General features: G+C 41.7%; 1 protein-coding gene across 1 annotated transcript; it reads right to left on the bottom strand.

The window, feature by feature from the left end:
* Window positions 1-39,395: 39,395 nt before the first annotated feature.
* Window positions 39,396-69,773, bottom strand: LOC311238210 (uncharacterized protein). The gene is made up of 8 exons (XM_084326235.1): window positions 67,439-69,773; window positions 62,774-62,849; window positions 62,556-62,675; window positions 47,606-47,695; window positions 46,331-46,420; window positions 45,941-46,081; window positions 45,311-45,361; window positions 39,396-41,260 (listed from the first exon to the last, which is right to left on the bottom strand). The coding sequence occupies exons 1-8, from the start codon at window positions 69,671-69,673 to the stop codon at window positions 41,208-41,210; spliced, it is 2,856 nt and encodes a 951-aa protein (XP_084182361.1). The 5' UTR covers window positions 69,674-69,773; the 3' UTR covers window positions 39,396-41,207.
* Between the last annotated feature and the right edge of the window lie 2,316 nt (window positions 69,774-72,089).

Below are 72,089 nucleotides of genomic sequence, written 5' to 3'. Positions count from 1 at the left end.
GCTGTCGGTTCTTGATATAGCGCCTTGATCATCTTCATCGCCCTCCCGTTCAGTCAGAACCTCATCAATGTTTTATATAAAAATGTCCAGCTCACACTGTCGAATGCTTTTTCTGCATCTAGACTAATCAGTACCGCGCTACCACCTTGTTTTTGTATCTCCTCTACTATGTGTAATGTCTTTCTCACGTTGTCCTGTGTCTGTCTCCCTTTAATAAATCCAGTTTGATCTTCATCTATAATGTCTGGCATAAACGTCTCAAATCTCTTTGATATTATCGATGTATACATCTTGTAATCCACGTCGAGTATGGACACAGGTCTGAAACTACTACATAATTCTCTATCCTTCCCTTCCTTCGGTATCGTGGTGATTATGGCTTCCTTCCACGAGGGGGGGCATTTTTCCCTCTTCCATCGTGTGTCTGAACGCCGCCCCTAACATGGGTGCTAATTCAGTTCTAAATGTCTTGTAGAATTCCGATGGGAATCAGTCGCTCCCCGGAGACTTGTTGTTTTTAGCTCTAATAATTGCCTCTTCCAGTTCTCGTTCCGTAATTATTTTATTTAATTCTTCATTCTGTTCTTTCCCTATCGATGGTAACTCTAGCTTCTCCAGATATGCTTCTATTTCCTCTTCTCCCGCTGCTTTTGGCTGTGTGTATAGTATTCTCTAAATGTCCTCTCTATTTCAGCTGGGTCTCTCAATATTTCATTAGTCTTTGTATCCCTTATTGTGTGTATCGTGTTCAACTTCTGTTGCATCCTAATTCTCCTAGCCAACAGTCTGGTCGCTTTTGGTCCCCCTTCATAGTACGTTTGTTTCATGAACCTCGCTTTCTTTTCTATTTCCGTCAATAATTCCCTATTTATCCTGGCCTTTACTTCTTTGATTTCTCAGAGCGTTCCCTGTTCTTTTTATATCTGGTGTCTCCCCTCTAGATCCTTCAGCTTCCCTATCAGATTGTGATATGTCTCCGTTCTGGCTTTCTTCAGCATTGCTGTCTTCTCCATCAATTTCCCCCTTATCACCACCTTCAGTGTGTCCCATAGAATGTTCGGGTCTACCGTCCCGTTGTCATTTTCCTCCTTATACCTGGCTATCTCCTCCTTGATCGGACTCACCACCCCCTTGTTATTTAGTATTCCTACATTTAGTCTCCAGATCGTGTTCCTCCGTCTCCCTTCTAGATCTACTGTCAGATATATGGCACTGTGATCCGATATGTCCGCTACTCCTATTCTGCTCTCCCGTACCCTGTAACTGTCCCCCGTCGTCATCAAAAAATAGTCTATTCTCGCATATGTCACATGTGGGTGTGAGTAATGTGTGTATTCCCTGTCCATGGCGTGCATCCCCCTCCAAACATCTGTAATTCCCATTTCCATCATCTGAATATTCATACATCTACTGATTGGTGCTCGTCCTTTTCTAGTACTCGTGGTGTCTAGGTCGTGATTCAGTACTACATTAAAATCTCCCGCGCATATCAATATCCCTTCTAGTTCCATCACTATCATATCAAAAATAGTCTCATATAAATCCCTCTCTCTCTGGGGGTGCATAAACATTCACTAACGTAACCATTTGGCCCTCCATTTTCCCCTTCACCAGAACAAACCTTCCCTCCTTGTCTCTTACTTCCTTGATCAATTCAAATTTGACTGTTTTTGATTAACGTGATTACTCCTCTCCTCGGGTTCCGTTTAAAGGAACTATAGTATGCATTTTCATATCCAAATCTCTTCAGTTTCTCATGATCTTGTGCTACCAAATGTGTCTCCTGCAGAAAAATCACTTCCATCTCACTTTTTTTACATTTCAACATCACTTTGCCCCTCTTTATCGCATTATTCATTCCATTAACGTTTAACGACATCATTTTTATACCTTTAACCATCGTCATCTTTCTTCTTCTTTCGTCTGTCCCCCCCATGTCACATTCATTCCCCCCTCCGGTTGTAGCCTCCGCTCTCTTCACCGAATACATATAATGATTAACATAAATAAAAAACAAACTTTACATAAAGTGCTCCCAAGGCGTTCGGGGGGGTCCCTGTGTCCCCCCCTGTCCCCTGCTGGTGGGTGAGGAGTAATTGCTCTCCTAGTGAGAGGCCTCCTCCTGACGGCTTGGGGGTTTGAAACCTTTGCCCCCAACCGCTCGTCATATTTGTCCAGCATTCTTACTGTTTTTACTGCTGTCGTGCTCCTGGTCAAACGCGCTCTCCTTCATTCTGAAAGACCCCCCATTTCCTAGGTCCCCCTCAATGCGGCTCGCATGTTCCAATGTCCTTCTTTCCTCCCAAACCCGTGTGTGGTGTCTTCTGTGTACCCCTTTTTCTTTTCTTTTCCTCCTCTCTATTTTCTATGTGATGTCCATTTATCCCCTTAATCCCTTCCAACTGTGTTACTCTCAGCGTGTGTCTATGTACTTGTTTCCATATGTTCTGTGTTCCGTCTATCTTACCTAATTATATTTCCATTTATTTCCTCCATCGGCCTGTGTATTATGTGTCCATGTATATGTTATGTTCGTTCCTATATCCTGCCTCTACCTGGGAATATGTGTTTATGTATATGTTATTTCAGTTTCTATATTTTGTCTCTATTTGGATAGTTTTTCAATCTCTTGTGTGTGTACTCATCCGTTCGTCTCCTCCCGCCTCCTCTCCTTCTCTGGCCTCCTCGTCCGTCTCCACCTTCGGTCTGTCACGTCTCACCTCGGCCTTCTCCTCTCTCCTCTCTCCTCCCTCCTCTCCCGGGTTTCGATCTCCCACTCTGGTCCATCTGCGTGCCCCCTCCAATCTCTGCTGCAGGCTCCGCGTCTGGCCCTCCTGTCTCCTTCCCTCTCCGTCCTCAGTCACCTGCATCCCCCGTCGTCTCATCTCCTCCGCCGCCTCCCGCGCCGTCGCGTACGTCACCGTCCCTTCCTTCCAGTGAATCCTTAGCGAGGTCATGGGTGACTGGAATTTCATTCCGTTTTCTTTCAGAATTCTCTTCAGTCCCGCGTAGGACCTGCGTGTTATTGCCACCGCTGTCGAGTAATCGTGGTCAAACGACAGCCTTTTCCCCTCGATTTCTATCTTCTTGGTCCACGCGGTTCTAAGTATCAATTCTTTCACCTCGAACCTCAGAAAGTTGATTATCACCGCCCTCGGGGGTCTGTCCGGTTTCGGTCTCGGAGCCAACGCCCTGTGGGCCCTCTGTATCTCCATCTTTTCCAGTCCCGTCTCCTTCAGTTGTTCCTTGATAAGCTCTTCCACATATTGGATCACCGATTCCCCTTCGACTCCTTCTTTCAATCCCCATATTCTGATGTTATTTCTCCGTGACCTCCCCTCCATGTCTGATATCTTTGTCTCCATCTGTTCTTGCTTTTGAATCGCACACGTTAACACCTCGTGTATCTCTGTGCTCCATTCCTCCATCTGCGCCGTTCTAGTCTGTACCCCTTTTACGTTACCGTCCTGTTCCGCCATCTTCTCATCCACCCTTTTGAGTTCTGTATTCATTTCACCTCTGAAGTCCTCCTGTTCCTTCCTCAATTCCTCCCGTAACTTCCCAATATCGTTCCTTATCGTGTCTGTGTTCAGTTTTATCGTTGCTGTTATGGTCTGCAATATCCCGGCCTGCATGACCACGGCCCATCCTGGCATTCCCGTGTCTGCCTCAGCGGGACCTCCCCCTTCTTCCGCCTTTCCCTTCTCGGCTTCGCTTCGGGGACTCTGTTTCTTCAAATTCTCCTCTTCTCGTGTGTTCTCCATTTCTCTTTCCTTCACAATCGTTGTCTCTTCCTTACTTCTCGTGTGCATTTTCATTTTTAATCACTTTTCGGGTCCTTTATCAGTTTTTTCACTCTTTTGACTAGGAGCTCCACCGCATGCGTGTTACCCTTCCGCTCTCATACCGGAAGCCCCCCTTGTAGCCTTTTTTACTTTACATGCCTATATTAAACATTTAATGTTTTCAGAACTGTGCAAAAAAAAGAAAAAAAATATCAAGTGTCCCATTTCACTTGTTATATTTCCACATTTTAGTGTTCTTCCGTTTTTTTTTTTTTTTTTTTTTTCATTCGGTGTGAGAAATCCAGCTTTAACAAGTCCATCAAAGTCAGGTTGCATGTCTGAGGTGGAGATGCGAAGCACAGCTGCCAGATGTTCATCAGTGAGAGAGGATCTGTACCTGGACTTGGTAAACGTCATGGATCCAAAGAGAACCAACATCTTCTGAGCATGTCTCCTAAGCGTATATTGTGCGTGTGAACGTTGACATGAAAAGAAAAAAGTAAAAAAAAATATATATAAATTTTTTTTTAAATTTTTTTTTTAAATGATCATGTAATCTTTCGCGGGCCGGTCAGAATCATGGGCCGTACAATGCCCAGGTCTGCACTATAACCTCCGTCACAGTCCTATACCCCCCGTTTGTGTTTGTTATTTTAACTTCAGTTTTTTAATACTTCCTGTTCTATTTTTTTTAACCTCGACTTTTAACTGCCTTGCTGTTTTTTTTCCTACGATCTTGGGTGTCGTGAAAGGCGCCACCAAATAAAATGTATTATTATTTGTTACCCAGAGATCCTAACAAAATATATACATATTATGGTGAGGAGACCGTACATTAGGAGGGGGTGGGTGGGTTGGAGAAAATATGTCCATTAGGAGGGGGGTTTGGACATTTACGGTCATGAATGATTATGTCAAGAGAGAGTAATACTAGTCGGCATGAATGACTAGAGGAATACTAGTCGGCATGATGTACTCAGATCTACACACGTTAGGCCTGGAAAGGTTATGGAAAACCATCGACTGAAGGTAGAATCTGTAATACAGTCAACAGTACTGTAACTGTGGCCATTATATGGTTTCATCATTTATTTTTATGTTATTTCAGTTTGTAAGTGTAATATTTGAGAATGTATTTATGTTTCATTTCTTATTTTCTTTATTATTTAATTTGCTACAATTTATAATATATTCATTTTGACGTCTGGTCAGATATGGTGTCCCGTTAGGCTGCTGTCGCGTTTTTTACCTTTGGGGCTGATTAAAGACACCTGCGAGCAAGCGACAGGAATGTTGGAGACGAGTTGTACAGACACCTGCGAGCAAGCGGCAGGGTTGGTTAGACGAGTTGTACAGGCTCTCTAACTTCTAAAGAGTGTACCACTATGTGTAGCGTACCACTAAGACTGTTACCAAGAACAGAAGAACAAGACCCCTTTTTTATGTAGCATGCAGCCAACGAGTTTTCACGGTGGATTGGAGGACCAAGCCTTTAATAAACCCGTCGAAAGGAAACCACTTGTGTCTGCAGTGCTTGAAGGAGTTACAGTGAAAACTCGACTGTTCATCGATGCAAGTGGGCGATGAAGCAAGTCCAAGTTTAAGGCCGGCGTCCAGCGGACCTTCCCCGACAATTGTTTGCTGCGCTGCCTGCGCGCCGACATCAAAGGACAGATGAGTCACAAACAATACGCACTACACGCATAAAGCAAAGAAGTAAGAAGATGCACACAGTATAATGAGCAGCGTTTCAAGATAAAGCCATAAAGGACTTGGACATTATAAGTTAAGAGTGGTCAGGTCAAGAAGAGTGCTTTGTAAACGTTTCTATAATATATTTGACTGTGAATTCTAATTACTGTGGTGTGCGTGCTAAAAACGTTTTGACTTATTTGCCTATATAATTTAACTGAAGCTAACCATTTGTACACATTAAGGTGTCAACGTTAAAGTATAAATATTTTCTGATTGAATTAATTTCTAATTTAAAGTGTGTTTTGGAAATTATAACTTATAAAAGGCACGTATAATTTATAGGTGAAGGCTATTATTGGCATCTAATATTTATGTTCCTAAGCGTTCTGAAGCGCTTAATATATATGTGGAGGTTATTGTGAAAGCCAATTGAATTAAGCAATTTGATTTGCTCGGAGAGTACTGCATTTAATTCAAATTTGAGTACAAAACAGGCTAAAGGTTTAAAGGTGTATTTACTATTTTTTCTTTACAAATTTGTCAATTTAAAGTAGTGATTTACAATGACAGAGCCAATTAGGCCTGCAATTGAAGTAGGGGACAGTGTTAGGGATAGTGCAAATTCCCAAGACCGACCTGAAGAAGGTCAGGAAGAAGGTGCTGAAGCCCAGCAAGAGGTACCAAAACGATCTCAAAGAACCAAAACTCTAACAGAGAAGGGTAAAGCAATGCAGGAGGATAAGATCAAAGCGCTACAACAAAGATTTAATTACATTTACAATAAATGGAGGACACAAGTTAAATCTTCTAAAGGTCCGTTATCACAATCAACAGAACATTTGTCTAATGAGCTGCTTACTGATATCATTACAGATGTCACAGGTCTTTCTAATGATGTGCAGCATATTTATGATCAACTACGTGACATCTCAACTCCAGACCAGGACACGCGTCTAAGAGTGGATCTGTGTGCAGGGATTTCTGAGATAATTGTGTCCAGAGCCACATTTAGACTGGGGGGAAGTGTGTTAGAAGAAGGAGAGAGAGTGGCCAGAAGCAGGCTCTCTCTTTGACTCAAGCACCTATAAATCTGGTTCTGCCACTCCTTCCAGGAAAAGTGCTTATAAATCTGGTTCTGCCACTTCTTCCAGAAAAGGCACCTCAGTGCATTCAAGCAGTTCTTCTGTAAAGCGACGAGATGCTGTCGCTGATGCTGCTGCAAGCCAAGCTGTTCTGGAAGTGTTAAAAGAACAAGAAAAAGAACAATTGGAAATGCAGTGCCTAGAAGCAGAAGCTAAAAAGAAGATAGCTGAGCAAGAGGCAGCAGGCATAAAGCGTCGTTTAGAACGAGAAGCAGAACGTTTAGAAAGAGATACAGAAGAGGTTGAACGAAGAATAAAGAGAGAGGAAGAGGAAGCTAAAATTAAAGCTCAACTGGAAGAAGAACATGGAGCTATACAAAGGACTCTGGAGGAAAAGCGGAGAAAGATACAGCATTTGGAGGCAGTGAAAGGTCTTAAGGCAGCACGAGCAAGAATTCTTGTGTACGATCAAGTGGAGGCCACAGAAGAGCGGAAAGACGTACTAGAACATGAGAGGGTAGCAGACAACAAAGTGCCTGCTCCCACAAGTCCTCTGTCCCTGTATACGTCTCCCGTACCACAAGTTGTGACCACCTCCTCAAATGACAGTACAGCAGAGCTTGTTAAGATGCTGGCAGGTGCTTTGAGTGTCAACAGAATTCCAATTCCTGAACCTTCATCATTCAGTGGGGACCCATTGAAATACAATGACTGGAAACTTTCCTTTGAAATACTGATTGATCAGAAGAGCATTGAAGACAAGGAGAAGATATACTACCTCCGTAGGTATGTAAGTGGACAAGCTAAGAAAGCACTTGATGGCTATTTCTTACTCGGAACCAAATCTGCCTATGTTGCAGCATGGAAGACTTTGGAGGAGAGATATGGTAATCCATTTACAATAGCAAAAGCATACAGAGACAAGCTCCAAGCATGGCCCAAGATGGGATCTAAGGACAGCTTTGAGCTCAGAGAGTTTGCAGACTTTCTCAGGAGTTGCGAGGCTGCCATGGTCAACATCAAGGCATTGGACATTTTAAATGACTGTAATGAAAACAGGAAAATTCTTTTAAAGTTGCCTGATTGGCTAACAGCGAGATGGAACAGGATGGTTATCCAAGAAGAAGAAGAGCGTAACCAATTCCCCTCCTTCAGCCAATTTGTAAAGTTTCTGACAAGAGAAGCGAAAATTGCCTGCAACCCTGTTACATCACTACAGTCACTAAAACAAGGTGAGACTGAAAAACCAAAAAGCCCAAGATATCAAAGCTTTGAAGCAAAGGCACTGACCACATGTTCCAATGAAAAGACTGTCATCATAACATGCATTTTCTGTGAGAAGTACGGGCATACTTTGCATAAATGCAGGAAGTTCATGGAGATACCTGTTACAGACAGAATCAAATTTGTTCAAGCTGAAAAACTATGCTTTGGTTGTCTCAAGTCTGGTCACTACTCAAAGAGCTGCAACAGTAGGAATGTGTGTGACGTGTGCCACAAGCAACATCCTACATGTCTGCATGAGGAGCGAGCCAAAGAAGGACAAAGACCACCACAAGCTAAGCTAAATGAAGACAAGCCAAGTACAAGTCAACAATGGTACAAAGAAAGACCTCAATCAACACAATGCAAAGAAACAACCACAAACTCTACTTCACATAGAGTAATACTTCAGGAAGCCAACACACAGACAACTGCAATAATTCCTGTGTGGCTTTCATCCACGACTCAACCAACACAAGAAGTCCTCGTTTACGCTCTGTTGGATTCTCAAAGCGACACAACCTTTGTTATAAGGGAAGTAGCAGAAGCGTTGGAAGCAACCAAAGTCAAGGTCAAAGTCAAGCTCTCTACTATGACCTCAAGAACCACAGTAGTAAGCTCTGAAAGAATAGACAACTTACAAATCCGTGGCTTTTACTCTGGTAAGAAGATATTGTTACCACCAGTCTATACTCGGGATTTCATTCCAGCCAACAGAACACACATACCAACAGATGGAACTGCAAAAGCGTGGTCCCATCTAGAGCACCTCCAAGGAAAGATTGCACCTATGCAGGACTGTAAAGTAGGTCTGCTCATTGGGTACGACTGCTCACAAGCCCTGCTTCCAAGGGAAGTTGTGTCTGGCGAAGAAAGTCAGCCTTATGCACAGCGTACAGACCTTGGATGGAGTATTGTTGGCCATGGGAATCCCTGCGTAGACTACGGCGACGACATCGGAATCAGCCATCGCATAGTATTGAGACGAGTAACAGCAGGTGTGAAACGTTCTGTTAATCTCAAAACTGAAGTACACTATGTGAGCCGAACCCAAGTAAAAGAAATGACTCCCTCAGACATAAAAGTTCTTGAATCAGACTTCTCAGAAAGAACTGGAGAACATGACCCTGTGTCTCAAGAACATATCAAGTGCCTGTCGAAGGTGAGAGAGACCATCACGCAAAAGAACAATGGTCACTACGACATACCGTTACCATTCAAAGGAAAGGAAAGGAAAAGAAAAGGGAAAAGAAAAAAGAAGAAAAAACGACCTGTCGGAGAACTCAAGGTGGGAGAAATTAAGGAAGATGATCCTGAACTCCACAAGGCTTTTGTGTGCAACACTAAAGCAAAGGAAAACAGATCATCATTGGATCGCCTACAGAGATTCTCGGAATGTGTCAAGTGTAGAAAGTACAGAAGATGTACTGAAGGACAAAGAGGGGGTGACTTACCACAAGATCGGAAGCAACTCCACCCTTCACTTACGCTGGCATAGACCGCTTGGCATAGACTGCTTTGGTCCGATCCATGTTAGAGAAGGAAGGAAGGATATCAAAGGATATGGTCTCTTACTTACATGTCTATGTTAAGGGCCATACACGGGGTCAGATGGTAGGGTGAGAGAATTTAAATTGCTGGTGAGTGACACCACCTTAAAAGGTAAGCCTATAACTAAAAGTGTTCCTTGATACCTGTACAGAAGGTTATAACGCTACTCGAAGCAGACTAATTTAATGTTTTGCCTAAAACTTATGTTAATAATAATATTTACATTTAGTCATTTAGCTGACGCTTTTATACAGGGCGACTTACAAGTTCTGTACAAGTTCCCAGGAGGGGCACAACTAGCGGCTGAATGACCACAAGAAATATTTAATTTAGAAGATAACCAAATTATGTTCAGAGAAATCCCACGTGTGTGCGATTTGGTGGGAGTGTAACTGTGGCCATTATATGGTTTCATCATTTATGTTATTTCAGTTTGTAAGTGTAATATTTGAGAATGTATTTATGTTTCATTTCTTATTTTCTTTATTATTTAATTTGCTACAATTTATAATATATTCATTTTGACGTCTGGTCAGATATGGTGTCCCGTTAGGCTGCTGTCGCGTTTTTTACCTTTGGGGCTGATTAAAGACACCTGCGAGCAAGCGACAGGAATGTTGGAGACGAGTTGTACAGACACCTGCGAGCAAGCGGCAGGGTTGGTTAGACGAGTTGTACAGGCTCTCTAACTTCTAAAGAGTGTACCACTATGTGTAGCGTACCACTAAGACTGTTACCAAGAACAGAAGAACAAGACCCCTTTTTTATGTAGCATGCAGCCAACGAGTTTTCACGGTGGATTGGAGGACCAAGCCTTTAATAAACCCGTCGAAAGGAAACCACTTGTGTCTGCAGTGCTTGAAGGAGTTACAAGTACTGCACTTTATTTACATATTTTGTTTTGGTCTGATGTGGGTTGGAGTCTAGTAACGGAATTACACCGATTTTCTCCAGACCTCTTGGCAGAGGCTGAGGTTTAGCCAGCAATAGCAACCCCTCAACTCCAACCCACACAGACTAAACATTTAAACAGTGCGGTATGAAGCGGGTCTCTTTTGCCTAGAGGTCACCGTTTGATGCATTACAGTAAATATGATGCTTAAATATATTTTAAAGCAGAACAAGGAAAACGCATTATATTAAAATCGGGTGCTGAATGAGTGAGTACAGACTGAGCTCCTGATGCAATCAATTTATTATCACAATCAATTAACAACAAAACAAGCTAAATACTTTGTTAAAGCTACATAATATATACATATCTATACACCATGAGGAAAAATAAAAACCACCATACGGTCACACTAGGATCAAGCGAAAGAGAGGGGGGCTTGATATATACACCTTAGTAAATGGACTGCATATACTGTATACACACAAATTTGTTTATAGCAGTGTTGTAAAAAAAGAAGTAAGCTGAATAAGGTACTGATTAGCCCCTTTTGTGACTGATGCAAGCCCTGCTTGAATACGCAGTCACTGGTTCCCACGTTACTAGCCATGTTAATGTGCACCTGCTTAAAAGCGAGCGGTGGGTCCAAAATATATCAGACATTTCAAAGGTACTCAGTTGCATAGGGTTTGAAAGCTCGGCGTTGCTAATAAACATTTTAAATCATTTTAAACACTGCATTATTTCCGACGTTGGGTGCATGATGCGCATGCGCGCAACAGGCAGACAAATACGGAAATACAGCCGTTTTGAGCAGTGTTGACCAGTTTATAAAAATTATTTAAAATGTTTATTAGCAACACCGAGCTTTCAAACCCTGCCGCATGTGTGTGTGAAACCCTAATGCAACAGAGTACCTTTGAAATGTCTGATATATTTATATATATAACGTGGGAACCAGTGACTGCGTATTCAAGCAGGGCTTGCATCACAGTCACGAAAGGGGCTAGGTACCGATAAGATAGATATGGTGGCAAGACGATGAGAAAGACAACCTCCGACATAAACAGACAATTATAAATTATAAAAAGGGATAAAAATAAGTCTTGTAACTATTGTTTAAAATACAAAATTGTATACAAAGAGATAGTAGCAAGGTACTGTAAGGCAAATCACAACAAAGACATGCAACAATGGGCCCCGACATACAGTGGGTCACTAATGATAATGACTGACTGAATGACTGACTGCATCAGCGGGAACAAGAGCCCTTGTGAGGAAGTTGTGTCTGCACTAATCATATCACTGGTTTGGTGATGAAAGCAGATTGTAGGGCACAGATGGAGGGGGGGGGGTCACAGACCAACTGTAGGGCCCTATGGCCCTGACTAGAGCTGAGTTTATACCCAACTAACTGAGAAGTGAAGTCAACAGGGGCTGACAGGTTGTTATCGATAATACGGTTTTAACAACCATCTCACTTGCCCTGTAGGGAGTCTACAGTAAAACCTGCTAAGTGGGGAGGCTTCATTTTAACAGGACTTGTGCAAGATTCACCTATTGTCTTGTAGTACAGCAAGCTATAAAGGCACTGAGCAGGGTTGCTAGTAAAAGCCGAATTAGGAATGCTATATCATACAAGTGAAATGTAGCTGTGTGAAAACCCAAAGATTACAGAATATTTTCAATAAATTACAATTAAATTGTAGAAAATTCAAAGTGACATTTTCACAGCCAGTATGAAAGCATCCATAGAAAAAACATCAAGTCGATTTCTATGTATAGCATAGGACTTTCACAAATCCCCACAAAGCCAACTTGAAAAAAGAACAGTAAAACGCTGCATTCAAACTATTAATAATACACATAACCTGATGTTATTAAGCTGTTCCATTAGCCTTATAATGTTGCATGTTTGATAAGCTCAACTATTAACCAAAGCCCAACTCCTTTCTGTCACCACTACCCACTATTCTACTGCATGTGGTGTTCATGATATTCAGTCCCAAATAATATTATTATTAATTATGGCTGCCCCCATGACTGAAGCCATTCAAAATGTTAAGTGTCTAAAAGCCATGGTGCAGAAGGCCACATTGATCAGAATCCTCACTTTTTGACCTAGCTACAAAGTCACTTGTTTCACCCTTTCCCTGCACCTACAGTCTTTCAGTTAGTTCATATCGGAATGAGAACAATATAGCTTTGTTGTTCTGTCCTCACCATATTTTGTGCTGCCTGCTCAATATTGTATAAACAGGTAAAAGTATAAACAGTTTCCCTTTTGTAAATGCAGCCTGGAATATAATGGATATTTTAATAAGCCTCTGTTGATCTTTTTATTCTTTAAATTCATAAGTAGGCCTACGGTTTTAATAAGTTACAGCTCCAAACTACTTTTTATTCATTTTTTTGTTTGTTTTATTTGTTTAATCTGGAAAAATATGATTGCTACTGTTAAAAAGGTTGCCAATCCCCGATTTAGGTGGATGCAGAAATTCTGCCAATAAAGCACCTGTGAATCATTTCACCATCAGAAACAAAGCCATTAAATACATGCATTATCCATTAAGTAATCTGTGCATCTGTGAAGCACCAGTTTCCTTGTCCAATTGACAAGCAACCAGATTCACTATGATCCAGATCCATTTGATGAGCTCAGTGTTGTCGAATAAATTTCTCCCAGTAAGTAGAATAGATTAGATAGAGTAAGGGGCGGTCAGGTGGCGTAGCGGAGATTGCGCGCGTCACCAATGCAAGAGGCTGCGGTCTCGACTCCCGGAGTCAGCATTGCCTTGGCGCTATACTAACCAGTTGGGCTGGGTTAGGGAAGTCACGGGTGGGAATCTGGCGTTGTGGACAGATCAGGTCTGGGCGCTTGCTCAGCGGAGGCAGGACTTGATGAAGGCAGCGTGACCTCCCACGCGTTACACTTCACCAATGAGTCCTCGCTGCCAGGTGAAAAAAGAGTCACTGGCTGTCGCCGCGCGTGTCGGAGGAAGCGTGCGGATGACTTCAGGATTCCCTTGTACCGACCAGTAGGAGAACATGCGCACAACAAACAGGTAGGGGAGGGGGGGAATTGGCACAACGACTAAATTGGGACGGGGAGAAAACAAAAAACATAACATGAGATACTATGACAATCACAATTCATTGAATTATGATTGAACTATGTTGCAGGGGGATGTCCCATCTCCGGTGCCTCTTTCGTTCCGTCCAGCTCTGAAATAAATAGAAGATAATGTATAAATAATCAGACTATATAAAAAAATAAAGGCTTCTAAACTCTATAGGTGACACAGAGCACCCAGGGGAATGTTAAGTATGGGTATATTTTGAGATTCTGAACGGAGAACACCACTATAGAATCAAACTAAAACAAACAAGCTGTGGGTCCACAAAGATCAGCTCCAGAACTTATAATAATAACTTTATTTTTATACAATGGCATGCACATTTCTTGATTCTGATTGGCTGGCTGAAACAGTCAAGTTAGACGTTTGTTATTTAACACACTCCACATAACCCCAGATCCCTCCCACAACCGAATTACTTTTTTTTTCTGTCTGAATGAATCCGCCATAGATGGACAAATGGAAGTATGAATAGCTTTTGAACGAATCCTCCAAAAAAGATAGTCAACTGGAATATGTTAGTTCGTTACACATATGTTGGATTATGTCATTGGTTTGTCATGACTCATTGTGGGAAAAAAAAGAAATCGATTATTTTCTTGTCAGACCATTGGATTTGATTGATGCTAATTTGATGCAAATTTTATTAACATATTGCAGAATGGGTACAATACAGTACGGCTCAATACACACAATTGTTAAGGGGATGCAGACCAGAGAAAGACTTTCATCTCGTTTACATCAGGGTCCCCCATTTTCAATTCATCATAACATATATGACATAGATAGACAGTACTGCTACATCTATACATTTATGACATACCAGATTTACAAATAGAGTACCGTTTGTAGGGATGGGAATTGATAAGATTTTATCGATACGATTCCATTATCGATTCTGCTTATCTATAAGATTCTTTATCGATTCCCTTATCGATCCCTGATAAAAAATTAATAGGAAATCTAGTTTGAGTAGTTTTCAATCACTCCACTTAGAAACAGTGAAACAGCGGGAGGATTTCGGGAGCATATGACAATGCAATTTCGAGCCCTTACTTTTAATGTCAGCCACGCGTTGTCGTTAGTTCATGCCGACCGTTGAGTGCCCGCCAACGCTATATAGTGTTTGTTTGTCGTATTTTTTTTATTGGCGATTTGAATTCATATTTCATCAATCGAGCCTCAGGTTAGTGTTGCAGACTCTGAGCTCAATTGGGAAGATACCGCCCCCTATCGTCTCTCCCTGTGTAACTGCACCCCATTACTTTAGGGGGGGGGGCAGTTTCCTCATTTTACTTTTCCGTCAAGCCAACTGAAGAATCCATTGTGATCGCCGGCCCGGAAAACGCGTGGATTATGTATTTACAGTACCCAACGCTGAATCAATAAACGCTATCGATATTTGGAATGGCGATCAGGAATTGGAATAATCTCTTTGGATAACATCTGATCTGAGGTAAGTAATTTATTTGACCAGTCTTAGGATAATCAGAGCTATTTTCACAGAGATATCAGCGTTTGCCCTATGCGTGTGTGTGGCTGTGCGAGCGATCAGGAAATGAGAAACGATATTTCAGCCCGCTTCTATAGCGTGCATAAGTACACATATACTATCGATAATCTAGCGTTTATTTGAAAACGATTCATAAATAGGCCGAAAAATGACAATGTTTGTGTATGCCAGAATATTCCAGTAAATGCCGTTTATCACGCAATCTTTATATTTTCCTTGAAAACGAGGGATTTTCAAAATGCTATAAAACGGAAATGAAGCGATTAAAAAAGCAATCAGTTTCGACAATGTTGACTGCAAACAAACAAGTCAACGACGGGCAGATTAGACACATAGCCATAATTTAAGACAGATTATGCGTTCACAACGCTATCATTGAAGTGGGTGGTGGTATTTAACAGGGGTAAGGCAAACACAAGTGTTTAGTCCCTTGTTTGAGCCGAATCTGGGTTTAACATGGTTTGTGGAGCTCCCTCTGGTGTCTACTAGTGGATCTACTATTGGATCTACTTTCTCTGTGGATGGTTGTGAATAAATCTCCATTATGCTTCAATTACTGTGTGTTTATTGTATAGCAATAAGGTTGGTGAATTGGGCCATTGTATAAAAGCATTACATCACTTGAAGTCGTGTGTTACTCATTAGATCACGCCTAGGGTGGTCTAACGACCCTCCGCTGCGCGTCGGGCCTAACAACCACCCCTAGGTGTGATCTAATGAGTATAACACACTCCTGTGCATGTTGTAATGCTTAAGTATAGCACCTTTCATACAAGAATTGCAGCTCAAAATGCTTCACAGCAGCAAAAAGACGGGCACAAAATGAGCACATAAAGTGCAGACATGTAAAATCAGTTTCACATTAGGATCTAGCATCCCAATAGGCCACTTTGTTTATAGTTTGATTCTATGGCATAAAATGACATACAACAAGCATAAAAAAGATAGCAGCAAGGTAATGCAAATCAGTTTTTCATATTAGGATCCATTAGGCCTCCGTTTGATCAGTTTTAAAATAGGCAGTAATAAAAAGAATAGTAAAAAGTGCAGTAAAATGATGCAGTGTGCAATAGAATAAAAATAGCCCTCATTTACAATAATCTGGTTACTTTACAGAACAGCTCAACTTCGAGTTTCTTTACAAAGGTCCGTTCTAACATAACAAGTTTTACTTCTCTGATCTCTGGTTTTGGGAGAGAGAGTAGCTCATATAGTGACTGAATGTTCTGGCATTCTGAGTTCTTCATTCGAGTGGTAAAAGGTGCATTTATATAACAGCTTTTATCCAAAGCGCTTTACAATTTGTTATGCACATTCACACCAACGGCGGAGGCGACCATGCAAGGTGCCGACCTGCACATCGGGAGCAATTAGGGGTTAACTCATTTGACTGCCACGCCGTTTTCCCATCTTTACTCCCTGGAACCAGCGTTAGACCATTTTCACGATGTTTGCGGACACATCGTATATTCTATATTATAGCTATGGAGATAATAGTATGGCTAATTTGACAGGCACTATTTATAGTCTAACATGGACAAACCAGTTCATTTCTACATACTTTCCTTTGTGAGCTATTCCACTCTAAACATCGGCCCGTTTAAAAATAATCCAGCCTCGTTTTCTAGATAGTGAGATATGACGTGTTATATGCATATGCGCAAATCGCTCGGGTTGCTCGCCTGAAACTCAAAATCATCAAGGGGGGGGGTTTACAAAGCTGCAATCGTTTCCAAAAGCATGTTTTAGGTTCGGTAAAATAGACCTTACCTTAGTCAGAAAGTACTCCAAAATGAATAATCCCAGCAGTTCCATCGAGATTGCTATTAGTCGTGTGCATTGGGCCTGGCTATAATACGGGAAACAATAGGTTTCAGGCGAGCAGATTGGCAACAGATAGCTGTGTGCTGATTCACTTTCAGGGGGAGGGGATTCCTGCCGCCGGAGGTACCTCAGTACTGAAAGACAACTGAGAGACCCAGTTCAGAAGGCCACCTGTCGGGATTCGATCGCTATTGCAATTATAACGTAGGCAGTAGTGCCAGGGAGACACAGGCAGGTCCACGTGAGTGTTTAGAATGGGAACATAGAAAAAAGGATCCAAAAACGAGAAAGTTAAGCGAGAAAGTTAAGCGTCTTGCTCAAGGACACTTCAACACGCTGCCAGGGAGGAGCGGGAATCAAAATGGGAACCTTCCGATTACCAGACGAGCGTTCTACCTCCTGCATGACAGTGTTCCCCTTCGAGTCGAACTTCCTGGTGAAATGGTGCAAACAAAATAAATCTAAAATAAAATAGAAATGTCTACTAGAATCATATCTCATATCTCTACAAATGAGGTGTGCTATCCTGGTTTTTGGAAACGTAATTTTCACTCATCAACACTCAGTGAGCCTGGCCAGGCCCCCTCACATGGCAGGAGTCTTGAATCAACACAACCATCATAAGAATACTGTGCAGTGCCAACATACTGGGAGATGCTACTTTTAGTTCTTCCGTCTTAGTAACAATACATCTCTATCAAATGCAAGGCTGGAAATGGGACATAAGTTTGCAATGTGGCTTCCTCACACCCCCCCCCCCCCCCCCCAACCCCAAAAAGGTAAACAATTCATTCAAAATGACAAATTACCTTCCCTCAGTCTCTTGACTAATTCCATCAGTCTCACACAGTTGGCACATCCTGAAAAACATTAACAGTGAGTTATGGTATACTAGTGGTGAGCACGAAGGACACAAGTTATGGTATTTTTCCCTTTATACAGGTACAGGTAAAAATCTCATTCAGACAGTCTCATTTACAAGAGTGACCTGATCCACCAAACAAACATACCAAATACATAAAACAAGTTCCAGACAAAGTCCAAGAGGCTAGAATCTAGATAAATTAAATTAAATTAAGAGCAAGAACAAGAACAGGCGCCCCATGGATGCCCTTTCAATATTGCGTATAAGAAGCTTAAAATCTCCAATGGGAATTAGGTTCGGAACCTCAGTTCCTTCTGTAATAAGTTCCACATAGATGGGGCAGAATAGGAAAAGGCTTTTTTTTTTTTTTTTTTCTAGTTCTGTGTGGGCAAATGGTAGAGAGTTAAAAGATCCTGTGACCACAGGCCAAAGCGACTGAACTCTTGATACAAGGACTAAAGGTAAATATGACTGAGCTCTTGATAAAACTAACAGGTTCCAATAAGCTCCGACTCACCATGGCTCCGAGGTGACTTTAGGCCTCTAGCCCTTGCTGGGTCAGCCGAAGGTCCCAGGGCTTCAGCACTAGCAGGTGGTCTGCTTGTGGTCTGGCCAAGCGATGTCATCGCCATTGACCTTGTGCTTGCTGTAGGTGAAGGAAAATGAGTTTTGAAATAGTATTTGCTGTATTTTGTGACTGTAAAAGGTTAGTTTACATTGGAAATATTTGTAAACACTGAAGTGAAATAGACATTCATAGCATTATAGTATCTATACGGTTATTATCTAATAAGTATTACTACACAAACCAACCAACAAAGTATACAAGGAAAATGTCCAAGTGTCATAAATGTAACATTATGCAGAGGTACATTGACAATAAGCTCCAACTCACCGACCACGACAGACTTTAGGCCTCTAGCGCCCCTCGCTGGCTCAACACATCGCAGGGCTTCAGCGCTAGCAGCAGGTGGTACCAGATCATCTAAAAACACAGGGAGATGGAAGACTCAGAGGAGTAAAGCGTCGAGAGATGGATGGAGACTCAGGAGTAAAGCACAGACAAATGAGCGGCACGGTGGTGTAGTGGTTAACACTACAACACGACGGGATGGGTTAGGCGCAGAGACTCTATAGCATCGGCAACTGAGAAAAAGACAATGCATGCGTGTGTATCCCGTGTGCCGCTCAAATTGCATGTCCAGTTTGTTGCATGCCGATTAAAGACCCCCTAAAGAGGGCCTGCATTATTATTATAATGGAGACCGAGAAGAGTAAAGTGTTGAGATGGATGGAGACTCAGGAGTAAAGCACAGAGAGATGGATGGAGACTCAGAGAGGGGTAAAGAAGAGTTCTCCTTCACCTGAAGACATGCTTAGAAATAACACAACATAATTTCCCCCACAAAAAAACATTCACAGTATTTACCCAACTTCTTCTTCTTCTTCTTCTTGGCTCCCATCAAAGCTTCATTGCTGGTCATGATGAGAGTCCTCTTGGTCTGGCCAAGCGAAGTGTGTGCTGTTGGTGAAGAAGTAACTGTGTTAGATTTAAACACGTGTTGCTTTACCAGGGAGACCAGTGATTTCAGGGAACGATGAACCTATATCTAAATATGTAGATTTTTTTATTAAACCACTACTTCCAACGCTTCCAGCTTATTTACAGGACACTACAGATGTTCAATAAAATCAAAGAGCAAGGTAATATTGGACCAGGCACTTACTTGGTGACAATGGATGTAGAAGCCCTTTACACCAGTATTGCCCATGACCAAGGCATGACAGCCATGAGAAATTTTTTAGATACTCGCACTGACTCGCAGGACCCCCCTACAGATTTTTTGGTTGAACCAACTAAATTGACTTTACTTAACAGTGTTTTTATTTCAGGACTAAATGTATCGACTTTATTTCAGGACAAAATGTATCGACAAGTAAAAGGCTGTGCTATGGGTGCATGTTTTAGCCCTTCATATGCAGGCTTGTTTATGGGAAAATGGGAGGAGGACTATGTGTTCAACACTCAAAACGTATTTAAAGATAAGATCATCTGGTGGGCCAGATATATAGATGACATCATTATGTGGTGGAAAGGCACTATTGATGAATTGAAAGCATTTCATAGTTATTTGAACACTAACCCAAATATAAAACGGTCTCTAGATTTTAGTCCTGATAAGATCCATTTTCTGGACTTAGAAATCACTAAAGATTTGAATGGTGACCTACATACGTCATTGTACAGGAAGTTAACGCATAAAAATACTATTTTACATGCAGAGAGCTTCCATCCCTCTACTTTGATCAACAATGTTCCCTACGGCCAATTTAAAAGAGTACGTAGAATCTGTGACAGTGAAGCTGATTTTAGAGAAAAGAGCGGAGAAATGTATGATCGCTTCAGAGAACGTGGCTATACACATAACACTCTTAAAACAGCTATATCTGAAGCCGCTACTGTAGAACGCAACTCTTAAAAAGAAAGACACTAAAAGAGAAAACCGATAGTGTTTTTCTCTACCACTTATAGTACTAAGGCCCTTGCTGTTCGCAATATAATTAAAAAGAATTGGAGCCTGATCGAATGTGATGAGGCTCTGTCTAACATATTCCCTGACCCACCCCTCTGTACATTTAGGAGAGCCCCCAATCTCGGAGATAAATTAGTACGAAGCCATCTACCGGCAGATGTTAAATCTACATGGTTACCAAAGCCTCCTATAGGAACGTATAGATGTAGTCACTGCAAACAATGCGATGTGGTGGTAAGATCAAAATGATTTACCCACCCAGTTACAAAACAGACATATACTTCTAACAGCTTTATTAATTGTCAAACGACACATGTTATTTATATACCGTCTTGTTCCAAATGTGACTCTTATGTTGGTCGTACGAAACGCCGCCTACTTGATCGACTGGCAGATCATAAATATGCTATCAAAACTAACATGGATTATGCAATGGCTAAACATATTCATGAAGTTCACCAAAGTACCTCTGTTTTATTTACAGCTATCGGAATTGACAGTGTTCCACTCACGTCTAGGAGGAAATAGACAAAGAATTCTAAACCAGAAAGAAAGTCGCTGGATCAATAGACTACAGGCCACCTCACTCCCAGGTTTAAATGATTCCATAGACATGGTATCATTTTTATAGGCCAGTAGAACACTATCTATTTATTGTATTTACAGTTATTTATTGTATTTTGATGGACTACAGGCCACCTCTTTGCAGGTTTAAATGACTATGGACATGTTGTCACTTCTATAGGCTAAGTAGGTTACATTATATAGTAGTATTTTTTGTCTTGCATTACTCAATGCTCTTACATTGTTGTTTAATATTTTTTGATATTATTATTGATCTATTCTATGTTTGTTTTGACTCATTTCCTTATGTTGTTATAATATTTTGAGTGTGTGTATATATACATATATAATATACAAATGTTTTATTTCTATTTAGTATTATTGTATATTCCTTCAACGTAGACATAACTTATAAGTGGATTGTCTTCTAACTATGTCAAGTTGAGAATGTGCTTTGCCTTCATTCATTTGGGACCAGCTGTCCCCCATTGTAATTAGTCACTCCCAGAGTTCTGTTTTTTCCTTTTTTCTTTATTTAGTCACAGTATTGTTTTGTCACAGCTACAACACCCTGAAGAAGGCCATGTGTAGGCCGAAACGTCGGTTTAAAAAAAAAAATCTAAATAATGTAAGCCAACAAATAAAGGCTTTTTAAAATTTGTAGAGCTGCCTTGGATCTCAACTTTTTTTCTATAAACATGTTGCTTTATGTTGATAATGTTGGTGTGTTCCTTTAACCTGTTCCACCCGACTGCAACTTGTTCTTGTTCGCAGACGACTCAGCCCTGCTGGTCTCTGACAAGAACAAGTTACAGGTTGAAAAAACCCTCAGGTCGGAACTAGGCAAAATCTGCATATGGCTCGCTGATAACAAACTATCATTACACATGGGCAAAAACTATCATTACACATGGGCAAAACAGAGTCCATTCTCTTCGGTTTAAATAACAAACTCAGCAAGACCGACGGCTTCTCAGTTACAGTGGGTGACAATATTGTCACAAGGAAAGATGAAATTACCTACCTGGGTTTTATCCTAGAGGCTAATCTTTCCTGTGACAAAATGGCATCCAATGTAATAAAAAAAAGTCAACCAACGAACTAGATTCTTGTACCGGATCTCCTCTCTGGTAAACAATAATACCCTGAAGACTCTGGCAGGAGCACTCATTCAAGGGCACTACGACTATGCTTGCACCTCATGGTACCAAAGCACCTCAAAGGCACTAAAAACAAAATTACAAACATCTCAAAACAAACTGGTCAGACTACTGCTTGACCTTACTCCTAGAACCCACCTCACCCCTGCCCACTTTGACAACCTAGGATGGCTTAGAGTAGACAAGAGTACAGCAACTTGCAATGGGCCTGGTCTACAAGATACACTACTCGACCAAGGTACATGTCAAAATACTTCCCAAAGGTCAGTGAATACCATGATCACAACACCAGAGGGAGCTCCACAAATCATGTTAAACCCAGATTCGGCTCAAACAAGACACTAAACACGTTTCGCAATTATGCCACATCAATGTGGAACGCCCTACCCAAAGCTGTAAAGGAATGTGAATCACTACCCACTTTCAAAACTACTCTCAAAGAACACCTAAGGGAGACTGCAATTCGAAACTGGCCCCTGTAAATGTCCTAACCCAACCCCCTCCAATGTACAGTAAATGACCAAGTATGGTTGTCAATATTCCAATGTACAGTTTTGCTTGTACAGTTGTACAGTGTTCCCCACCCACCCCTCCTCCAATAGGTTAAAAGTGCCATTAGATAGTTTTAACTTCTCGATTTGCTGAAGTCTATTACTAGACGGCGACCATTTTGGAAAATTTGAATCATGGGAATTGTAGTTTTTTTTGGGGCCATTTTGTCGAGGGGATGCATAGCTGTGGATCAGTGTTGGAATTATTCCGAACTACACTTCCTGTCAGATACTGTGGGGGTTCAAAGTTCAGCGTTCTGAATGAATTATTTCAATAACTGTTATTATTCGGGATAATAAGCCACAAAAGGTAACGTTTGACAAATATTGAAACGCAGTTAGTTTCTCCTCCCTATTGTTAGCATGTAGCAACAATTAGATCTGAAATTAGTTTCAAAATGGTTGCACTGTGGTGAAAATAAAAAGGTACAGTAAATTACAGTAGATATCATTATCCGTTCTTATGCACACCTGGTGATACTAAATCCAAATTGAACTCGGGCATTTGAAAGATAATGTATATATATTAGGTGGGCATAGATGTATTATATTTGTTTTATCTAGATTCATCTATCTGCAATCCTGGAGTTAATCTAGATTAAAATGGCTCATTTGAAGTCTGCCGAAGGCATTCAAAATATGTGTGTTCTACCTAGGGATGGGTATCGGTAGAATTTTATCGATACTACTACGTAGATACAGCGGGTGGCACAGAAGAAGACATCAGAGTGCGAATCAGAAAAGCAAGAATGGCATACAACCTACTTGGTCGAGTATGGAGGTCTCGCGAAATAAAAAACACAAAGCTGAGGATCTTTAACTCCAATGTTAAATCAGTCCTCCTGTATGGCTCGGAGACCTGGAAGACAACCGTAGGGCTGAAGCAGAAAGTACAGTCCTTCATAAATTCCTGCCTCCGCCGCATTCTAAGAGTGAGATGGCCAAATGTCATTACAAATCTGGACCTGTGGGAGCGCACAAAACAACTACCCCCGCCAGAAGAAATAAAGAAGAGAAAGTAGATGTGGATAGGCCATACCCTGAGAAAGGAAGACACAAACATCACCTGTTAAGCCCTACGATGGAACCCACCTGGAAAGAGGAAACGCGGCAGGCCTCGAAACACCTGGCGCCGTTCTTGGGAAGGGGAAATGAAAGATGCTGGACTGGGATGGCACAACATCGTTCGGGAGGCCAAAAACCGCGCAACATGGAAAGAAATAGTCAGTGGCCTATGCTCCGCAGGGAGTGCAAAGGCTTAAGTCAAGTAAGTCATTACTTAGATACTGCTTAACGGTTCGGTACTTTATCGACATTCCTTTATTATTTATAACTTTATAAATAAATTCTCTTCAGCAACAGCAGCAACAATGTTTTAAATGTGTCTGAATTATAGACTTTTTATAATAAACAACAAATTTAAGATAAAAAAAAAATACACTGAATGATTAGTTGTTACCTAAAGCCCTTGGACTCTACTGTAGAGAAGGGGCGCAGGCCTTTGACATTACAAACTGGGTCACAGCCCTGTGACACTCGTCGTCGTCGTCCCCCCCCCTACCCCTGTCATCCTTCCTAGCTGCTAGGGTGAAGGGACTTGGCTTGGCTGGGACCGGTGGAGGGAGAGGGAGGAGGCGTGGGCTGTCATCTTTCAAATATATTTGTAGCTAAACAATTATATTTTATTTATTAGCCTATTCATAATAATTCGTTATTAGCCTAGCTAACTCCGTATTATCTTGGCCTACCTGCAGTGGACGTGCATGGAGATGGAACACTGCGAGCAAAGCAGTTGAAAACGGCACATTTCTGCAGTAATGTTCTGTTTTGACAACAGATGTTTTGACAAATTGCTTGTATTGCCACCCATACTTGCAAATGTTTTATTGCACTTGTGGCAACGTGCGTTGTCGGCATCGACTTTCGTAATGTGTACCCAGACTTTCGCTTTGTTCTCTCCGCCATGATAATAATAATAATGAGCGCAGAGCTCGGTCTGTGTCCTCAGCGCTTCAACACTGAGCCACAGATAGGCCCCGCCCTGAAGTACCCGTATGTGTATGTTGTGAGTGAGCGGCTTCTCGTGCAGACAGAGAGGAGAGGAGACCCAAGTTTGAGAAATAGATTAACGGCGTTAATTGTATTATCACACGATAACAGTCCGGCGTTAACGGCTCAGCTCTAATATATAAATGTGCGAATTGGCTATAATAAGGTAATTTATAAGCATCATATTCTATAATAATATTTCAAATAGCATTGGTCCGGATGGGAGAATTCAGTACTGTATCTACAGAACCTTCTGTTTAATCATCTTCCCTTTATTAATTTCCTTAAGATTTTGTGTACACATGATCTCAAGAAGGTACTGAACCAGTGGCAGTTTTTTAAGTTTAGTCAGTATTATCATGGTGTTATTCACTGTAAAGAAAAATCATAATTCATATTCTCCTTTGTTTCATCACAATTTAAGCAAGCCTAGTAATAGACACAATATTTCTGACACTGAATACATTCCCTGAGGTCCATAGATTTACCTAGATACCAAGAATATGCAAATGGTCCTTGTAGAAGTAGAGCAATATTCCATTTACCTAGGTATATATTTTAGGCGAAAATATTCCACGGGTGGAACAGGTTAACCTCTTAAGTCCGACGGGTCCGGTACCGGACCCAAAATGACATCACATCATAAATCAATCTCTCCAGACTGTATGACATAATGTTGAGTTATTTTTTTTGCAAATCTAGGCAAGCGTAAAGACCCTAATCCTGTCAAAACAGCAGTCGGTGTATATTTTCAACAATGTTTGTTTACCAATAGGCTAAAGTGTTAATGAGATTTTAGTTTATGGAATGTCTTCATAATTTAGCGAATATCCGCCATTTTTTATTTGCGTCGCAACTTCGTTTGTAGTCATGAGGAGAGGGCATCCAGAGCTCTCAATGAATGTTGAAATTCCGAAAAACGACATTACCTAGCCCAGCCATTCTCAACCTGTGGTACGCGTACCACCGGTGGTACTTGGGCCCCCTGCTGGTGGTACTCAGAGGGATCCCTGGAATCTCAATGTTTTTCAAAAATGAAATAAAACCAACTTTAAAATCAATAAAACATGTTGTACAGCAGGGGTGTCCAAAGTCCAGCCCGAGGATGAATTTTATACAGCCCGTGGCTTCATTCCTAAATTGTATTATGAACTCCGCGAGCACCGTCAAACAAGAATGAATTATTCATAAAAGTTCAAGTTGCAATTTCTTTCTTCGCCTCAGGGTGGCAGCACCTTCTCTAGCTAATTGCTGTCTCCACATGACCCCCATACTATGTCCGGAATGCTGGCAAGGAATGGTGAGCTCCAACCGTATACTGCACGTGTAATACTGGAATACAACTCCATTCATTCAGCGAGGCCATGTATCCTGCAATATAGCCATGGCGAATGCACCTATAAAAAAAAAGTTGATGAAGAGGGCTGCCGCTTCCAGGAGCGGTAGAAATTAGAATATTTTTTCACTAAATACAGAAGCAAGTGTGTGTGCCTAATTTGCAAACGGAACGTTGCCGTTCAAAGGAAAACCGCACCAAAGCAAGCTATGAAGTGGCGATGTTAACACGTTATTAATAGTTATTTTTTATTCATTTTTCATCAATCTAGCCTCACGTTACCACTGGGACTCTGAGCTCGAACAGGGAAAATACCGCCCCCTATCGTCTCCCGGATGGTAATGCACCCTTTTGATTGGACTGAATGAAAACGCATGGGGAAAAGAAATCCGGAATCCACATTTTACTTGTCAGGCATGTAATCCGAGCCGATTGCAGTCTTTGTGGTCCCTCAGAACAGCGTGGAATATGTCTTTCGAGCACCCAGCGTTGGATCAATAAACACGATCGATATTTGGAATGGCGATCAGGAATTGGAATAATCTTTTTGGAGAACATCTGATCTGAGGTAAGGAATCTATTTGACCAGTCTTGGGATAATCTGAGCTTTTTTCACAGATATATCAACGTGTCCCCTATGTGTGTGTGTGTTGATCAGGAAATAAGATAATCGATTTTTCAGCCCGCTTCTCTAGCGTGCATAAGTACACATACCGGTATACTATCGATAATCTAGCGTTTATTTGAAAACTATTCATAAATAGGCCGAAAAATCACAGCGTTTTTTGTGTATTCCAGTAAAGGGCGATTCCTGCAGAATAATTTTTATTTAATTTTTTTTAAAGAGAATTTTCAAAAACTAGTGTTTTTCAAAATGGTATAAAACGGAAATGTACAGATTAAAAACAATCCGTTTCGACAATGTTGATTGCAAGCAAGTCATTGATAAACGACGGGTGTATTAGACACATAGCCATAATTTAAGATATAGTTGCGTTCGCAAATGTGCTCGCCCTCTTATTGAATAGAGCGCTGGCACTCAAGCGCTAAATCGTGCGCCCCCTGCTGGCACTTGTTAATTGCAAAACAGTGCAAACCTTTTACAGAAGGAGAGTTTATTAAAGACTGATGAAGGCAGTGGATAGCATTTGCCCTGAAAAGAAGCAAGCGTTTGCTAATACGCGCCTTGCTCGAAACACCGTGGCCAGGAGAGTTGAAGAATTATCAGTGGACATTAACACTTTGAGTGCCAGCCACGGCATAATTCGTTATTTCATGCCAACCGTTGAGTGCCTTTTTTATTAGCGATTTCCATTCATATTTCATTCATCTAGCCTCACATTACCACTGGCACTCTGAGCTCGAATTGGGAAAATACCGCCCCCTATTGTCTCTCCGGATGGTACTGCACCCCATCGCCCTTTACTGGAATATACTGGAATACACAAAAAACGTTGTAATTTTTCTGCCTATTTATGAATAGTTTTCAAATAAACGCTAGATTATCGATAGTATGTGTACTTATGCACGCTAGGGAAGCGGGCTGAAAAAGAAATTCTTATTTCCTGATCAGCACACACACACACACACGGCCCACGTTGATACATCTGTGAAAAAATATCTGATTATCCCAAGACTGGTAAAATAGATTCCTTACCTCAGATCAGATGTTCTCCAAAAAGATTATTCCAATTCCTGATCGCGTTTATTTATCCAACGCTGGGTACTGGACACACACATTATCCGCTGTTCTGGTGGTCGGCGATGACTTCGATCGTCTCGGGTTACTTGTCTGACAAGTAAAATGTGGAAGCAGGACTTTTTTTTTCTCCATGCGTTTCATTCAATCCAATCCAAAGGGGTGCAGTACCATCCGGAGAGACGATAGGGGGCGGTATTTTCCCTGTTCGAGTTCAGACAGATCCCCACTGGTAACGTGAGGCTAGATTGATGAAAAATGAATGTACGATGAATATATCGAAGCTCTTCGATATATTCATCGAACCACTGGCTCAACTAATTAGACAGACCGAGGACATCAAAGGGGTGGAGATAAGGGGAACAGAACATAAATTAGGACTGTTCGCAGATGATGTGATAGTATATATATGAGACAGACAACCAGACACAAGCTTCCCGACAGACCTTAACATTGAACTACACCCCAACGACAGAGATCAAAGAAAAATACAAGATTAAATGGGATATGGACAGGATCAGATACCTAGGAGTGAATATTACAAGAGGGGTGGAGGGACTATATGATGCAAACTATACACAGATTAATCGGAAAATCAAGAGAGACATAGAAAGATGGACAGTAATGCCTCTAGATTTTAGCTCAAGGATCGAAATTATAAAGATGAATATATTACCAAGGTTACTATACCTATTTCAGGCTCTACCTATATTAATACCACAAAGCCAATTCAGGGAATGGAATAAACAGATATCAAGATGCATATGGGGGGGGGGGGGGGAAGGCCAAGGATCAGATATGTGACTCTACAATTACCAAAGGAGAAAGGAGGAATGGCAATACCCAGTTTAGAAGATTACTACTACGCAGCACAGCTGATAATAGTAGCATGTTGGATTGTTGGTGCAACGAGAATTATGAAGCCAAATGGAAAGACATAGAAACAAAAAATGAGGGACTCAAAGTGCAGGCACTAATAGGAGACAGGGAGCTATACAGAAGAAATGAACAACTAATAGACCCAATTACCAAATTCACTATAAATATATGGAACAAGATAGTAAATAAATACAAGCTAGAAAAAGAAACCAAGATACTGAGATGGATAACACACAACAAATTTAAACCAGGGATAGAAGATCATGGGTTTAAAAGATGGGAGAGGGGGGGCATAACAGCAATATGTACAATGATAGAAGGAGGGGAGATCCAAACTCTACAAAAATTGAAAGAAAGATTCGGACTAGAGAATAGAGACCACTTTAGATATTTACAGATTAGAGACTACTACAACAAGGAAATAAAACTAGACAAAGATCAGAATGGGATAATTAGGATAATGGTAAAAGCATAAGAAGGAAGCATATCAGCACTATATCAGGCAATAATGGACAGCAAGGACATCACAACCATATATATAAAGGAAAAGTGGGAGAACGAATTAGAAACGGAGATAACAGAAGAAGAATGGTATAACATAACCACGGGGTCAAGGATATGGAGGAGTTTGGGTGGAAAAACATAATTAGATTCTTTATAACACCAGAAATACAGGGCAACTATACACCAACACAGAAACCATGCTGGAGAAAATGTGGACAGGAAATAGCAAACCACACACACATATTCTGGGGATGTCAGATAATAAAGAACTATTGGGAAGAGATAGGAGAGATAATAAATGAAATAGGATATGAAATACCCCAGACAGGCCAAGTATTGTATTTAGGGAACTTAACACAGGAAGGAATTCAGGGGGAAGACAAATACTTGATTAAGATATTACTAGTAGCAGCCAAGAAAGCATTGACGAAAATGTGGTATAGAGTAGAAGCACCGACGAGGGAACAATGGACAGAGATAGTGGGGGGGATACAGGAAATGGAGAGAATCACACATAGGCTGAGGCTACAAGACGAGAAGTTTGAGTCAAAATGGGAGAAGTGGGAAGAGTATAGGAAGAGAAGAAACGACATCACAGGAGTGAAAAAGAGACCAGAGAAATGGAAATGAAAATAAACTATGAAGATACCAAAGAACCCATGTCACTTTATTCTTTTATCTCTTTTCTTTGTTTTTGTTTTCCCTTTAGTTAATTTATTTTAAATCAACTCTTCATTTGATTGATATTATTTTCTACTATCAGCTATATATTTTAGTTCTTATCTGTCGAATTGTATTGTACTGTCTTTTATCATTTTGACCGCCAATTGTATTGTTGTATGTGGATGTTTGTTTGTAAATCAAGAAACTGAAAAAAAAAAATAATATATATATATATATAAATCGATAATTAAAAAAATAACGATAAAGAACAAGATCTCTCGTCTCTCTGGCACTCAACGGTTGGCATGAACTAATGAGAAATATCATCGTTGGCACTCAAAGTGTTAAGGGGATGTAGACCAGAGAAAGACGTTTGTCTTGTTTACATCAGGGTCCCCCATTTTCAATTCATGACATACACAACATACAGGTATATAGTACTGTTACATTTGTGACATACGATATGCAAATATAAGTACTGTTCACCATCTATCTCCTTCCCCTGGGCACAATCCTCCGTCACCATGGGGTCCACTTCCACTGCTATGCAGACGATACACAGGTCTACATCTCCTCCAAACCCACCACTGCCCTTCCCCCCACCTCCCTCACCACATGCCTTGAGGACATCAGGAGCTGGATGAGCAGAAACTTCCTGAAGTTAAATGGCAGCAAAACTGAGGCCCTGCTCATCGGCTCCAAATCCACCCTCACCAAATCACAAAACACCCGTTCCCATCGACGGCTTCCCTGTACCCTTCTCCCCCCAAGTTAAAAGCCTCGGTGTCATCCTGGACGGTTCCCTCTCCTTTGCACCACACATCAAAAACATCACCCGGTCGGCCTTCTTTCACCTACGTAATATCTCCAGACTCTGCCCATCCCTGTCCCAATCAAATACGGAAACCCTGGTCCACTAATCCCCCCCCCCCCATGGGTGCCAGAGCGTTCAGCTGCTCGGCTCCCAGACTCTGGAACTCCCTGACCCCACATATCCGACAGTCTGACTCACTCTCATCATTCAAATCACAACTGAAAACCCATCTGTTCAAACTCACATATTCACTATAACAGGGGTGGGCAATTATTTTTCCCAGGGGGCCGAATGAGCAACTGAAAATATGTTGGGGGGCCGGGCCAAAATTCCAAACTCAATTATGCATAATATACATTTTATTTCTATATAAAAAGCAGTAAATGGCATTGTTTTGACCCCTGGTAAGAGTGTATGTTATTATTTAGCAATTAAAATGTGAGGTTAGCTTTAAAAAATATCATTTATTCAAATAGAATTTATTTCCAAAATGATAAACAAAATGTGAAACATTAATAACAAAGGGCATTTTGAGTTTCATATACTATTGAAACAAGGATTTTCTTAGCTTTCTAAAGACATCACATCATCTTATAGCAAAAATAAACAAGACATGTCACTGAACTGTGTAAAGAAAAGTGTCCCAGTTTTGTAGCTTTTTTTTTTTTACTTAAATTTTTTTATTAAACATTTATAGACAAACAACATGACATACAATAACATCAACAACACTATTAATCAGACATAAATAATAAATAAAAATTTAATATCCAAAAAATAAAAAATACTGACTTAAGCAAATAAAAAACATGAAACAGTTGTCATACCTTAAACCAAAATGAAATTAGAAAACATTAAGTGTGTGACATGGGTTCAGAGACCCTCTTTGAACCTCTTTCCTCCTTTACCCTTCGCCCTCTTGTGGTGTATTTGGTTCTTCCTCTGTGATGTCGTTTTCGTTCCCCTTGTAATCCTCCCACTTACCCCATCTTTCTCCAAATTTCTCTTCCTGTAACCTCAGCATGTGTGTTATCCTCTCCATATCCTGTATCTCTTCCACTATTCCTACCCATTGTGCTATTGTCGGTGGGTCTTCCTTGTACCACAGTCTCGTTATTGCTTTTCTGGCCGCTATCAACATTATCTTTATTAAATATTTGTCCCCCCCTTGTATTCCCTCGTGTGTCAGGTCTCCTAAGTAAAGCACCAGCCCTGTTTGTGGTAATCCGTATCCTAATATTCTGATCATTGCCTCCCCTATCTCCTCCCAATACCCCTTCAGCTTCTGAAATCCCCAGAATATGTGCGTGTGATTTGCCCCCTCCTTCCCACACATCCTCCAGCATGTTCTTTGTGTTGGTGCATATTTTCCCTTCAATTCTGGGGTTATAAAGAATCTGATTATGTTTTTCCATCCAAACTCTTTCCATATCCTCGGTCCTGTTGTTGAATGTTGTACCTCGCATATGTTCCCCCATTCCTTCCCTGTTATTCCTATCTCTAGTTCTCTCTCCCATTTCTCCCTTATATAATCGGTCGTGTGTCCCTTGCTGGTCATTATAGCCCGGTACAGTGCTGATATTACCCTTCCTTTCCCTCCTTCGTATGCCCTTACTATCATCCTAATTATTCCATTCTGTTCTTCTTCCTTGTCCCCTCTTATTTCTTTGTTGTAGTAGTCTCTAACCTGTAGATATCTGAAGTGGTCCCTGTTTTCTAGTCCAAATTTCTCCTTTAATTTTTGTAGTGTCTGCATTTCCCCCTTCTCTATCATTTTGCATATCGCTGTTGCCCCCCCCCCCTCTCCCACCTTCTGAATCCATGGTCTAACCTCCCTGGTTTTAATCTCTTGTCATGTGCTACCCATCTCAGAACCCCTGACTGCTTCTCCAGTTTGTGTGTTTTTACTACTCTGTTCCATATGGTCAAGGTGCATTTGGTAATTGGATCTAATAGTCCCTCTTTTTCTTTAAATAGTTCCCTATCTCTCACCAGTGCTTGTACCTTGTATCCCTCCCCTTCTTTTTCAATGTCTTTCCATCTTGCCTCATATCTGTCGTTACACCAGCACGTCACTGCTCTCAGTTGTGCTGCATAGTAATAATCTTGTAGGCTGGGTACTGCCATCCCTCCCTCTTCCTTTGGTAGTTGTAGTGTTTTATATCTGACCCGTGGTCTTCTCCCCGCCCATATGAAACTCGCTATCAGTCTGTCCCACTCCCTGAATTGATTCTGTGGTATTTGTATCGGTAGTGACTGGAATAGGTACAGTAACCTTGATAGTATATTCATTTTAATGATCTCTATTCTTGAATTGAAGTCCAAGGGCATTACTGTCCATCTCTCCAAGTCTCTCTTGATGTTCTGATTTATCTGTGTATAGTTCGCCTCAAACAGATTCCCCACCCCTCTCGTGATGTTCACCCCTAAGTATTTAATCTTGTCCATGTCCCATCTTATCCCGTACTGTTCCCTAATTTCTGTCGTTGGGGTATAGTTCCATGCTAAGGTCTGTGTCTTTGTCACGTTTAGTTTGTATCCTGAGTAGTGGCCATATTCCTTCAGTAGATCCATCAGTGCCGGGAAGCTCTTGTCTGGTTGCCTCATGTATACTATCACGTCGTCCGCAAATAGGCCTAGTTTATATTCCGTTCCCTTTATCCTTACTCCCTTAATGTCCTCGGTCTGTCTGATCAGTTGTGCCAGTGGTTCTATGAAAACGGCGAAGAGCGTCGGTGAGAGACAACATCCCTGTCTGGTAGCCCTCTCTAATCTGATTCTATCTGTCAAGCTGCCATTCACCTTAACCCTCGCTGTCGGTTCTTGATATAGCGCCTTGATCATCTTCATCGCCCTCCCGTTCAGTCAGAACCTCATCAATGTTTTATATAAAAATGTCCAGCTCACACTGTCGAATGCTTTTTCTGCATCTAGACTAATCAGTACCGCGCTACCACCTTGTTTTTGTATCTCCTCTATGTGTAATGTCTTTCTCACGTTGTCCTGTGTCTGTCTCCCTTTAATAAATCCAGTTTGATCTTCATCTATAATGTCTGGCATAAACGTCTCAAATCTCTTTGATATTATCGATGTATACATCTTGTAATCCACGTCGAGTATGGACACAGGTCTGAAACTACTACATAATTCTCTATCCTTCCCTTCCTTCGGTATCGTGGTGATTATGGCTTCCTTCCACGAGGGGGGGCATTTTTCCCTCTTCCATCGTGTGTCTGAACGCCGCCCCTAACATGGGTGCTAATTCAGTTCTAAATGTCTTGTAGAATTCCGATGGGAATCAGTCGCTCCCTGGAGACTTGTTGTTTTTAGCTCTAATAATTGCCTCTTCCAGTTCTCGTTCCGTAATTATTTTATTTAATTCTTCATTCTGTTCTTTCCCTATCGATGGTAACTCTAGCTTCTCCAGATATGCTTCTATTTCCTCTTCTCCCGCTGCTTTTGGCTGTGTGTATAGTTTCTCATAGTATTCTCTAAATGTCCTCTCTATTTCAGCTGGGTCTCTCAATATTTCATTAGTCTTTGTATCCCTTATTGTGTGTATCGTGTTCAACTTCTGTTGCATCCTAATTCTCCTAGCCAACAGTCTGGTCGCTTTTGGTCCCCCTTCATAGTACGTTTGTTTCATGAACCTCGCTTTCTTTTCTATTTCCGTCAATAATTCCCTATTTATCCTGGCCTTTACTTCTTTGATTTCTCAGAGCGTTCCCTGTTCTTTTTATATCTGGTGTCTCCCCTCTAGATCCTTCAGCTTCCCTATCAGATTGTGATATGTCTCCGTTCTGGCTTTCTTCAGCATTGCTGTCTTCTCCATCAATTTCCCCCTTATCACCACCTTCAGTGTGTCCCATAGAATGTTCGGGTCTACCGTCCCGTTGTCATTTTCCTCCTTATACCTGGCTATCTCCTCCTTGATCGGACTCACCACCCCCTTGTTATTTAGTATTCCTACATTTAGTCTCCAGATCGTGTTCCTCCGTCTCCCTTCTAGATCTACTGTCAGATATATGGCACTGTGATCCGATATGTCCGCTACTCCTATTCTGCTCTCCCGTACCCTGTAACTGTCCCCCGTCGTCATCAAAAAATAGTCTATTCTCGCATATGTCACATGTGGGTGTGAGTAATGTGTGTATTCCCTGTCCATGGCGTGCATCCCCCTCCAAACATCTGTAATTCCCATTTCCATCATCTGAATATTCATACATCTACTGATTGGTGCTCGTCCTTTTCTAGTACTCGTGGTGTCTAGGTCGTGATTCAGTACTACATTAAAATCTCCCGCGCATATCAATATCCCTTCTAGTTCCATCACTATCATATCAAAAATAGTCTCATATAAATCCCTCTCTCTCTGGGGGTGCATAAACATTCACTAACGTAACCATTTGGCCCTCCATTTTCCCCTTCACCAGAACAAACCTTCCCTCCTTGTCTCTTACTTCCTTGATCAATTCAAATTTGACTGTTTTTGATTAACGTGATTACTCCTCTCCTCGGGTTCCGTTTAAAGGAACTATAGTATGCATTTTCATATCCAAATCTCTTCAGTTTCTCATGATCTTGTGCTACCAAATGTGTCTCCTGCAGAAAAATCACTTCCATCTCACTTTTTTTACATTTCAACATCACTTTGCCCCTCTTTATCGCATTATTCATTCCATTAACGTTTAACGACATCATTTTTATACCTTTAACCATCGTCATCTTTCTTCTTCTTTCGTCTGTCCCCCCCATGTCACATTCATTCCCCCCTCCGGTTGTAGCCTCCGCTCTCTTCACCGAATACATATAATGATTAACATAAATAAAAAACAAACTTTACATAAAGTGCTCCCAAGGCGTTCGGGGGGTCCCTGTGTCCCCCCCTGTCCCCTGCTGGTGGGTGAGGAGTAATTGCTCTCCTAGTGAGAGGCCTCCTCCTGACGGCTTGGGGGTTTGAAACCTTTGCCCCCAACCGCTCGTCATATTTGTCCAGCATTCTTACTGTTTTTACTGCTGTCGTGCTCCTGGTCAAAAGCGCTCTCCTTCATTCTGAAAGACCCCCCCATTTCCTAGGTCCCCCTCAATGCGGCTCGCATGTTCCAATGTCCTTCTTTCCTCCCAAACCCGTGTGTGGTGTCTTCTGTGTACCCCTTTTTCTTTTCTATGTGATGTCCATTTATCCCCTTAATCCCTTCCAACTGTGTTACTCTCAGCGTGTGTCTATGTACTTGTTTCCATATGTTCTGTGTTCCGTCTATCTTACCTAATTATATTTCCATTTATTTCCTCCGTCGGCCTGTGTATTATGTGTCCATGTATATGTTATGTTCGTTCCTATATCCTGCCTCTACCTGGGAATATGTGTTTATGTATATGTTATTTCAGTTTCTATATTTTGTCTCTATTTGGATAGTTTTTCAATCTCTTGTGTGTGTACTCATCCGTTCGTCTCCTCCCGCCTCCTCTCCTTCTCTGGCCTCCTCGTCCGTCTCCACCTTCGGTCTGTCACGTCTCACCTCGGCCTTCTCCTCTCTCCTCTCTCCTCCCTCCTCTCCCGGGTTTCGATCTCCCACTCTGGTCCATCTGCGTGCCCCCTCCAATCTCTGCTGCAGGCTCCGCGTCTGGCCCTCCTGTCTCCTTCCCTCTCCGTCCTCAGTCACCTGCATCCCCCGTCGTCTCATCTCCTCCGCCGCCTCCCGCGCCGTCGCGTACGTCACCGTCCCTTCCTTCCAGTGAATCCTTAGCGAGGTCATGGGTGACTGGAATTTCATTCAGTTTTCTTTCAGAATTCTCTTCAGTCCCGCGTAGGACCTGCGTGTTATTGCCACCGCTGTCGAGTAATCGTGGTCAAACGACAGCCTTTTCCCCTCGATTTCTATCTTCTTGGTCCACGCGGTTCTAAGTATCAATTCTTTCACCTCGAACCTCAGAAAGTTGATTATCACCGCCCTCGGGGGTCTGTCCGGTTTCGGTCTCGGAGCCAACGCCCTGTGGGCCCTCTGTATCTCCATCTTTTCCAGTCCCGTCTCCTTCAGTTGTTCCTTGATAAGCTCTTCCACATATTGGATCACCGATTCCCCTTCGACTCCTTCTTTCAATCCCCATATTCTGATGTTATTTCTCCGTGACCTCCCCTCCATGTCTGATATCTTTGTCTCCATCTGTTCTTGCTTTTGAATCGCACACGTTAACACCTCGTGTATCTCTGTGCTCCATTCCTCCATCTGCGCCGTTCTAGTCTGTACCCCTTTTACGTTACCGTCCTGTTCCGCCATCTTCTCATCCACCCTTTTGAGTTCTGTATTCATTTCACCTCTGAAGTCCTCCTGTTCCTTCCTCAATTCCTCCCGTAACTTCCCAATATCGTTCCTTATCGTGTCTGTGTTCAGTTTTATCGTTGCTGTTATGGTCTGCAATATCCCGGCCTGCATGACCACGGCCCATCCTGGCATTCCCGTGTCTGCCTCAGCGGGACCTCCCCCTTCTTCCGCCTTTCCCTTCTCGGCTTCGCTTCGGGGACTCTTGTTTCTTCAAATTCTCCTCTTCTCGTGTGTTCTCCATTTCGCTTTCCTTCACAATCGTTGTCTCTTCCTTACTTCTCGTGTGCATTTTCATTTTTAATCACTTTTCGGGTCCTTTATCAGTTTTTTCACTCTTTTGACTAGGAGCTCCACCGCATGCGTGTTACCCTTCCGCTCTCATACCGGAAGCCCCCCTTGTAGCCTTTTTTACTTTACATGCCTATATTAAACATTTAATGTTTTCAGAACTGTGCAAAAAAAAGAAAAAAAATATCAAGTGTCCCATTTCACTTGTTATATTTCCACATTTTAGTGTTCTTCAGTTTTTTTTTTTTTTTTTTTTCTCCATTCGGTGTGAGAAATCCAGCTTTAACAAGTCCATCAAAGTCATGTTGCATGTCTGAGGTGGAGATGCGAAGCACAGCTGCCAGATGTTCATCAGTGAGAGAGGATCTGTACCTGGACTTGGTAAACGTCATGACTGAGAATGTCTGTTCACATATGTAGGTGGATCCAAAGAGAACCAACATCTTCTGAGCATGTCTCCTAAGCGTATATTGTGCGTGTGAACGTTGACATGAAAAGAAAAAAGTAAAAAAAAATATATAAAAAAAAGGTTTAATTTTTTTTTAAATGATCATGTAATCTTTCGCGGGCCGGTCAGAATCATGGGCCGTACAATGCCCAGGTCTGCACTATAACCTCCGTCACAGTCCTATACCCCCCGTTTGTGTTTGTTATTTTAACTTCAGTTTTTTAATACTTCCTGTTCTATTTTTTTTTAACCTCGACTTTTAACTGCCTTGCTGTTTTTTTTCCTACGATCTTGGGTGTCGTGAAAGGCGCCACCAAATAAAATGTATTATTATTTGTTACCCAGAAATCCTAACAAAATATATACATATTATGGTGAGGAGACCGTACATTAGGAGGGGGTGGGTGGGTTGGAGAAAATATGTCCATTAGGAGGGGGGTTTGGACATTTACGGTCATGAATGATTATGTCAAGAGAGAGTAATACTAGTCGGCATGAATGACTAGAGGAATACTAGTCGGCATGATGTACTCAGATCTACACACGTTAGGCCTGGAAAGGTTATGGAAAACCATCGACTGAAGGTAGAATCTGTAATACAGTCAACAGTACTGCACTTTATTTACATATTTTGTTTTGGTCTGATGTGGGTTGGAGTCTAGTAACGGAATTACACCGATTTTCTCCAGACCTCTTGGCAGAGGCTGAGGTTTAGCCAGCAATAGCAACCCCTCAACTCCAACCCACACAGACTAAACATTTAAACAGTGCGGTATGAAGCGGGTCTCTTTTGCCTAGAGGTCACCGTTTGATGCATTACAGTAAATATGATGCTTAAATATATTTTAAAGCAGAACAAGGAAAACGCATTATATTAAAATCGGGTGCTGAATGAGTGAGTACAGACTGAGCTCCTGATGCAATCAATTTATTATCACAATCAATTAACAAAACAAGCTAAATACTTTGTTAAAGCTACATAATATATACATATCTATACACCATGAGGAAAAATAAAAACCACCATACGGTCACACTAGGATCAAGCGAAAGAGAGGGGGGCTTGATATATACACCTTAGTAAATGGACTGCATATACTGTATACACACAAATTTGTTTATAGCAGTGTTGTAAAAAAAGAAGTAAGCTGAATAAGGTACTGATTAGCCCCTTTTGTGACTGATGCAAGCCCTGCTTGAATACGCAGTCACTGGTTCCCACGTTACTAGCCATGTTAATGTGCACCTGCTTAAAAGCGAGCGGTGGGTCCAAAATATATCAGATATTTCAAAGGTACTCAGTTGCATAGGGTTTGAAAGCTCGGCGTTGCTAATAAACATTTTAAATCATTTTAAACACTGCATTATTTCCGACGTTGGGTGCATGATGCGCATGCGCGCAACAGGCAGACAAATACGGAAATACAGCCGTTTTGAGCAGTGTTGACCAGTTTATAAAAATTATTTAAAATGTTTATTAGCAACACCGAGCTTTCAAACCCTGCCGCATGTGTGTGTGAAACCCTAATGCAACAGAGTACCTTTGAAATGTCTGATATATTTATATATATAACGTGGGAACCAGTGACTGCGTATTCAAGCAGGGCTTGCATCACAGTCACGAAAGGGGCTAGGTACTGATAAGATAGATATGTTGGCAAGACGATGAGAAAGACAACCTCCGACATAAACAGACAATTATAAATTATAAAAAGGGATAAAAATAAGTCTTGTAACTATTGTTTAAAATACAAAATTTTATACAAAGAGATAGTAGCAAGGTACTGTAAGGCAAATCACAACAAAGACATGCAACAATGGGCCCCGACATACAGTGGGTCACTAATGATAATGACTGACTGAATGACTGACTGCATCAGCGGGAACAAGAGCCCTTGTGAGGAAGTTGTGTCTGCACTAATCATATCACTGGTTTGGTGATGAAAGCAGATTGTAGGGCACAGATGGATGGGGGGGGGGGGGGGTCACAGACCAACTGTAGGGCCCTATGGCCCTGACTAGAGCTGAGTTTATACCCAACTAACTGAGAAGTGAAGTCAACAGGGGCTGACAGGTTGTTATCGATAATACGGTTTTAACAACCATCTCACTTGCCCTGTAGGGAGTCTACAGTAAAACCTGCTAAGTGGGGAGGCTTCATTTTAACGGGACTTGTGCAAGATTCACCTATTGTCTTGTAGTACAGCAAGCTATAAAGGCACTGAGCAGGGTTGCTAGTAAAAGCCGAATTAGGAATGCTATATCATACAAGTGAAATGTAGCTGTGTGAAAACCCAAAGATTAGAATATTTTCAATAAGTTACAATTAAATTGTAGAAAATTCAAAGTGACATTTTCACAGCCAGTATGAAAGCATCCATAGAAAAAACATCAAGTCGATTTCTATGTATAGCATAGGACTTTCACAAATCCCCACAAAGCCAACTTAAAAAAAGAACAGTAAAACGCTGCATTCAAACTATTAATAATACACATAACCTGATGTTATTAAGCTGTTCCATTAGCCTTATAATGTTGCATGTTTGATAAGCTCAACTATTAACCAAAGCCCAACTCCTTTCTGTCACCACTACCCACTATTCTACTGCATGTGGTGTTCATGATATTCAGTCCCAAATAATATTATTATTAATTATGGCTGCCCCCATGACTGAAGCCATTCAAAATGTTAAGTGTCTAAAAGCCATGGTGCAGAAGGCCACATTGATCAGAATCCTCACTTTTTGACCTAGCTACAAAGTCACTTGTTTCACCCTTTCCCTGCACCTACAGTCTTTCAGTTAGTTCATATCGGAATGAGAACAATATAGCTTTGTTGTTCTGTCCTCACCATATTTTGTGCTGCCTGCTCAATATTGTATAAACAGGTAAAAGTATAAACAGTTTCCCTTTTGTAAATGCAGCCTGGAATATAATGGATATTTTAATAAGCCTCTGTTGATCTTTTTATTCTTTAAATTCATAAGTAGGCCTACGGTTTTAATAAGTTACAGCTCCAAACTACTTTTTATTCATTTTTTTGTTTGTTTTATTTGTTTAATCTGGAAAAATATGATTGCTACTGTTAAAAAGGTTGCCAATCCCCGATTTAGGTGGATTATCCATTAAGTAATCTGTGCATCTGTGAAGCACCAGTTTCCTTGTCCAATTGACAAGCAACCAGATTCACTATGATCCAGATCCATTTGATGAGCTCAGTGTTGTCGAATAAATTTCTCCCAGTAAGTAGAATAGATTAGATAGAGTAAGGGGCGGTCAGGTGGCGTAGCGGAGATTGCGCGCGTCACCAATGCAAGAGGCTGCGGTCTCGACTCCCGGAGTCAGCATTGCCTTGGCGCTATACTAACCAGTTTGGCTGGGTTAGGGAAGTCACGGGTGGGAATCTGGCGTTGTGGACAGGTCAGGTCTGGGCGCTTGCTCAGCGGAGGCAGGACTTGATGAAGGCAGCGTGACCTCCCACGCGTTACACTTCACCAATGAGTCCTCGCTGCCAGGTGAAAAAAGAGTCACTGGCTGTCGCCGCGCGTGTCGGAGGAAGCGTGCGGATGACTTCAGGATTCCCTTGTACCGACCAGTAGGAGAACATGCGCACAACAAACAGGTAGGGGAGGGGGGGAATTGGCACAACGACTAAATTGGGACGGGGAGAAAACAGAAAAATCTGAGAAAGAGAGGATAAAAAAAGGGGGGGGTCCACACAGAAAAACAAAAAACATAACATGAGATACTATGACAATCACAATTCACTTATGTGAATTATGATTGAACTATGTTGCAGGGGGATGTCCCATCTCCGGTGCCTCTTTCGTTCCGTCCAGCTCTGAAATAAATAGAAGATAATGTATAAATAATCAGACTATATAAAAAAATAAAGGCTTCTAAACTCTATAGGTGACACAGAGCACCCAGGGGAATGTTAAGTATGGGTATATTTTGAGATTCTGAACGGAGAACACCACTATAGAATCAAACTAAAACAAACAAGCTGTGGGTCCACAAAGATCAGCTCCAGAACTTATAATAATAACTTTATTTTTATACAATGGCATGCAAATTTCTTGATTCTGATTGGCTGGCTAAAACAGTCAAGTTAGACGTTTGTTATTTAACACACTCCACATAACCCCAGATCCCTCCCACAACCGAATTACTTTTTTTTTCTGTCTGAATGAATCCGCCATAGATGGACAAATGGAAGTATGAATAGCTTTTGAACGAATCCTCCAAAAAAGATAGTCAACTGGAATATGTTAGTTCGTTACACATATGTTGGATTATGTCATTGGTTTGTCATGATTCATTGTGGAAAAAAAAAGAAATCGATTATTTTCTTGTCAGACCATTGGATTTGATTGATGCTAATTTGATGCAAATTTTATTAACATATTGCAGAATGGGTACAATACAGTACGGCCAGAGAAAGACCAGAGAAAGACTTTCATCTCGTTTACATCAGGGTCCCCCATTTTCAATTCATCATAACATATGACATAGATAGACAGTACTGCTACATCTATACATTTATGACATACCAGATTTACAAATACAGTACAGTTTGTAGGGATGGGAATTGATAAGATTTTATCGATACGATTCCATTATCGATTCTGCTTATCTATAAGATTCTTTATCGATTCCCTTATCGATCCCTGATAAAAAATAAATAGGAAATCTAGTTTGAGTAGTTTTCAATCACTGCACTTAGAAACAGTGAAACAGCGGGAGGATTTTGGGAGCATATGACAATGCAATTTCGAGCCCTTACACTTTGTCAGCCACGCGTTGTCGTTAGTTCATGCCGACCGTTGAGTGCCCGCCAACGCTATATAGTGTTTGTTTGTCGTATTTTTTTTATTGGCGATTTGAATTCATATTTCATCAATCGAGCCTCAGGTTAGTGTTGCAGACTCTCTGAGCTCAATTGGGAAGATACCGCCCCCCATCGTCTCTCCCTGTGTAACTGCACCCCATTACTTTAGGGGGGGGGGGGGGGGGGGGCAGTTTCCTCATTTAACTTTTCCGTCAAGCCAACTGAAGAATCCATTGTGATCGCCGGCCCGGAAAACGCGTGGATTATGTATTTACAGTACCCAACGCTGAATCAATAAACGCGATCGATATTTGGAATGGCGATCAGGAATTGGAATAATCTCTTTGGATAACATCTGATCTGAGGTAAGTAATTTATTTTACCAGTCTTAGGATAATCAGAGCTATTTTCACAGAGATATCAGCGTTTGCCCTATGCGTGTGTGTGGCTGTGCGAGCGATCAGGAAATGAGAGAAACGATATTTCAGCCCGCTTCTATAGCGTGCATAAGTACACATATACTATCGATAATCTAGCGTTTATTTGAAAACGATTCATAAATAGGCCGAAAAATGACAACGTTTGTGTATGCCAGAATATTCCAGTTAGTAAATGCCGTTTATCACGCAATCTTTATATTTTCCTTGAAAACGAGGGCTTTTCAAAATGCTATAAAACGGAAATGAAGCGATTAAAAAAACAATCAGTTTCGACAATGTTGACTGCAAACAAACAAGTCAACGACGGGCAGATTAGACACATAGCCATAATTTAAGACAGATTATGCGTTCACAACGCTATCATTGAAGTGGGTGGTGGTATTTAACAGGGGTAAGGCAAACACAAGTGTTTAGTCCCTTGTTTGAGCCGAATCTGGGTTTAACATGGTTTGTGGAGCTCCCTCTGGTGTCTACTAGTGGATCTACTATTGGATCTACTTTCTCTGTGGATGGTTGTGAATAAATCTCCATTATGCTTCAATTACTGTGTGTTTATTGTATAGCAATAAGGTTGGTGAATTGGGCCATTTTATAAAAGCATTACATCACTTCTGAAGTCGTGTGTTACTCATTAGATCATGCCTAGGGTGGTCTAACGACCCTCCGCTGCGCGTCGGGCCTAACAACCACCCCTAGGTGTGATCTAATGAGTATAACACACTCCTGCGCATGATGTAATGCTTAAGTATAGCACCTTTCATACAAGAATTGCAGCTCAAAATGCTTCACAGCAGCAAAAAGACGGGCACAAAATGAGCACATAAAGTGCAGACATGTAAAATCAGTTTCACATTAGGATCTAGCATCCCAATAGGCCACTTTGTTTATAGTTTGATTCTATGGCATAAAATGACATACAAGCATAAAAAAGATAGCAGCAAGGTAATGCAAATCAGTTTTTCATATTAGGATCCATTAGGCCTCCGTTTGATCAGTTTTAAAATAGGCAGTAATAAAAAGAATAGTAAAAAGTGCAGTAAAATGATGCAGTGTGCAATAGAATAAAAATAGCCCTCATTTACAATAATCTGGTTACTTTACAGAACAGCTCAACTTCGAGTTTCTTTACAAAGGTCCGTTCTAACATCACAAGTTTTACTTCTCTGATCTCTGGTTTTGGGAGAGAGAGAGTAGCTCATATAGTGACTGAATGTTCTGGCATTCTGAGTTCTTCATTCGAGTGGTAAAAGGTGCATTTATATAACAGCTTTTATCCAAAGCGCTTTACAATTTGTTATGCACATTCACACCAACGGCGGAGGCGACCATGCAAGGTGCCGACCTGCACATCGGGAGCAATTAGGGGTTAACTCATTTGACTGCCACGCCGTTTTCCCATCTTTACTCCCTGGAACCAGCGTTAGACCATTTTCACGATGTTTGCGGACACATCGTATATTCTATATTATAGCTATGGAGATAATAGTATGGCTAATTTGACAGGCACTATTTATAGTCTAACATGGACAAACCAGTTCATTTCTACATACTTTCCTTTGTGCGCTATTCCACTCTAAACATCGGCCCGTTTAAAAATAATCCAGCCTCGTTTTCTAGATAGTGAGATATGACGTGTTATATGCATATGCGCAAATCGCTCGGGTTGCTCGCCTGAAACTCAAAATCATCAAGGGGGGGGGGGGGTTTACAAAGCTGCAATCGTTTCCAAAAGCATGTTTTAGGTTCGGTAAAATAGACCCTACCTTAGTCAGAAAGTACTCCAAAATGAATAATCCCAGCAGTTCCATCGAGATCGCTATTAGTCGTGTGCATTGGGCCTGGCTATAATACGGGAAACAATAGGTTTCAGGCGAGCAGATTGGCAACAGATAGCTGTGTGCTGATTCACTTTCAGGGGGAGGGGATTCCTGCCGCCGGAGGTACCTCAGTACTGAAAGACAACTGAGAGACCCAGTTCAGAAGGCCACCTGTCGGGATTCGATCGCTATTGCAATTATAATGTAGGCAGTAGTGCCAGGGAGACACAGGCAGGTCCACGTGAGTGTTTAGAATGGGAACATAGAAAAAAGGATCCAAAAACGAGAAAGTTAAGCGAGAAAGTTAAGAGTCTTGCTCAAGGACACTTCAACACGCTGCCAGGGAGGAGCGGGAATCAAAATGGGAACCTTCCGATTACCAGACGAGCGTTCTACCTCCTGCATGACAGTGTTCCCCTTCGAGTCGAACTTCCTGGTGAAATGGTGCAAACAAAATAAATCTAAAATAAAATAGAAATGTCTACTAGAATCATGTCTCATATCTCTACAAATGAGGTGTGCTATCCTGGTTTTTGGAAACGTAATTTTCACTCATCAACACTCAGTGAGCCTGGCCAGGCCCCCTCACATGGCAGGAGTCTTGAATCAACACAACCATCATAAGAATACTGTGCAGTGCCAACATACTGGGAGATGCTACTTTTAGTTCTTCCGTCTTAGTAATACATCTCTATCAAATGCAAGGCTGGAAATGGGACATAAATTTGCAATGTGGCTTCCTCACCCCCCCCCCCCCCCCCAACCCCAAAAAGGTAAACAATTCATTCAAAATGACAAATTACCTTCCCTCAGTCTCTTGACTAATTCCATCAGTCTCACACAGTTGGCACATCCTGAAAAACATTAACAGTGAGTTATGGTATACTAGTGGTGAGCACGAAGGACACAAGTTATGGTATTTTTCCCTTTATACAGGTACAGGTAAAAATCTCATTCAGACAGTCTCATTTACAAGAGTGACCTGATCCACCAAACAAACATACCAAATACATAAAACAAGTTCCAGACAAAGTCCAAGAGGCTAGAATCTAGATAAATTAAATTAAATTAAGAGCAAGAACAAGAACAGGCGCCCCATGGATGCCCTTTCAATATTGCGTATAAGAAGCTTAAAATCTCCAATGGGAATTAGGTTCGGGAGCCTCAGTTCCTTCTGTAATAAGTTCCACATAGATGGGACAGAATAGGAAAAGGCTGTTTTTCTTTTTTTTTTTGAGTTCTGTGTGGGCAAATGGTAGAGAGTTAAAAGATCCTGTGACCACAGGCCAAAGCGACTGAACTCTTGATACAAGGACTAACTCTAGACAACATGCTGTCATTCTCTAGTTGACTGAGCTCTTGATACAAGGACTAAAGGTAAATATGACTGAGCTCTTGATAAAACTAACGGGTTCCAATAAGCTCCGACTCACCATGGCTCCGAGGTGACTTTAGGCTCCGAGGTGACTTTAGGCCTCTAGCCCTTGCTGGGTCAGCCGAAGGTCCCAGGGCTTCAGCACTAGCAGGTGGTCTGCTTGTGGTCTGGCCAAGCGATGGCATCGCCATTGACCTTGCTGTAGGTGAAGGAAAATGGGTTTTGAAATAGTATTTGCTGTATTTTGTGACTGTAAAAGGTTAGTTTACATTGGAAATATTTGTAAACACTGAAGTGAAATAGACATTCATAGCATTATAGTATCTATACGGTTATTATCTAATAAGTATTACTACACAAACCAACCAACAAAGTATACAAGGAAAATGTCCAAGTGTCATAAATGTAACATTATGCAGAGGTACATTGACAATAAGCTCCAACTCACCGACCACGACAGACTTTAGGCCTCTAGCGCCCCTCGCTGGCTCAACACATGGCAGGGCTTCAGCGCTAGCAGCAGGTGGTACCAGATCATCTAAAAACACAGGGAGATGGAAGACTCAGAGGAGTAAAGCGTCGAGAGATGGATGGAGACTCAGGAGTAAAGCACAGACAAATGAGCGGCACGGTGGTGTAGTGGTTAACACTACAACACGACGGGATGGGTTAGGCGCAGAGACTCTATAGCATCGGCAACTGAGAAAAAGACAATGCATGCGTGTGTATCCCGTGTGCCGCTCAAATGGCATGTCCAGTTTGTTGCATGCCGATTAAAGACCCCCTAAAGAGGTCCTGCATTATTATTATAATGGAGACCGAGAAGAGTAAAGTGTTGAGATCAGTGCATGTGAGCGGATCGGAGCGCGAGCGGCGCGGGGCGCGGAGCGGCCGGTTTTGACGTGAGCGAGGAGTGGGTTTTAAAATGAGTCGGCGCGACGTCCGGAGCGAGAGTTCTCCTCCGCTCCAATCCACTCCAGGCCGCTCACAGTGGTTTAACACTGATGTAATATATACATGCAGTACAATGCCAAAGCAACAGATGGCGATGTACAAACATGAAGGCCATTTTCAACCAATGAGAAGGGTGAACCTGTGATAGGCTGTTCGTTCAGGCTTTGTCACTGTAGAGACGCCCACACTCACTCTAGTTAGAAAAAGTATATTGACGCCATTGTTGTTGACGTTAGCTTACATGCTAACGTTAATGGCAGCGACCATAGCATTGTGGCTCGGCTAGCCTATCATCGCTTAATAGAGATAGTGAATGGATAAACAACGTTATTTAACATTGCAGAATGGCTACAATTACAATGCGGCTCAATACAAACAATTGTTAAGGGGCCCAGGGGGTGTAGACTGTTGTAGTTTGAGCTCATTTACACCATGCTCCAAAAAAAGAAGAAAAAAAACTGCCGAGCGATCTGGCGCGGGGAGCGGGGAGCGCTCGATTCAAGGTGAGCGGGGAGCGAGCGGAGAGCGACTTGGGGGCGGGGTCAACATGAGTGATTAGCGGAGCGGACCAAGCTTTAAAGAGCGAAGAGCGGATTTCTCGGCCGCGCCGATCCGCTCACGTGGTCTGGTTGAGATGGATGGAGACTCAGGAGTAAAGCACAGAGAGATGGATGGAGACTCAGAGAGGGGTAAAGAAGAGTTCTCCTTCACCTGAATTAGAAATAACACAACATAATTTCCCCCACAAAAAAACATTCACAGTATTTACCCAACTTCTTCTTCTTCTTCTTGGCTCCCATCAAAGCTTCATTGCTGGTCATGATGAGAGTCCTCTTGGTCTGGCCAAGCGAAGTGTGTGCTGTTGGTGAAAAAGTAACTGCGTTAGATTTAAACACGTGTTGCTTTACCAGGGAGACCAGTGATTTCAGGGAACGATGAACCTATATCTAAATATGTAGATTTTTTTTATTAAACCACTACTTCCAACGCTTCCAGCTTATTTACAGGACACTACAGATGTTCAATAAAATCAAAGAGCAAGGTAATATTGGACCAGGCACTTACTTGGTGACAATGTATGTAGAAGCCCTTTACACCAGTATTGCCCATGACCAAGGCATGACAGCCATGAGAAATTTTTTAGATACTCGCACTGACTCGCAGGACCCCCCTACAGATTTTTTGGTTGAACCAACTAAATTTACTTTACTTAACAGTGTTTTTATTTCAGGACTAAATGTATCAACTTTATTTCAGGACAAAATGTATCGACAAGTAAAAGGCTGTGCTATGGGTGCATGTTTTAGCCCTTCATATGCAGGCTTGTTTATGGGAAAATGGGAGGAGGACTATGTGTTCAACACTCAAAACGTATTTAAAGATAAGATCATCTGGTGGGCCAGATATATAGATGACATCATTATGTGGTGGAAAGGCACTATTGATGAATTGAAAGCATTTCATAGTTATTTGAACAACACTAACCCAAATATAAAACGGTCTCTAGATTTTAGTCCTGATAAGATCCATTTTCTGGACTTAGAAATCACTAAAGATTTGAATGGTGACCTACATACGTCATTGTACAGGAAGTTAACGCATAAAAATACTATTTTACATGCAGAGAGCTTCCATCCCTCTACTTTGATCAACAATGTTCCCTACGGCCAATTTAAAAGAGTACGTAGAATCTGTGACAGTGAAGCTGATTTTAGAGAAAAGAGCGGAGAAATGTATGATCGCTTCAGAGAACGTGGCTATACACATAACACTCTTAAAACAGCTATATCTGAAGCCGCTACTGTAGAACGCAACTCTTAAAAAGAAAGACACTAAAAGAGAAAACCGATAGTGTTTTTCTCTACCACTTATAGTACTAAGGCCCTTGCTGTTCGCAATATAATTAAAAAGAATTGGAGCCTGATCCAATGTGATGAGGCTCTGTCTAACATATTCCCTAACCCACCCCTCTGTACATTTAGGAGAGCCCCCAATCTCGGAGATAAATTAGTACGAAGCCATCTACCGGCAGATGTTACCAAAGCCTCCTATAGGAACGTATAGATGTAGTCACTGCAAACAATGCGATGTGGTGGTAAGATCAAAATGATTTACCCACCCAGTTACAAAACAGACACTTCTAACAGCTTTATTAATTGTCAAACGACACATGTTATTTATATACCGTCTTGTTCCAAATGTGACTCTTATGTTGGTCGTACGAAACGCCGCCTACTTGATCGACTGGCAGATCATAAATATGCTATCAAAACTAACATGGATTATGCAATGGCTAAACATATTCATGAAGTTCACCAAAGTACCTCTGTTTTATTTACAGCTATCGGAATTGACAGTGTTCCACTCACGTCTAGGAGGAAATAGACAAAGAATTCTTAACCAGAAAGAAAGTCGCTGGATCAATAGACTACAGGCCACCTCACTCCCAGGTTTAAATGATTCCATAGACATGGTATCATTTTTATAGGCCAGTAGAACACTATCTATTTATTGTATTTACACAGTTATTTATTGTATTTTGATAGACTACAGGCCACCTCTTTGCAGGTTTAAATGACTATGGACATGTTGTCACTTCTATAGGCTAAGTAGGTTACATTATATAGTAGTATTTTTTGTCTTGCATTACTCAATGCTCTTACATTGTTGTTTAATATTTTTTGATATTATTATTGATCTATTCTATGTTTGTTTTGACTCATTTCCTTATGTTGTTATAATATTTTGAGTGTGTGTATATATACATATAATATACAAATGTTTTATTTCTATTTAGTATTATTGTATATTCCTTCAACGTAGACATAACTTATAAGTGGATTGTCTAACTATGTCAAGTTGAGAATGTGCTTTGCCTTCATTCATTTGGGACCAGCTGTCCCCCATTGTAATTAGTCACTCCCAGAGTTCTGTTTTTTCCTTTTTTCTTTATTTAGTCACAGTATTGTTTTGTCACAGCTACAACACCCTGAAGAAGGCCATGTGTAGGCCGAAACGTCGATTTAAAAAAAAAAATCTAAATAATGTAAGCCAACAAATAAAGGCTTTTTAAAATTTGTAGAGCTGCCTTGGATCTCAACTTTTTTTCTATAAACGTGTTGCTTTATGTTGATAATGTTGGTGTGTTCCTTTAACCTGTTCCACCCGACTGCAACTTGTTCTTGTTCGCAGACGACTCAGCCCTGCTGGTCTCTGACAAGAACAAGTTACAGGTTGAAAAAACCCTCAGGTCGGAACTAGGCAAAATCTGCATATGGCTCGCTGATAACAAACTATCATTACACATGGGCAAAAACTATCATTACACATGGGCAAAACAGAGTCCATTCTCTTCGGTTTAAATAACAAACTCAGCAAGACCGACGGCTTCTCAGTTACAGTGGGTGACAATATTGTCACAAGGAAAGATGAAATTACCTACCTGGGTTTTATCCTAGAGGCTAATCTTTCCTGTGACAAAATGGCATCCAATGTAATAAAAAAAAGTCAACCAACGAACTAGATTCTTGTACCGGATCTCCTCTCTGGTAAACAATAATACCCTGAAGACTCTGGCAGGAGCACTCATTCAAGGGCACTACTACTATGCTTGCACCTCATGGTACCAAAGCACCTCAAAGGCACTAAAAAACAAAATTACAAACATCTCAAAACAAACTGGTCAGACTACTGCTTGACCTTACTCCTAGAACCCACCTCACCCCTGCCCACTTTGACAACCTAGGATGGCTTAGAGTAGACAAGAGTACAGCAACTTGCAATGGGCCTGGTCTACAAGATACACTACTCGACCAAGGTACATGTCAAAATACTTCCCAAAGGTCAGTGAATACCATGATCACAACACCAGAGGGAGCTCCACAAATCATGTTAAACCCAGATTCGGCTCAAACAAGACACTAAACACGTTTCGCAATTATGCCACATCAATGTGGAACGCCCTACCCAAAGCTGTAAAGGAATGTGAATCACTACCCACTTTCAAAACTACTCTCAAAGAACACCTAAGGGAGACTGCAATTCGAAACTGGCCCCTGTAAATGTCCTAACCCAACCCCCTCCAATGTACAGTAAATGACCAAGTATGGTTGTCAATATTCCAATGTACAGTTTTGCTTGTACAGTTGTATAGTGTTCCCCACCCACCCCTCCTCCAATAGGTTAAAAGTGCCATTAGATAGTTTTAACTTCTCGATTTGCTGAAGTCTATTACAAGACTGCGACCATTTTGGAAAATTTGAATCATGGGAATTGTAGTTTTTTTTGGGGCCATTTTGTCGAGGGGATGCATAGCTGTGGATCAGTGTTGGAATTATTCCGAACTACACTTCCTGTCAGATACTGTGGGGGTTCAAAGTTCAGCGTTCTGAATGAATTATTTCAATAACTGTTATTATTCGGGATAATAAGCCACAAAAGGTAACGTTTGACAAATATTGAAACACAGTTAGTTTCTCCTCCCTATTGTTAGCATGTAGCAACAATTAGATCTGAAATTAGTTTCAAAATGGTTGCACTGTGGTGAAAATAAAAAGGTACAGTAAATTACAGTAGATATCATTATCCGTTCTTATGCACACCTGGTGATACTAAATCCAAATTGAACTCGGGCATTTGAAAGATAATGTATATATATTAGGTGGGCATAGATGTATTATATTTTTTTATCTAGATTCATCTATCTGCAATCCTGGAGTTAATCTAGATTAAAATGGCTCATTTGAAGTCTGCCGAAGGCATTCAAAATATGTGTGTTCTACCTAGGGATGGGTATCGGTAGGATTTTATCGATACTACTAGGTAGATACAGCGGGTGGCACAGAAGAAGACATCAGAGTGCGAATCAGAAAAGCAAGAATGGCATACAACCTACTTGGTCGAGTATGGAGGTCTCGCGAAATAAAAAACACAAAGCTGAGGATCTTTAACTCCAATGTTAAATCAGTCCTCCTGTATGGCTAGGAGACCTGGAAGACAACCGTAGGGCTGAAGCAGAAAGTACAGTCCTTCATAAATTCCTGCCTCCGCCGCATTCTAAGAGTGAGATGGCCAAATGTCATTACAAATCTGGACCTGTGGGAGCGCACAAAACAACTACCCCCGCCAGAAGAAATAAAGAAGAGAAAGTGGATGTGGATAGGCCATACTGTACCCTGAGAAAGGAAGACACAAACATCACCCGTTAAGCCCTACGATGGAACCCACCTGGAAAGGCCTGCCGTGTTTCGAGGCGGCAGGCCTCGAAACACCTGGCGCCGTTCTTGGGAAGGGGAAATGAAAGAGGCTGGACTGGGAGGCCAAAAACCGCGCAACATGGAAAGAAATAGTCAGTGGCCTATGCTCCGCAGGGAGTGCAAAGGCTTAAGTCAAGTAAGTCATTACTTAGATACTGCTTAACGGTTCGGTACTTTATCGACATTCCTTTATTATTTATAACTTTATAAATAAATTCTCTTCAGCAACAGCAGCAACAATGTTTTAAATGTGTCTGAATTATAGACTTTTTATAATAAACAACAAATTTAAGATAAAAAAAAAAAGATACACTGAATGATTAGTTGTTACCTAAAGCCCTTGGACTCTACTGTAGAGAAGGGGCGCAGGCGTCGTCCCCCCCCCTACCCCTGTCATCCTTCCTAGCTGCTAGGGTGAAGGGACTTGGCTTGGCTGGGACCGGTGGAGGGAGAGGGAGGAGGCGTGGGCTGTCATCAGGAGGCGTGGGCTGTCATCTTTCAAATATATTTGTAGCTAAACAATTATATTTTATTTATTAGCCTATTCATAATAATTCGTTATTAGCCTAGCTAACTCCGTATTATCTTGGCCTACCTGCAGTGGACGTGCATGGAGATGGAACACTGCGAGCAAAGCAGTTGAAAACGGCACATTTCTGCAGTAATGTTCCGTTTTGACAACAGATGTTTTGACAAATTGCTTGTATTGCCACCCATACTTGCAAATGTTTTATTGCACTTGTGGCAACGTGCGTTGTCGGCATCGACTTTCGTAAAGTGTACCCAGACTTTCGCTTTGTTCTCTCCGCCATGATAATAATAATAATGAGCGCAGAGCTCGGTCTGTGTCCTCAGCGCTTCAACACTGCGCCACAGATAGGCCCCGCCCTGAAGTACCCGTATGTGTATGTTGTGAGTGAGCGGCTTCTCGTGCAGACAGAGAGGAGAGGAGACCCAAGTTTGAGAAATAGATTAACGGCGTTAATTGTATTATCACACGATAACAGTCCGGCGTTAACGGCTCAGCTCTAATATATATATAAATGTGCGAATTGGCTATAATAAGGTAATTTATAAGCATCATATTCTATAATAATATTTCAAATAGCATTGGTCCGGATGAGAGAATTCAGTACTGTATCTACAGAACCTTCTGTTTAATCATCTTCCCTTTATTAATTTCCTTAAGATTTTGTGTACACATGATCTCAAGAAGGTACTGAACCAGTGGCAGTTTTTTAAGTTTAGTCAGTATTATCATGGTGTTATTCACTGTAAAGAAAAATCATAATTCATATTCTCCTTCGTTTCATCACAATTTAAGCAAGCCTAGTAATAGACACAATATTTCTGACACTGAATACATTCCCTGAGGTCCATAGATTTACCTAGATACCAAGAATATGCAAATGGCCCTTGTAGAAGTAGAGCAATATTCCATTTACCTAGGTATATATTTTAAGCGAAAATATTCCACGGGTGGAACAGGTTAACCTCTTAAGTCCGACGGGTCCGGTACCGGACCCAAAATGACATCACATCATAAATCAATCTCTCCAGACTGTATGACATAATGTTGCGTTATTTCTTTTCAAATCTAGGCAAGCGTAAAGACCCTAATCCTGTCAAAACAGCAGTCAGTGTATATTTTCAACAATATGTTTGTTTACCAATAGGCTAAAGTGTTAGTGAGATTTTAGTTTATGGAATGTCTTCATAATTTAGCGAATATCCGCCATTTTTAACACTTTGATTGCCTAAGGCTAAATTCATGATATACCATCCCTTGCCAGCTCTATTTGTCTATGGAGAAGTTCCCCTTCTTTGCAGGGCTATAACTTTTTAAATTCTATTGCTAAATTGCCATTATTAGGGCCCATTCAAGGTCCTATATGTATTGTTCATTGTGTAGCAACGTTAAACTTTTTCATTCACATATTCATAGTAAAATATAGTCTACTCTAAAGTATAAGTATGTTTTCATCTCTTTCTGCAGCTTTCTCCAGAACGTGATTTATAGCCCCAAATGCATTATATTGATGATTAAATACAGTTTGGTAGGAATCTGTGCGAGATCAAACATTTCAATTGGACGTACTTCTACAAATTTCTACGTATCATCTGATGATGACCGGATGGGCGGGGGATCGTTTATAATTCCGTGGGCAGCGTTATATCATTCATCTAGTGTGGGTGATATGATCATCAGAGCAGTTTATATCGAACACGTTCAAAAATAACGCTGAATCTTAACGTATCTTCCTCACGCCGTTGGACGATGAGCGTGGAACTGAAATATTCCTATTATGGGATGTAGAAATACGCAATCTATTTCCAGGTTGTATAATAGTATATACGTCCAAATCATGTTGTTTATCGAGTTATTGGCAACGGATCGCTATGTATTGTGTCGAGATCGAGTGCCGGGACCTATAGAGTGCCCGGAAGTAATATGGACGATCAGCACTTCATCCACATGACTTCCTGTTTGGCGCTTCTGCCGATCGGCCACCAGATGGCGCTCTTGAACCGCTAGAGGGTTGAGAGGAGGCCAGCACTGTGTCTCAGGGCTGCGGAGGAAAAATATGATTCCGTCACAGATTTTTGAAATATCTGCAACTTGAGCATGGCGGGGAAGGACACCTAAACACGTTTTCGGCACTTAAAGTGTTATTTTGCGTCGCAACTTCGTTTGTAGTCATGAGGAGAGGGCATCCAGAGCTCTCAATGAATGTTGAAATTCTGAAAAACTACATTACCTAGCCCAGCCATTCTCAACCTGTGGTACGCGTACCACCGGTGGTACTTGGGCCCCCTGCTGGTGGTACTCAGAGGGATCCCTGGAATCTCAATGTTTTTCAAAAATGAAATAAAACCAACTTTAAAATCAATAAAACATGTTGTACAGCAGGGGTGTCCAAAGTCCAGCCCGAGGACGAATTTTATACAGCCCGTGGCTTCATTCCTAAATTGTATTATGAACGCCGCGAGCACCGTCAAACAAGAATGAATTATTCATAAAAGTTAAAGTTGCAATTTCTTTCTTCGCCTCAGGGTGGCAGCACCTTCCCTAGCTAATTGCGGTCTCCACATGACCCCCATATTATGTCCGGAATGCTGGCAAGGAATGGTGCGCTCCAACCGTATACTGCACGCGTAATACTGGAATACAACTCCATTCATTCAGCGAGGCCATGTATCCTGCAATATAGCCATGGCGAATGCACCTAAAAAAAGAAAAGTTGATGAAGAGGGCTGCCGCTTCCAGGAGCGGTAGAAATTTGAATATTTTTTCACTAAATACAGAAGCAAGTGTGTGTGCCTAATTTGCAAACGGAACGTTGCCGTTCAAAGGAAAACCGCACCAAAGCAAGCTATGAAGTGGCGATGTTAACACGTTATTAAGTTATTTTTTATTCATTTTTCATCAATCTAGCCTCACGTTACCACTGGGACTCTGAGCTCGAACAGGGAAAATACCGCCCCCTATCGTCTCCCGGATGGTAATGCACCCTTTGGATTGGACTGAATGAAAACGCATGGGGAAAAGAAATCCGGAATCCACATTTGACTTGTCAGGCATGTAATCCGAGCCTTTTTTTGTGTATTCCAATAAAGGGCGATTCCTGCAGAATAACTTTTTTCTTTTTTTAAAACTAGCGTTTTTCAAAATGGTATAAAACGGAAATGTACAGATGAAAAACAATCCGTTTCGACAATGTTGATTGCAAGCAAGTCATTGATAAACGACGGGCGTATTAGACACATAGCCATAATTTAAGATATAGTTGCGTTCGCAAATGTGCTCGCCCTCTTATTGAATAGAGCGCTGGCACTCAAGCGCTAAATCGTGCGCCCCCTGCTGGCACTCAAAGTGTTAATTGCAAAACAGTGCAAACCTTTTACAGAAGGCGAGTTTATTAAAGACTGATGAAGGCAGTGGATAGCATTTGCCCTGAAAAGAAGCAAGCGTTTGCTAATACGCGCCTTGCTCGAAACACCGTGGCCAGGAGAGTTGAAGAATTATCAGTGGACATTAACACTTTGAGTGCCAGCCACGGCATAATTCGTTATTTCATGCCAATCGTTGAGTGCCTTTTTTATTAGCAATTTCCATTCATATTTCATTAATCTAGCCTCACGTTACCACTGGCACTCTGAGCTCGAATTGGGAAAATACCGCCCCCTATTGTTTCTCCGGATGGTACTGCACCCCATTGGATTAGACTGAATGAAATGGATGGGGGGAAAAAAAGAGTCCGGATTCCACATTTTACTCGTCAGGCATGTAATACGAGCCGATCCCATTCATTGCCCACCACCAGAACAGCGTGGAATATATATGTTTCCAGTACCCAGCGTTGGATCAATAAACACGATCCATATTTGGAATGGCGATCAGGAATTGGAATAATCTTTTTGGAGAACATCTGATCTGAGGTAAGGAATCTATGTTACCAGTTTTGGGTTAATCAGAGTTGTTTTTCACAGAATTCACAACGTGTGTGTGACGTGTGGAGTTAGGCGCTGAGCGCGGCACGAATAAATGATTTTTCTGCCCACTTTTGTATCGTGCAACATAAGAACACAAATACTCTCGATGATCTAGCGTTTATTTGAAAACGATTAATCAGCCGGAAAATGACAACGCGTTTTGTGTATTTCTCTGAAATTACTAGAACTCCCCGAAACTATACTCTTATTCAAAACGGTATAAAACGGAAATGTACTGATGAAAAAACAATCAGTTTCGTACATGTTGACTGCAAGCAAGTCATTGATAAGCGATAGTGTATTAGACACAGCCATAATTTAAGATATAGTTTATGCGTTCGCAAATGTGCTCGTCCTCCCATTGATTAACGTGGTGGCATCCAACAAAGACAGAAAATAAACTTCATTCATTGAATTAATAAACTGTATGCCTCACTGTCACTGTGTGGAAGAGACTGGGATCATTCTTTTGTGCAAGGCAACATCAGGCTCGACTTAAAACATTACTTTCCTAACTTAGTGAAACTAAATGTAACAAATTAACTCAATGGTTATTTCTTATTTTATTTATTATAAAAAAAAAATTAAATTCAAAATCTTTTTACCGATATCGCTATTTTACTGATATCGGCGGCCGATACCGATACCAATATCGGAGCATCCCTAGCTTCAATCCTTCTTTGCTCTCAGAGAAAGCATTTCGGGATCAAATGATAGAATAGAAATACTTTATTCATCCCGAGGGAAATTTGGCACTACAAATCGCTCATAGTAACCAGTAAACATTTAGGTAGACAAAAAGATCTCGACTCATTGGTTAGACTAGGCGTTTTTGTTTTCGTTTAGTTGCTGAATGAATACGTTTGCTGTCCCAGTTAAATAGAAATGCCGTTTGGCAGGAAAACGCGTTGCCCTAGCAGGAACGCTGAAACAGTGTTTTCGTTTTGGATACTCGCCAAAACTCACCGACAACGTGTCGTGTAATCTGCGCAGAGCCGTTGTTGCTCAACGCCCATGCGCAGTAGATACCGACATCTGCGTGCCCTCACCAACGTCCGGTTACGACAGCTGTCCCAAATAGCTGCAGCTACCATGTGTTGTCAAGTTATTGTTATAAGGACCCCAGTCAAAGCTACAACAGTCTGCATTCCCTTAACAATTGTTTGTATTGAGCCATAATGTATTGTACCCATTCTGCAATTTGTTAAATAAAGTTTACATCCATTCATTCTGCTAGCATTAAGGATTGCATGAGCAGCTGGCTAACATGAGCTAACGTTAGCTACCAGACCCTGTTAGCTCAGAGCTCCTCTTTCAATCTTAACAAGCATTAAACAAAATGGCCCAGTCATCTATTCACCTTTGTTTAATGCATGAGGCGTTGTCTAATGTTATCTAGCTACTGATAGCTCATGATATCATCAGTTTGGTGATGGCTGGCTAACGTGAGCTAACGTTAGCTGCTAGCCACAATGCTATAGTTATAATGGCATATTCCTATCGCGTTAGCATGTAAGCTAACAAAATTGGCACCGATGAGACTAAACTCCGCTCTTGGTGTTCAATTGTGTTGATGTTAGTTTTGTTTCATCAACAAATGAGGCAGAACACAGTGAATGTATCAGTTTTGTTTATTGCACTTGTATAGCACTTTGATGAAAAATAAATGCTTCATTGGCTAAAATGGCTCACGGAGGCATTTAAAGATGGTGGCTTGTTGATATTTTTTTGCAGGAAAGTGTATTGGCACAAGTTCTGATGGTTGAAAATTGCCTTCATGTTCGCCACCTACTGCCACCTACTGCTTTGGCATTGTACTACATCACTGTGCTCAGGTTGCAAAACGAATGTCTAACTCGGCTGCCACTACGTCGCGCCCTGGAAAGCGAAACTCATCTTGAAAACGAAACGAAAACAGCCTAGGTGTAACTCAAGCCCAGTTTATGGAAATGAATGATACCGGTGATGTCTCTGATGATACATTGTGGGAGTCTGTTAAGGTGGTATTGAGAGGGCACATTATATCTTATGAAGCCTCTGAAAAGAGAGAAAGACATAAGCGCTTGGCTGAAATTGAAACACAGCTTCCCTCGTTGGAGCAGGTTTACAGACTCACAATCCCAAACAGACCTAAATAATATTTGCAAATTGAAGTTATGAATACAACTCTATTCTGGGCAAGCAAGTTAGCACCCTCCTCCTTAAACTCAGACCTAAGCACTTGTTACAACAAGCCTCTTCCGTGTTTTGGTACAGTTATGTGCTCCGCGCCCTTTTCAAGTGGTCCCAGGGACAGAACAGTCATCCGCTCCCGGGGACGGAACACAGTGTTCTCACTAGGGCTGGGCGATATGGCTTCTAAATGATATCATGATATGTTTTGGCTATGTTACGATACACATCACGATATTTTGAAATGTCCTCTAAAGCCCTTAAAAATGCTTGATTGAACCCTTTGAAGCATACAGTCATGGCAACATGACGATTAAAATAGTCCCTGCAACATATGTCTGCATTAAACCATGAAGATGCTTTAAAAAAAATTATTAAACGTTTCTAAAAGAGTAGTCTACTGACTAGGCCAAGAGAATTATCAAGGACTCCAGCCACCCAAACAACTGCCTCTTTGAACTGCTGCGGTCAGGCAAGCGATACCGGAGTCTCATGGCACGCACAGAAAGACTCAGAAGAAGCTTCTATCCCCAGGCCATCAGGTTGCTCAACGAGCAATAACACCATGCAACAACCATCAAATGCACTCACAACACACACATCCATAAGCACACTCACTTTAAAGAAACAACACACTGCAGTACCCACTCTCCACACTTTAGAACACACTTTATATTTATTGGTAAAGGATTTGCACTACAACCCATACCTCAGTACACCTTACTGTAAATTGTACCTCATCCAATTTCTGCTTTGCACTATATAGTATATTGTATGGTAACTCAGTTACTTCTATTCTGCATCGAACATTGTACATATCTGTATATACTGAACACTGTCACCTATTTTTACATGCTATACTATTTTATTTCACACTTATCTTTTGTCTAGCACAGTCTCTGGAGCGTAACAGAAAGAAGCATTTTGTATAAAAGTATTCTGTACTTCTGTATGACAACTATTAAAGAAACTTGAAACTTGAACGTGACAGTAATACAGAAAGAAATGTATTAACATCCAAGACAATTTATATAAAAACTCTGGGTGCCTAAGACTTGTGCACAGTACTGTTTTCTATCCACATTAGCCAAAAATACACGCACACTAACTACTGGAGAAAATAATAATCATGTAACCGAGGAATGGTCCGCCTATACTTTTAATATATAGTAATATAAAATCACGGGAGACTTGATAGCTTAGACTTATGATTTTTACCATCAGCAATGTTATAACATACTACTGTACTGGTAAACGAAACACTGTAAAGGTGTGTGTGCATCATCATCATATATATACACTTTTTTTTAATTGCATGAAACATTATGAAGTATTCCCTTATGCCGCTTTTCCACGGTACCTACTCGGCTCGGTAGTACCCCCTATAGATTAGATCAGGGGTAGGCAACCCTAGACACGCGTGCCTGCATAGGCACGCGGGGGCATTTGCATAGGCACAGGGGGCAGCATCAAAAAAAAAAAAAAAAAACGTAAATTATTTTTTTTAAATATTATAGTGAAATATTTTGCACTGTTGTCGCATTTATCTTGTTGAAATCCTCCCACAGGTTCTTTTTACTACCACATATTTAATTGAGACCCTTTATTTGTTTATTATTTCAATTTAGCTGGAAATTGCTACATCATTCAGTAACATTTGCAGAGCCTTATAACAAAAACATTATTATGGTCACCATTGTGACCAGTGGGATTAATCAACAAATTTGATTATTTATTTGTCTATTTCATTGAACATTGCACATGTTAAAAGCAATTTTTTTTACTCAAAATGTGAGTATTACCAAGTCAACTTGTGTTCTTAAAACAATGACAATAAACATAGTTTTATTAGGTTGAAATAATGTGGTTGTGTACTTATTTTTCTGTTTATGGATTGAAAACTGAAAACCTTAATGCACAGAAACTGAACTCAATATTTTTAAGTTCTGGTAACTTATTATTATATATTTTTTTACAGTGTAGTCTTGCGATCAATCAAAACTTATTTACACGATATACCTCACATTCACCCTCCATTCACATCCTGGTGTTCTCCATTAGGCCTGTAGGTGGAGCTATGACAGCACACGTACAGTACACACACCAATGGTGTGTGATGTGTCCAAAAATGAATGGGCAAATGTGAGTGAAATGGTCGCACTGTATGCAGCCGTTTGTCTGCATTGCATCCCCCCCCCCCCCCCCCCCCAACTCAGATTTAGGGTTGATACAACCATCATAATAATATTGTTAATAATAACAATAACAATAATGATGTAATAATGTAAAAAATGTCATTAAAAAGATCTGATTATGAGAAAAGAAAATTACGATGCATGGAATATTGTTGAGGCACACTAGTTACAACTATATTTCAAACAGGCACTCCATGTCAAAAAGGTTGCTGACCCATGGATTAGATAGATATAAAGACTGTACCCCCCCCCCCCCCCCCCCCCCCGTCAGTGTAGCTGGGGCGCCGTGACGTCATCTTCAACGTGACACACGGAGGATTTCGACGCTAGCTATCAAGCTACTGTATGAATCCAGTGCCTTATTAGCTCAATTACGCTAGCTGCAATGCTAACCGTTAGAATGCGAGGCTACTACCAGTTCATCCACCTCGGCGCCTCCATATTCCATTGAAGTTTCTGAATAAAACATGTAGGGCTAACGTTTAAACTCGCGAAGCTCTCTCCACTTCTCACTCTCGTATCCCCGGCTGTCTCCTCAAAACAAACATGTGGCGCCGCCTCTCAGTGTCTGGGTGTGTGTGCGCGTGCATGCGTGTACGTTGGGGCGAGTGTGCATTTATTTTCTTTGAGAGGCAGAGACGGAGAGAGTAAAGGCAAGCGCTGCGCCAAAGTAAGTCATCTCAACCGCGGCATCTTATAAACTGATGTGAGGGATTGTGAGAAACATCACAATGTCCGCTATACGTTTAAAAAGTGTAACGTTTATGAACTGTACCCGATATTTATTTAATAGTCATATCGCCCACCCCTAGTTCTCACTACACTACTTTTTGGGCAATCGTGCTCGGAAACAAACAGCCCCGGATGCCTAGTGTGAAAGCACCCTAAAAGTACAGTCACTCTAAGGACTATAATGTTTTTTTTTTATAACTTAATTTCTTTCCAGCTCAAGGCTGGATGCCCCTCTAGCTCATGGAATGAACTCCAACAGATTGTCCCCCCCTGTTGCAGAGTTTAAAACCTTGATCTCTAACCATTGGCAATCAAGTTGTACGTGTTTTAATTAGTTTTTAGATCCTTGATCTTTGCCTCATCTTGTCGTCTTATAGTTATGATTTTATATGCTTTTGTTTATTTATGCATGTACACTCAACATGCATTTAGAGTTTAAATAAAGTTTTGAAATGAAAGCCTGGGCACGTCTATTCGAAAGGCAACCGGTTCATGCGTTTTGCTAATCTGATTGGCCACTGACGTTTCTGGTCATGTGACATGTGCGCCCAATCGCGTGATGCGCCCATTTCCACCTCGACCAGCAGCAAACTACCTAACGCCTAGTTTATCACTGGTTAAGCTTAGGAGACTCTTTCGACGTTGGTTAAGGTTAGAGTTTGGAATCAGGGCTGGCGTTCTATCGCCATGCTCTAAGACAAACTCTAACCTTAACCAACTTCGAAAGAGTGCCTAAGCTTAACCGGCGAAAGAACTTGCCGTCACACGATTGGTGCGACCAGCAGTGGCCAATCAGAGCGCAAAACGCGAACGCGGAAGCATGAACCGGTTGCCTTTCGAATAGACGCAGCCTGGGCCAGTGTCTTCATACCTGTAGAGGCTGCTGCACTGCCTCTAGTGGCGGGAGGTCTGAGAGTCATTATGGATCTCCGAATGTCTGATGGAATGCCACTGGCCAGAGGTTTTCTTGTGACAGCAGGCAGCTTTAATCCTACAGTGGGAATACAGGGAAAGACCAGGAGTATGGAGTCAGTTTGTCTCGCGTTCTCCCTCTCTCCCTCACACGATTTGGGACAGACAGGATCCTACCTGGAATTGAAGTGGTGCTGGTGGTCGGTGCTGCCGGGGCCATTGAAGTGGTGCTGGTGGTCGGTGCTGCCGGGGCCTTTCAAAGACAGAAGCCAAAATCCTCAATTTTTTGCAAATCAATGCAGTTGAATAGTCACCTTAGGATCGATGCAATGCGATGCATTGTTACACCCTATACAATATACAAAACTAAAATGTACAAAAATGAGGTAGAGGGGTAGTGCAAATCTGAGACATGCTCCTTAACCTCTTAATTGGCACCGACTCTGCCCCGGGACGTTTTGAGGACGATTTGCCCACCGGCGACCTCTAGCGGCTCGGTGTGCATATTTTTATATACAATATATAGCTAATTAAATCCCCATTTGTTGCCTGTCGATTGCCGTTCCAGGCGACAAAACCCGTTCAGCGGTTCTCGAGTTACATGCCAATATGTGAGGCGTGCGCCAAAGTCTTTAGCAGACTTAAAAAAAAAAATCAAATACCACTCCCGATGCTCTAACTCAAGTCAATTATTTGGCGATCTCGAAAGTTATTTGACAGGGTGGTAATCAATGAGTGTGGCTTTCCAATGATACCCCACGTGGGGATGAGCGAATCAGGGATCTAGGTGAGTCACGAGTGAAAACAGGAAGTAAAACATTTGCCGAATAGGGCTGTCTTAAATACTTCGAAGCTTTGTTCGATGGCACAAGCTTCGAACATAAAAAAAATCGAAGTTAAAAAAATATATATATATATATTTTTTTGCCTCCAAAATCTTGCGCCTCCATTCCAATGAAACGAAAGTAAGCAGCGCCTTCCCGCCTCCATTCCAATGAAACAAAAGTAAGCAGCGCCTCGACTCCACCTCTCTACAACAAGCACATGGAGATTATCTGTGTTGAAAACAACAAGGACATGTGCAGCAGACAGACAAAAAAGCGAAGCAATGCCGTTTGTTATTTAAGACGGACAGATTTGTGTTCATTGTGCTGCTTTTTTAAAGTGTCCCGACCCATATAAAAATATGTCTTAATAAAACGTGCTTAATTAAGTCGAATTCTGCCTTTGTCTCCATCAACTACATATAAATATTTATATAATTGTTTGCTTGATAGATAGATGAAGGTTGCAACATAATTATGTAATGCCACTTTTGGGGGCACCAGTTAACACATTGTGCGCCATAAACGGCGTAAGTCGTTATTACCCACCATGCGTTGAAAGCCAACAACGCCGTAAATAGTTTTTGGGATCAATATTTCATTTTTTCGCCATGGCATTCATAATAGACCTATCTCAAACCCTGCCCCTTTTCTTGATCCTCCAATCACAGCTGTCGCTTACCTCGGACTTCCTCGTACAAACTTTGGTCCATTCATCCAGCCTCCCTCCGGACTGCAGCGGCACCCTGTCTGAGATTGCAACGCATCAATACCGCCACCTGGTGGATGGTCAGGAGAGTTACACTCACGCCAAACCGGAAGTGGCGATTGGTGCATCGAGGAAATCCCTCCGGCAGTCATATCTTGTTACGTGGGTCCAGACAAACACTCTAGTGCATTTGGATCGCTTTCGAAACGCAATAATCGATATGATTTCGGCGTTTATTGCGCCATACAAACCGGAAATGGATCTAGGAGATCGACGTCAAATAATTGGGATCTTTTTCCTCCAGTCTCATCGGCGAACGGTAAGAGGACACTAACGTTATTTTCAGCCCGATTGTCCATTTCTTTGTTTACAATCAGTCTGATCAATATATCAACTAGGGCTGACCTTCAAAGCTTTTTTTGGCAATCGAAGCTTCGGGGCAGAGCTTCGATTTTTTTTTTATTTTTTTTTATATCTTATGTTGTGGGACTTGTACAGCAGTAAATTTGTTGTTTTTAAATGTGCTCTATAAATAAATTGGTTAGATTACTTAATTAAGTAGCCCCTTTCGTGACTGTGACGCAGCCAACAAGGTTTCACTCGGCTGCGCTGCCTGGGTGCAGTGGGGCTGCTCTCACAGCCAACGACATGACATTACATAATTATGTTGCAACCTTCGTCTATCAAGCAAACAATTATATAAATATTTATATGTAGTTGATAGACAAAGGCAGAATTCGACTTAATTAAGCGCGTTTTATTAAGATATATTTTTATATGGGTTGGGACACTTTAAAAAAGCAGCACAATGAACACAAATCTGTCCGACAGTCTTAAATAACAAACGGCATTGCTTCGCTTCTTCATCGACATGTCTGCTGCACATGTCCTTGTTGTTTTCAACAGATAATCTCCACGTGCTTGTTGTAGAGAGGTGGAGTCGAGGCGCCGCTTACTTTCGTTTCATTGGAATGGAGGCGCAAGATTTGAGAAAAAAAATTAATAAAAAGATTTAAATATATATATATTTTTAAACTTTGATTTTTTTATGTTCGAAGCTTGTGCCATCGAACGAAGCATCAAAGTATTTAAGACAGCCCCAATATCAACTAGGGATGTCCGATATTATCGGCCGACCAATATTATCGGCCGATATCGGCAGTAAAATGTGATATCGGAAAATATCGGTATCGGTTTAAAAAAAGAAAAAAACAATAACAATATTTGTTATATATATATCCAGTGAAATTATTAGTTACCTGAAATTATTCCGTTTTTTGGGGGGGGGAAACCCTGCATATATCGGTATCGGTTGATATCGGTATCGGAAATTAAGAGTTGGACAATATCGGAATATCGGTATCGGTAAAAAAGCCAATATCGAGCATCCCTAATATCAACCCATACTAAATAAAGCCGTTACTGACGATAAAGGAATTATAAACGACCCCCCCCCCCCCCCCCTTTACGCATGATGAAGCATAATGTATACCGATCATATACATTTGAATTTTTTAATATAGCGTGTATAGGAAAGAAACGCCAATCAATAATCTATCATATGCATCAGGGCCTATAACTAGCGTTTTTTGGAATTACAGCAGAAAATCTTAGGGTGTGTTCACATCTGAAAGTCCGGACTTTCTGGTCGACCAAATGTGAAAATGATACATTGTTTGCTTTTGGTCTGCGTTCACACTACCCTGTTTGGTGCGGATCTAATTTGTAAACAAAGGACATGCTGTCGCATCTATTGGACTATAGCACTCACGTAACGTAATCAGTTGCCGGCAGCGTAATGAGAGAGATACTATTATGAGCACGGCGCTAGTGAGTGAGTGAGTGAGTGAGAGAGAGAGACCTTCCCTTCCCTTCCTGCGTAAGCTGTCAACTACTAGACAGCTGCATAGAAGCAGCTCGAGATGCGTTGTTGTTACAGAGCTGGTCCACGCTGCTATTATGAAATTACCCAAAAAGTATGTAAGCTTTTTTTTTCTTTATCCGAGAGAATGTCCGCGAATGTCCTCATGCAGGAGAAAGTTGGGGGGTGCGCGCGGCGCAAGTCTATAGAGAGAGAGGAAGAGAGAGACTGCGTCTAGAGAGGAGAGAGAGAGGGAGGAAGAGAGAGACTGTCCACGTGCGGCGCCAGTCTAGAGAGGAGTACGCTACTTTGCTTCCTGGATTAGGTACTATAGTTCGATTGAAACGAACCGAGTCCCAACTTTTCAAGAGGACCATGGTTCGGTTGTTTGGTCCTCATTATAGTTCGGTTTGCGTTCACACCTGTACAAACCAAACGGACTATCGATCTAAAGGGACCATGGTCCACTTAAAGTGGACCAAACAGAGTAGGTGTGAACGCGCCCTTAAAAACATACTTGTATTCTCGACGGTATTAACACAACAATGTATGAATGAAGAAATATAACGTTCCCACATCCGGAACGATAGATAATCGATGTTGAATGGGCCATAGTAATGCAGATATAGCTATAATATTTAAAAAGTTATAGCCCTGCAAAGAAGGTAAACATCTCCATAAGCTTACAGCGGTGGCAGACTGGGTATAATGTTGGGCACAATGCCCGGCGCCCAATGTGTTAAGAGGTTAAAATGGAGAATTCATAAACAAAGGAGAATAGTAATCAAGAGGGAACAGTTGAATTTGCTATGTGTCATCAAGTTTGTTAGGTCTTGTAACAAGAGTTATTATGTAACAAGTTATTTCCAAATGTATTTAAAATATAATAAAAATCAATCATTCAATCATTAAATCGGGATGTCTGTCTAGCATGTTACGCTGTGACTAGGGATGGGTACCGAATTCGGTACTTTTGAGGTACCGAACCGAAACACGTCGGTACTACAGAGTATCGATTCAAGTGAGATACCGGAGAGACGAAAAAAAAAAAATAAAAAATATGTCTCATGTCAACGTTCACACGCACAATATATGCTTACCTAGGATTTGACTTGATTCAACAACAAAGCAGTCGGAGCAATGGCAAGCCGAAAACTGTCGAAATTGTAGTTATTTGAAGTTTGGATTTTTTTTTCACGACTGAGGTAGGTAAATTAAATTTCTTGAGACTAAAGTACCGAAAAAAGGTACCGTTGGGTACCGGTATCGATTCACAGGTACCGGTTCAAATGTGAAAGGTACCCATCCCTAGCTGTGACCTCACTTTAACCGATCATACATTTCTGTTCCTCTGAACCAACAGTAGTTAATGACTTGCCAATATAAAGTTAATATAAAACTAGAACAATAATAAAGTATACTTCCTGTGAAGCAGTAGTATTACTCACCTCGTCTTGGGCCTTCCTCCTAGTCACAGGGAGACCAGAACGTGCTGGTAGAGTAGATGCCTGCTTGCATTTCATTAGCTGGGAAGAAGCTTTAGGAGGCAACAAGGATCTAGCACCTATTTTGTTTGCCAGAGGGGGGACTTGTGTGACCGACACGGCAGGGGAATCACCATACAGCCTTTGCTGCACCTCGGTGGTCCTTCCCGTTTGGCGTTCGGCTTTCAAGTTGCGAGTTTTAGAGTCCGGCATGGGTGTGGATGCAAACAAAGGGCCGGACTTCAACTCTATTGAGGAATCAGAATTGTTTCCCAAATCCATGCTTCGGTGACATAAGGAGCCGGAGTTAGCATTCACCCTGGGCAGGCTTGAGGATGTAGGGAGTAACCCTGTGCCTGGGATACTAGACATTGGAAAAGAATGAATGTCTGAAGCCTTGTTCTGGGGGGCATCATTTGCACTGTCAAAAGTCTGGTGGTCAACGGCTAGAGGACTAGCTTCAGCCAAAGTGGTTGTGCCGTTCAGCTTTTGAAGAGGATGGAGGTCAAACGTGTCATTCTTGGGCGAAACCCATGGAGCGCCAGCCCCTGCAGCCGAGCAAAGCTGGCTCAAAGGAGGGCAACTGTCAGAATTGTCGGTCTGAGAGCTATTATTGTAAACATCAGCCTCGACTTCTGTGGTTGTATTACAGAGACGTGATGGAGGGAGAGCAGAGGTGTTGTTCTGACAACCATTAGTGGCAACATCAGCCTTGGTCTCTGTGGTCGTGTTGTTGGATGGAGGAAGAACTACGGTGCTGCTCTCAGAACTACACGCTTGAACGTCAGCCTCGATTTCTGTGGTCATGTTGTTGAGATTGGATGAAGGAAGATTAAAGGTGTTCTTCTGACACCCATTCGTGTCAACACCAGCCTCTGTGGTCATGTTGTTGGATGGAGGAAGCTCAAAGGTGTCATTCTTGGGCGAAACCCATGGAGCGCCAGCCCCTGCAGCCGAGCAAAGCTGGCTCAAAGGAGGGCAACTGTCAGAATTGTCGGTCTGAGAGCTATTATTGTAAACATCAGCCTCGACTTCTGTGGTTGTATTACAGAGACGTGATGGAGGGAGAGCAGAGGTGTTGTTCTGACAACCATTAGTGGCAACATCAGCCTTGGTCTCTGTGGTCGTGTTGTTGGATGGAGGAAGAACTACGGTGCTGCTCTCAGAACTGCACGCTTGAACGTCAGCCTCGATTTCTGTGGTCATGTTGTTGAGAGTGGATGAAGGAAGATTAAAGGTGTTCTTCTGACACCCATTCGTGTCAACACCAGCCTCTGTGGTCATGTTGTTGGATGGAGGAAGCTCAAAGGTGTCATTCTTGGGCGAAACCCATGGAGCGCCAGCCCCTGCAGCCCAGCAAAGCTGGTTCAAAGCAGGGCAACTGTCAGAATTGTCGGTCTGAGAGCAATTATTGTCAACATCAGCCTCGACTTCTGTGGTTGTATTACTGAGACGTGATGGAGGACTTGGAGTAAAGGTGTTGTTCTGACAACCATTAGTGGCAACATCAGCCTTGGTCTCTGTGATCGTGTTGTCGAGATTGGATGAAGGAAGATTAAAGGTGTTCTTCTGACACCCATTCGTGTCAACACCAGCCTCTGTGGTCATGTTGTTGGATGGAGGAAGCTCAAAGGTGTCATTCTTGGGCAAAACCCATGGAGCGCCAGCCCCTGCAGCCGAGCAAAGCTGGCTCAAAGGAGAATTGTCGGTCTGAGAGCAATTATTGTCAACATCAGCCTCGACTTCTGTGGTTGTATTACAGAGACGTGATCGAGGGAGAGCAAAGGTGTTGTTCTGACAACCATTAGTGGCAACATCAGCCTTGGTCTCTGTGGTCATGTTGTTGGATGGAGGAAGAACTAAGGTGCTGCTCTCAGAACTACAAGCTTGAACGTCAGCCTCGATTTCTGTGGTCATGTTGTTGAGATTGGATGAAGGAAGATTAAAGGTGTTCTTCTGACACCCATTAGTGTCAACACCAGCCTCTGTGGTCGTGTTGTTGGATGGAGGAAGCTCAAAGGGGTAATGGGGTCCCTCCCAATTGGGCGTGCTCAATTGGGAGGGACTTTGAATGTCGAAGGTACTACCCAGGGGGCTATCTGCACAGAGACTGGCTACAGGCATCTCTCTGGTTGCTGCAAAAGTAGAGTCCATTTCAGAGTCTGTTTTTAAATCCCCGTCCTCTGGCTTACTGGCCATCTCCCTCGTGGACACAGGAGCCTGGGGCGGGATGCAAGGGGAGCCTAGTATGACGCTAGTTAAAGAGTCGTTGACATAACTACAGTTCGGAAAGCTCTCGTTTGTCAACACAAACTCAGGCGAATCTGGGGAGCTCGCGTCATGGAAGGGGGTCATGGTGGGGCAGAACCTCGGATACATCTTTAAGTTACAAGGGTTAATTTGAAAACATGGGGTGAGGCTGAGATAGTGACGGTTGCCACTGTATAGAATTGGCGTGGAGCAGGGGTTGTCGTCGTGAACAGGATAGGCAGGTCTGCTCTCCCTGCTGGGAGTCCCCACGTCCAGCTGTGAGCAGGAGCCTTGGAACCCAGCTCCTTCCTGCAAGGTGGCTTTGTACCTCGAAGAGCCCGTCGCAGCACTGACACCGGGGGGTGGGATGTTTTCAATGCCCTCGTCCTCCACACGCGCATTGGAATTACATCCATCAGTTCCCTGACTGGCCATGTTGGTCCCCGGCTGCGAGAGGAGATTTTCAGGAGGCAAGTTCACTTGGACTTTCTGATGACAATCAACAGCATCAACAGTTCTTCTGTGACCTGCAATATAGATTACATTATTATTTACAAAAGACAAGAGAAACAACCTCACCTTCAGGGCGGCTGTACGTTAACTTTTTTTGCACATAGCACTGGTGCTACAGAGGTTGATAGTTTTGTTTATTTTTGCCTCACTGATTAAATGCTATTTATATTTATGTCTTTCTACTATTACCCTGCCCATACCTGTACCTCCCCTCCCCCATGCTGCTATGACACCCAAATTTCTCCAAGGGATGAATAAAGGATTCTTATCCTATGACATATCTATCCTAAGGAATCTGCCCACATCATTTCAATACTACCCAATGCAGTGTGTCTTGTCCTTCATGGTCGGAAAAAAACAAGTCACATTAGAGAGCAGTGTTTCCCCTAGCCCCTTCGGTGACTGCGATGTGCAAGCCAGGGGCTTTTGAATCCGCAGTCACTCGCAGCTTCATAGCTCGCAGGCTAATTTGGACGACCAAGCACTGCTTATAAGCTCGGGGTGGGTCCGAAATATATCAGATATGAATTTCAAAAGGTACCCAACGTACAATTAGGGGTTCACAGTCACACACAGCCGCGCCGGGGTCTGAAAGCTCGGAGTTGCTAATAAACATTTTTTTTTTTTTTTTATTATAAAACGAGTGGTACTACTCACAGAGCGAGCCGTGTATTTCCGTATTTTGGCTGCCTGGTGCGCCTGCGCATCATGCACCCAACGCCGGAAATAATGCCGTGTTGACTAGTTTATAAAAATGATTTATGTTTATTAGGAACTCCGAGCTTTCAGACCCCTAATTGTACGCTGGGCACCTTTGAAATTCATATGATATATTTCGGACCCACCCCGAGTTTATAAGTAGGGCTGCACGATTTTGGGAAATAATTGAATTGCGATTTTTCTGACAGATTGCGATTGCGATTACATTTGCGATTATAATAAAAAATATATATAAGCAGCCCCACAGAGGTTTATTGTAAAATGCGGCTTGCATCTGGCCTACGCGGTGGGTCTTTTCGGGACACCGAGTCTGACATTTTTTATTTTTACCTGGGAATCGATACCGGTACCCAACGGTACCTTTTTTTCCTGTACTTTACTCTCCCTCTCTGAAGTCTAAACTTCACAACACACAATCTAAAACCCCTTACCTCCCTCTCCCAAAACCGATCTTGTATCTCAATGGGACTTCCTGGTTAAACAAATAAAGTAAAAAAAAAAAAAAAAAAAAGGGAATTGAGATTTGATAATCTCATCATTCCAAATCGTGATTTCGATTAAAAATCGATTAATCGTGCAGCCCTACTTATAAGCAGTGCTTGGTGGTCCAAATTAGCCTGCAAGCTATGGAGCTGCGAGTGACTGTGGATTCAAAAGCCCCTGGCTTGCACATCGCAGTCACGGAAGGGGCTATGTTTCCCCATGAAAAAAAATATTCAACAGCAGTGCTGTGCTGCACGCACTCTGCCGGAATCCATATTTGTGCATGCGCACGTGCCGCCGGAATCCATATTAGCGCACGCTGCTGGAGAAATAACTAAAAACTACCTTAGAATTGTTCGAGATAGGTTATTCATGTTCATGGAGTCATGCGTGTGTGAATTTGCTAGGATGTTTTTGGTGTGTCCGCTGACACTAGAAGTGCTCTGGAGGCCCAGGTAGTTGCATATTTGTACACTGCAAAAAAAGAAAGTGAAAATATCTTGTATTTGGTACAATAAGTCCAATATTGAGCAGAATTATCTTGAATTATCTTATTCCACAGATCATTTTGCTTATTTTTTTCTTGATTTGTCAACTTAATCTTGTTTTCTTAAAACAAGATTAAATTGACCAAAATCAGAAAAAGCTA

Source organism: Notolepis coatsorum, assembly GCF_963971535.1.
Source record: "Notolepis coatsorum genome assembly, chromosome: 12".
NCBI classification, from domain to species: Eukaryota; Metazoa; Chordata; class Actinopteri; order Aulopiformes; family Paralepididae; genus Notolepis; species Notolepis coatsorum.
Note: the sequence above shows the minus strand (reverse complement) of the source record. Positions and strands in the feature narration are given on the sequence as shown.

Excerpts from the sequence above, each read along its gene's own strand:
- LOC311238210 (XM_084326235.1), bottom strand. The coding sequence starts at position 69,673 with ATGGCCAGTAAGCCAGAGGACGGGGATTTAAAAACAGACTCTGAAATG. Across the intron at positions 62,850-67,438 it reads GGAGGAAGGCCCAAGACGAG|GCCCCGGCAGCACCGACCAC; the intron begins GTGAGTAATACT and ends TGTCTTTGAAAG. Across the intron at positions 62,676-62,773 it reads CAGCACCACTTCAATTCCAG|GATTAAAGCTGCCTGCTGTC; the intron begins GTAGGATCCTGT and ends TTCCCACTGTAG.